The sequence below is a fragment of the Lithobates pipiens genome, unplaced genomic scaffold, assembly GCF_037356315.1.
Source record: "Lithobates pipiens isolate NorthernLeopardFrog02 unplaced genomic scaffold, aLitPip1_a1.2 Scaffold_28, whole genome shotgun sequence".
Taxonomy (NCBI): domain Eukaryota; kingdom Metazoa; phylum Chordata; class Amphibia; order Anura; family Ranidae; genus Lithobates; species Lithobates pipiens.
This window is the reverse complement of record NW_027507789.1, coordinates 180,032,214-180,102,623: the sequence shown is the minus strand read 5'-3', so window position 1 is coordinate 180,102,623 and position 70,410 is coordinate 180,032,214. Positions and strand designations below refer to the sequence as shown.

The following is a 70,410-nucleotide window of genomic DNA, read 5'->3' as shown; positions in this document are numbered from 1 at the left end:
TGGGTGTAGCTGAGAACACTGCCATCTTCAGGGATCGTTCATACGATCTTCGGTGAACTGCATTTTTCTGCACTTGATAAACACGCGTCATAATTGTTTTCTATGTGTCCTGTACACACCAGAACATGGGTTTGATGGATGGTGTGGAAAAATGCAGCTTGTCTGCATTTTTCCACAGCGCATTAGACTGAATGTCACCACACAGCAGTCCAACGCAATGAGCTGCTGTGCAGAGACATGAATCAAGTGTCGCCTTGGTAGCCAATCGGCTTCTAACTTCAGCTTGTTCAATTGAAGGATAAGTTCACCTTTGGGAATATGTTACATGTTCCACCTGATGTTAGGGTGGAACATGTAACATGTTCCCAGTGCTGCAGCCGCCACCGGCTGACACCACCCCCCGTCGTTACTGTTTGAAAACAGCGTGCCCATGCGGGGCTCTGCCCACACAGCCACCTCATCCATACGCACAGCTCTGTGTGTGTGAATGGACTACAAGCATCAATATCCTTTGCGGCTGTTGTCTTGTAGTTCCACAGTGATGTAGTAGTTCATTGACCGTACGGGTAAACTGATACACTACGTGTGCAGGAGACCTGCATTACATGAGTTATCTGCTGATCGCTGGTGCAATGCTTTCCAGGCTCCTACTACAAATAATAATAAATGCACATTTTTTTACCTGCAAAAAAAAAAAAATGTGCATTTTTTTTTTTTTTAAAGTGAACTTATCCTTTAAGCTTTGACCAAAAATAAAAATACCTGGAAGCTGGGATAGTGTGAACCTGGCATTTTAAAATATATTTGAACCTGCTTTATGAAATATGCAAATTTTTATTGATTTTATACTGTAGACATAAAGGCGTGTTTTGTTGCTTGGTCACTTGTTGAAGGACTGACAAAGCAGCAAGCATTTCCTCCTAATGGGTGCTGGATATGTGAAAGACTTGTTCTGGCATAATGGAGTTATGCTTACAAAGTTATTGTTTTTCGTATATCTGTCTTACACTATTAGATTTGTTGTTATGGGTAATTCTTTAACACATGCAAGAAATATGTGACTGCCGTGGCTGATCCTTTCCAGGGAATGATGGTCCTCTGACTTTAATATTTTTAGTCACTGACCTGGAACAAGCCTAACACTAACTATGGTAAAAAATGTTCCTTCCCCCTCCTATCAATCTTGCATCCCCTGTATATTTAGCTTTTTTCCAAATCCGGTTTGATCACGTGATCCTCCATCTCCAGCTTCCCCATGTGAGTGCTTGACAACGGCTGTGATTTCCGGGACCTGTGTCATCACCCATAGGCTCTCATGGACAGGGGAGGCGGGGCCTATGTACCCTTTAAAGTGATACTAAAGGATTGTGTGTGTTTTTTTTTATTTTTTTATTATAAACATGTTATACTTTCACTGTGCAGCTAATTTTGCACAGAGTGGCCCTGGACATCCACTTCTGGGGTCCCTCGGCGGCTCTTGCAGCTCCTCCCCACATTAGATAACCCCCTTGGAGAAGCGGTCTCCCAAGGAGGTTACCTTGTGGGCAAGCTCCCAAGTCCAGCATTCGGCGTCCATAGAGGCCGAATGCAGGACTTGGGGGGGGGGGGGGGGGGGGGGCTAGGAGGCCATTGACTGTCCCCTGGGATGCATTAAGGTGAAAAAACATGAGCCTTTACAACCCCTTTTAATGGACAGGCCGCCCCTGGTATTAAAAGTACTTGTTCTCTTTTTTTTTTTTTTTTATATACAGGATATGCAGGAGTTGGGCTTTGCTTCCAGCAGGGGAAGGCCGGTAGATCTTATGTGCATAATTGCCTCGGCTCAGTGACTCCAAGTATTATTGTGAGAGGACCAAAGTTACAGACAGCAATAGCAGCCTCCATTCTTGGAAAAGTTTCCTGTGAAGCCTAATTTAACTTTTAGTAGGTATTAACTAAATATTTTGGGCGCATCAGAATAAAAGGTGTTCGTAGTCTTAAAAAACTGATTGCGTAAAAAGAAAAGGCCTATCCCCCGCCAGTAAGGTGTGAAGAGCAAGCAGTGGTCTCTCTGCAGTAGCCTCACAAACCCCCTGCTAAGCCAGAGCTAGATAGCGCCCTCCAGTCATCAGGCAGTATGAACGGCGTTGATTGCAGAGCTATAGGTTTAACTCTGCAGGGCGACATATTGAACCTTTGCAGAGAGACCACAGCTTCCACGCAGGGAGCAAGGGTCCCCGTCTATACCGTACTGGCAGTGGACAGGCTTTCCTGCTCTGGATGTGTGGCTGCTTTCTAAATAATACAGACCAAAACCATTGTACATTTTTTGTTTTGCTAAACTTGGAATATATTTAGGGAATTTTAAACAGAAAATCCAGTTGGGCTTTAACCACATGCCACACAGGATGTCGTTTGCTTGTGGACTGATGAATACATGCGAAATCTGCCACTATGTTTTTTTTATATTGACGCCTCTAAATTAAGATTCTTATATGATTTAATTTATATTTTAATGTCTTAAATCTAGTGAAGCTGTGCAATACATACTGTCTATATTTTATTTAACTCTAATTTGCTGATTGTTATAGAGTCTGGACAGCTGAAAATCAGCCTTGATTGCACTTCTGCAGTACCACATGTTGGGGGCAGCAGAGCTCCTTTATGAATCTTTATCACTATATACACAGTATGTTTCAGTTTATGTTGTGTTTTTTTTTTATTTTTTATGAAATCGTGTGCTTTTTTTATTAAGCTACTTTTTTGCTTGTAGAGTTGCAAATTTGTTCATTTCTAGGATGCAAATCATTGATTCTGATCCCCCTTTTTTTTTTTTTTTTTTTTTTTTTTATATCATTGCATTCTTTGGGTGAAAGAAACTAAAAAAAAAAGAAAAAACCTAAATACCATATATATAATCATTATGAAAGGGAATGCAGTGCATACTAGCTCATGACTTTTCCCTTGCAGGTCAGAAAAAAAAAAAAAACGTCAGTGGGTTTACTCCCGCTTTAATTAAATGTGTTTATTATACCTTTTTATACTTCTTTTCATTCTACCGTAGTAAAGTTCCTTTATCATATAATACAAGGTGGAACAGTATAAGTGTGTACAGACCAAAGCACGCAAGAGTGACCCAGCATGAGAGTATCCCTCTGATTCCCCTGACAGGTATACAGTAAATGGATTTTGCAAAGTTATCTCTGGAAACAGGTTGTCTCTTGAGAACTGTCTCCATGACAAAGCTTTTGGGCTTCTTTCTTCCTGCTGCTTTAGAATGGGGTGTATCATGGAATTGGTTTTCAAGGAATTCAACCATTTATACAGAAATTTAGATTTGGGCCAGAAAATTGCAGATAAACAGGGAACATTTTCAAAGGGAAAATCTGCCAAATCTGATTTATTTTTGAATGTCTTGTAATCGTCTAAAATGTTGTGGGTTTTTTTTTTTTTCAGTGAAGATCCAGTGTTGTCTAATTCCTCTGGCAATCTCCTCTTTTTGGCATTCACACCCTTGTGGCTGGCTGTACTTAACCAATTGAAGGCAAGATATACGTAGATAAGTCATAGATCCGCTGTATGAGAAGGGAGAGGAGAGGACTGGTGGAGGAAATCACAATACTGGATGGTACGGCCAGTATATAGTTACTCACACTACACCTACAGCTGAACAAACTATGCATTACTTTTTATTACTCGTTAGTAAGTCCTTGTCTGAAGAGCAAACAATTTCAGAAAAACCTGGACATTTTCGTGAAACCCTTCAGGGCCAGTTCATGCCATAGAAACGCAGTGCGGATGCGTTTCAGATCCTTTTCTGCATGTGCGTTTTTGATGCAGTCCAGTGCATTCCCCTCCCCCCCCCTTTTTCTTAACCTTAAGTGCTAGTTCACACCAGACGCAGTTTCGTGCACTTTTTTTCTGTACAAAATGCATGCTCAGTGTTTTTCATGTATTTCAATGGTTCTAGTTCGCACCAAGCCGTCAGTTTCTACACCAGAAACTGACTGCATGGTGTGAACTAGAGCCATTGGAAACATTGAGCATGCATTTTTAGTGCAGAAAAGCGCACGGAACTGCATTTGGTATGAACTGGGCTTAAATAAGGACATGGGGGGGGGAAAGCACTCCCAATTTTATTTGGGTACAGTGTCGCGCGACCATGGAAGTGCCAGTTTGCAAAAAACGGCCTGGTCATGAAGAGGAGGTAAACCTTCCGGAAGTCAAATGGTTGAGGAAAATCCTCCTACATCAGTTGTACCTGTTTATCTGCCTCAGTCTATACGTTGCACCTTTGCAGAATTTATACATTATCTGCAGAGCTTAGTGAGAGCTAAATGGAGGGAAGGGGCACCCCCCCCCTTCCCTTCACATAACACACAGGAACAGAGCGGAGTCTGTCAATCACATTCTGTGTGCTGGAGATCCCTCTCCTGTCACCTTTTTTCTCTTGGTGTCAGGAAAACTTGTCAGATGTGACTCATGCAGATAGCAGAGAATCAAGGCAGCAGACAGAAATGACACTCAGTGCTCTGGACTGAGACAAGTACACACTATAGAAGGATATGCTTTCATATTTAATGTCTGAGGTTTTTCAACCACTTTAAAGTGAACTCCAGGCAGATCACCAGTAAATGCATTAGGATTGATTTAGTAAAACTGGAGAGTGCTAAATCCCAGGGCAGATCTGAATGGTAGCCAATCAGCTTTTAACTTCAGCTTGTTTAAGCGTTGACAATAAACCTGGAAGCTGATTGGTTTGTACGCAGAGCTGCACCTGATTTATAAATCAACCCCATAGTATCAGACTTATATAGTGCAGTTTAATTGGGAGCTGCAGCACTTCATTAACCAGTAAGGGAGGATTTGGCATGGAATAGATGTGCACAGAGTTTAATGGTTGCTGTGCTCTTCAGGATTTCAGTAAGGAGGAGTTGAGGCTCGTACGCACTATAAGAAAATCTGGGCGAACATTTTTGTCCAAAGAATTTTCATATAGTGTGTACACAACTTTCGACAGCCAATTCCGAATTTTCATACGAAAATTTCCGACAGGAAAAACTCCTAAATTTTACTCGTACGGGCGAAGAACGAACAATTTTGGTTTTAATGTGTACTGTTTTTTGCGTACGATTTTTGTACAAGAAAAATCTAAAAAAGAAAGACTGCGCACGATCAGAAACCATAAACAACAAAAAAAAAAAGCCTTTGTCGTACGAGAATATTTGTAAGAATTTTCATACAAATTTCGATAAAAATTGGACGAACGTTTGCCCAATTTTCTTATAGTGTGTACCCCACTTTAGTCTTGAAGTGAGACATGGTAAGCATTTATTAGTAAGGGGAAACTAGTATCGGAGGGGTGCACAACAGAGGATTTTGTGGCTAACCAGTGATAGCGGGGATCTTGTGATATCTGGTCTTGGGTGGGACTTTTCAGAGTTTACAATTCCTGACCGCTTAGAGCAGTGATGGTGAACCTTGGGACCCCAGATGTTTTGGAACGACATTTTCCATGATGCTCATTAACTCTGCAGTGTAGTTGAGCATCATGGGAAATGTAGTTCCAAAACATCTGGGGTGCCAAGGTTCGCCATCACTGCTCTAGGTGGTCTTTTATGGTCATGTATGTTTTCTCTGTTACCAAGATAAGTTTAAATCAAGGTGGGGCATATTCACAAGCTCTGGAATTCACTGCTTTGGGGGAAAAATAAATATTTTTTGTTAACTTTGCTCTTCTTCTTGTTATTTTGAATATATTTATTTTCACTTTTTTATGAAAACAAAACTTTTTTTATGTCTGAAAATAAAATCCAAAGGAAAGTCCGGTGTCTGTCAATCTTCTGTTTGAAATGTGAGTAATGTCTCTGAATATTACCTACAAGCAGCCTAAAGCCACATACACACTATCAGATTTTTCTGCAGATTTTTGTCTTCAGATTTACCAAAACCATGTAGTGGAAGGACCTGCCTGATTGCATACAAATTGAAACTCCTAAGGTTTGACCTCATATTATATGGTTTTGGTAAATCTGAAGGAAAAAATCAGCAGAAAATCTGATAGTGTGTGTGGGGCTTTAGGCTACTTTCACACTGGGGAGTTGTGGGCGCTGGCGGTAAAGCGGCGCTATATTTAGCGTAGCTTTACCGTCGTTTTAGTGGCGCAGTTTTAACCTCCGCTAGCCCCCAAAACCGCTGCCCCATTGTTTTCTATGGGAAGGGGCGCTTTAGGAGCGGTAAATACACCGCTCCTACAACGCTCCAAAGATGCAGCTTGCAGGACTTTTTTTGAGCGTCCTGCAAGTGCACCGCTCCAGTGTGAAAGCCCTGGAGAGACAGCAGCGGCTGTTTCAGGGCGCTTTGCAGGCGCTATTCCCCAAGTAACTAATAGTGAACATATTAAGGTATTCAACAAAATGGTGATCCACGATATAGAAAAATTGAAAATTAGAAAGGTACAGAATCCCCAAATGATTAAAAGGGGTATCAAGGAACTGGAAGAAAATAAAAAAAGTGGTAATATGCCCGGCTGACAAAGGGGGAGCAATAGTAGTATTATCAAAGGAATATTATTATACCGAACTAAAAGGACAACTAGATGATACTAAAACGTATATTAAGCTACAAAGTAATCCGATAAGGGAATATAAATGTGAATTGAGCAGTTTAGTACAAAGAGGTAGAATCAAAGGTATCCTAACAAAGAAGGAGGAAAAATATCTAATACTGGAGGCCTATAGAGTTCCTGTGATATACACAGTACCAAAAATTCATAGGAACCAGGTGTCCCCTCCAGGGCAACCAATACTAAATGGAATACAATCCATAAATTCAAGGATAGGTGAATATGTGGATAGATTCATACAGCCTTTGGTCCCATACACAAAATCTTATCTGAGGGACACAAAGCATTTACTGCAGATCCTAGAGAAAGTGGAAATTCTACCAAACGAGAAGTATTTAATTGCAACGGCCGATGTGGAGTCACTATATATTAGTATAGCACATGCAATAGATGCAGTAAAATGGGCCATGGATACATATGGGAGTTTGGTTTCGAAACAAAAGAGATTTATCCTAAGGTGTTTGGCGTATGGATTACAGCATAACTATTTCTGGCATAACAAAGAGTATTATCGACAGTTAAATGGTATAGGGATGGGCACTAAATATGCCCCTAGTGTGGCTAACATTTTCATGGGGAAATGGGAGTAAGAAACATTATATAAGGATACCCCAAAACAATTGGTATTATTCAAGAGGTTCATAGATGACTGTATTGTTATCTGGCAGGGAGAGGAGCCTACCGTATATACTCGAGTATAAGCCGAGATTTTCAGCCTCTTTTTTTGAGGCTGAAAGTGCCCCCCTCGGCTTATACTCGAGTCATCGCTGTCTGCCCGCTCGATCAGCGTGTCGAGCAGACAGACAGCGGCCATTCTATAATTTAAAAGCCGCGCCTCCGGCTCCGCCTTCGCCTGTGATAGGCGGAACACTGAATTTCCCAGCAGCCTGTGTTCCGCCTATCACGGGCATCGTCTCATCCTCGTACTACGGACGAGGATGAGACGATGCCCGTGATAGGCGGAACACAGGCTGCTGGGAAATTGAGTGTTCCGCCTATCACGGACATCCGATAGGCGGAACAGCAGTCAGTGGGAAATTGAGTGTTCCGCCTATCACCGACGGAGGCGCGGCTTTTGAATCCTAGAATGGCCGCCGACGAAGAGCTGAAGGACGGAGGCTCGGGACGGGACGGGCCGGGACGCAGGCTGGACGGACACAGGCAGGCTGGACACAGGTAGGCTGCACGGACACACACACACACACACACACACACACACACACACGGATGCATGGACACACACACACACACACGGATGCATGGACACACACACACACACACGGATGCATGGACACACACACACACACACACACACGGATGCATGGACACACACACAGGGATGGATGGACCCACAGGGATGGACGGACACACAGGGATGGACGGACACACAGGGATGGACAGGCATGTCTCACCCTCGGCTTATACACGAGTCAATAATTTTTTCCAGTTTTTTGGGGGTAAATTGGGGGCCTCGGCTTATATTCGGGTCGGCCTATACTCGAGTATATACGGTAATACAGTTTTTTTGACCAACTAAACAAAAACCAGAAGAATATAAGGCTTACATACGAAATTAGCAACACTAGTATCAAGTTCTTAGATCTGGAAATACTATTGAAGCAAGATGGTTTTTTGACGAAAACATACTTCAAACCGGTGGAAAGAAAAAGCTACATTCCAACAGATAGCTGCCACTATGATCCATGGCTAATAAATTTTCCTAAAGGGCAAATAACGAGGATCAGGAGGAACTGTAGTGATATACAGACGTTTACAAAGCAGGCTGAACAAATAGGAAAAATTTTTATAGAAAAAGGGTACAATGAAGAGTTCATAAAAGGAGAAATTAATAAGATTCTGGAAACATCAAGGGAATCTTTAGTGGTAGATAAAGAAAAAAACAATGAAGTGAATAATGTAGGCCCACTAATGATTTTCAACTATAATGCTCAACACACAAAAATCGAACAAATAATCAGGAAGCACTGGCCACTTTTAAGATCAGATAAAGAGCTTAATAAAATTTTAACAGAAAAACCAAGATTTGTATATAGTAAAGCTCCCACATTAAGAGATATGATTGTTAAAAATGTACTGGATTCACCCAGTAAACAAAATATGGTATTTTTCCAGGTGAAAGTTTTCATCTAATACCACTGGAAAAGAATATGAGATAAAGGATTTTATCTCATGCTGGAGTGTTCATGTTCCTTACAATAGTAGAACTAAGTGACCTTTGTGGAAAAGATTAAGAGAACACGTGCAAAATATAATTTTTTTTTTTTTTTTAAATCCGTGTATCTCGTCATTTTAGAGAAGTGCATAACAGAAACCCTGCTGACCTGAAGTTCTGGGCCATACAAAAATATAAACCCCATTGGAGGGGAAGTCACAAAGTAAGGGAATTAAGTAAAATGGAATCTCAATGGATTTTTGAGATGAATAGTTTTGCCCCGGGGGGGCTTAATATTGATTTTGATTTAAATTGTTTTTTTTTCTGACTTTTAAGTTGTTTTGTAAGGAATTCGTGACTGCAGGTATCTATTAAGGAACTAAATGAAGCGAGGGGCAAAGAGGGAAACAGATTGGATCACAAAACTAGGATTGTTATTTAAATTTATTTTAATTTTATCTATTTTATTTTATTTTTATTTCTATTTTTTATATTTTTTTTATTTTTATATTTATTTTAATTTATTTTATTTTTTCAATCTGTCCCTTTAAGTCAGTCTGCCTATAGGTGATTTTAACAGTTGTTTTTGGTATGTGTAATAAAGGATTTACTATAGGGGTTTTGTAAAGCTCTTTAAAGTTTTTGTTTTTCCAAAAGGTTTTTATGTATTTAATTTTGTTATAGGTGTAATTGCACTCATATTCACGCCTTTGAGGAATGTTGTCTCTGTAGTTCTTTTGCAAAATGTTTGTATTAATAATATGGAGATGTTCCTGCATAGTGGTTTAAGCTTTGATGATGGGTGATGATGACACTATGATTCCGCCCAGTCACTATGGCGACCGATGACAATGAATGGCTTAAAAACCTCCCTGAAGCGTCACAAGCTCATTCCCTTGAGAATGTCACTGTGACGCAACGCGTCGGCGGGAGGAGCTAAGTGGAGTGGAGCCTTCGGTCGTTAGGAAGGCTGTGAGGAGGAGTGATTTACACTGACGCTCAATCAGAAAGCTTGTGTACAAGTCCAGGTTTTGTGAGTAAAACCGCTGAGCATAGAGCAATATCAGCCTATACCTGCCGTATCACACTATTGTGTCTTTTCTTTCTTCTGTTCCCATACATGCCCGTATTTGTTGCAATGGTCTGAATACAAATCGGAGAGAGGATGATATTAGATGACTGAAAGACCAATGTGTGGTTAGAAATCTGAAGTTGAAAAACAGCTGCAGTGTAATGGACGTAATTGAAGCTGATTGCAAGATTTATGCGGTGAAAAAGGAGTGAAACTTGCATTACCAGTGACTTTTTTTATGTTTTGTTTTTTGCTTGTTTTGTGGCGTATTTTTAATGACTTCTAATGATTTACCCTACAATAGCACCTTATTATATTTGACTATAGGAGCAAGTTACCTCATCTTAATTAACTATAGGAGCAAGTTGTCTACCACTGAGGAATATGTTATAAAAAAAATGTTTGTGGGATATCAATATCTTATTGAAATCAAAATCCCCTTTTTTGGTTAAAAGGTTGTAGTACTAGGGACACACATGGACATAGGCACTTTATGTAGTAATTTTTTGGGTATATCAGCACGGGCCTACCAATTATATAGTGGTTACTCAGCACTCTAATTTCCTAGTCTCCATAATTATCTAATTAACCGATTTATTATCTGGGTGTGTATACATATATATGAGAGCACTTTATGTGATCAGGATTGCACTAATTTGCACATATTGCACTTATTTTGCACAGTATGCATGAGAGCACTTTATACTATTGATTATACAAAGTGTTTATTGGAAACCTTTGGGAAGGTTATTTCTAAAAAAATTTGACCACAATTGATTTTAGCGCACTAATATTTTATATAATTTTTAGAGCGAAAGGGGCCTTAAAGTGTCTTTAAATTGTAATTTCAACTAGAAGTTTTTATGTTGTATAGCAGGGGTCAGCAACCATTTTCCACTTAAGAGCCAGAGTCAATGTATGTGATTGCATGGAGGGCCGCATTCACCTGCCAATAAATTAGGATAATAATCTGGAACCCTTTACATTACACAGCCTCTGCACCCCTTCATATATTACACAGCCCCCTGTACCTCTGGACTCCTTTACATCACACAGCCCCCCCCCCCATGTTTTGCTTTAAAATTGCGCACGCTCATGGAATAGTGATAAACTACGGTATACTTAAAAATCTCCATAGACATTGTTTAACTGGTTCCCGACCAGTGCACGCCGATGTACGCCGGCAGAATGGCACGGACAGGCAAATGGGAGTACATGTACGTCCCTTTAAATTCGCCGCTGGCGGCGAGCATGCGCCAGCTGTGACCTCCGTGAGTCGGGTCGTGGGTCCCGCGGACTAGATCGCCGCGGGGATACCCTCGATCGTCTGATGGGGAGGAAGAACGGGGAGATGCTAATGTAAACAAGCATCTCCCCGTTCTGCCTAGAGACAGTGTCACTGATCTCTGCTCCCTGTGATTGGGAGCAGAGTTCAGCGACGTGTCATGTAGCCACGCTCCAGGACACACGAAACCCTTACCCTGCCCCCTAGTGGTTAACCCCCTTTACTGCCAGTGTCATTTCCACAGGAATTGGTGCATTTGTATAGAACTGATTGCTGTATAAATGACAATGGTCCCAAAAATGTGTCAAAAATGTCTGACGTGTCTGCCATAATGTTGCATTCACGATAAAAATCACAGGTCGCCGCCATTACTAGTAAAAAAAAAAAAATTAATAAAAATGCCATAAACTATCCCCATTTTGTAAACGCTATAACTTTTGCGCAAACCAATCAATAATTGCTTATTGCAATTTTTTATTTTATTTTCTTACATCAGGGGACATAGAGCCATAGTACTTACTATGTGGGTTATATCGGCGTATCAGGTGCTGGACACTGACACCACCTTAAGCCATGAACTTTCCCCATATAACCACTCCCACTTCTGGGAGTCCTCATTTTTTCTCGGCCGATCATCAGGCGAAGGATTTACCCCGCCACCACCCGTCATGTTGCCGGCGCTCTTACACTTCCCTGTTGGAAGGGGGTGGGGGCGTTTTCACACGGGGAGGCATGGCTAAACGGCGTCAGACTCCGGCCACACGTGGAGGAAGTAATTTAAGCTACACAGGCAGAGCTGCAGTCTGGCGGTGGAGGGACAGAGCAGATTGGTTGCTGGTCAGGTTTGGTGACACAGGCATCCCCCCTTTGTTGACAACATTGTACTGTATGGCTAGGACTAAATAGCAGCCTTTGTACTGTACTATAGCAAGTGTAACATTCTTTTGCTGGTATTGCCTCTGCTTTGTACTGTAATCTATGAGTGGCAAGGGGGCCAGGAACTTCTCTAAGGGGTCACAACAAACTAAGACCTGGTCCAAAAGAATGTCATCCTCCTCTGAAAGTGTTGCGGCGACCGGTCAGATTGAGCCGTTGGGGGAGGCTGTTGTTGCTCAGGACGCTTCAGCCCTTGAGTATGTTACACGTGAAGTGTTGTCTTCTACCATTGCTGGCTTAGAGAAAAAGCTTGATGTGATTTTAACCCTTCAGAGCGGGGTTAAACGCAGTAGATCCCCATCAAGTGCTCAAGAGCCTCCTCTGGAGGTTCAGGATGCCGGGGATCAGGCAGATCTTCCTAGAGATATGGAAGATATTGGCTTATCCTCTTCTGAGGATCCTAACACGGAAGGAGTATCGCGGCAGGAGAGCTTGCTTGTGCACACTCTCACTAAGTTGGTTCGTTCAACTTTTTTGCTAGGCTTCAAACCTCCAGCTGGGGATGCCTTTCCTATCCATGCGTGGCTACGAAAGCTTATGCACGTAGAGTGGGAGCATCCAGATAAACCGTTTTATCCTCCTAAGAGATTTGCCAAACTGTATCCTATGGAAGAGGATTACTATAAGAAATGGGGGATTCCAGCGGTTGATGCTGCGATTACCTCTGTAAATAACCTCACATGTCCGGTTGATCATACACTCATGTTGAAGGACTCAACGGATAAGAAGCTGGAGCACCTTTCTAAGAACCAGATGGCTTTAGCATGTTCAGCAGTGCAGCCGGTTCTGGCCACAATGGGTGTATCCCAGGCCATTAAGGAACAATTTGAGGACATGTTTAAATTTTTCCCTGTTGAACAGGTTCAGCAGTATGCTGATTTAGCAGACGCACTGTGTTTCACAGTAGATGCTATGGGAGATGCGTCCATTCAGATTTCACATCTGATGTTGGGACTTGTGCATTCTCTCAGAGTTCTTTGGCTAAAGAGTTGGTCAGCCGAAGCACTGTGTAAAAAGCTCCTAGCCAGTTTCCCTTTTCATGGTGAACGGCTATTTGGAGAAGATTTGGATAAAACTTACAAAAGATTTCCAATGGCAAAAGCTCTCTGTTGCCAGTAAAGAAGAAATATAGACATTTCTCATTTAAGCAGGCCTCTTCTCTTGTATCAGGGACATCAGCCTCTAGGCAGTCTCGACGGCCTCAGCCATCAGGTTCAAGGGGGAAACCTCAGGGACAGCACCAAGGTCAGAAAAGATCTTGGGGAAAGAAGCCCACCAAGCAGAGTACTAAAGCCTCCTTATGAAGGGGTGCCCCTGCTCGCCCGGGTGGGGGGAAGGCTCCTGCAATTTTCAAAGATCTGGCAGGAGCAATGTCAGGACAAATGAGTGGCTTCTGTGGTGTGTCTAGGTTACAAACTAGAGTTCTGAGTTTTGCCGTCTCCCTGGTTTCTAAGGTCAGGGGTTCCCAAGGACCCAGAAAAGAAGGCTCTCCTAGCACTGGACCATCTGCTAGCCAAGGCAGTCATATCAGAGGTTCCCTTAAGCCCCGTACACACGAGAGGACTTATGTCCGACAGACTTCCAAAGGAGTTCCGCCGGAGTTCCGCTGGAGTTCCGCCGGAGTTCTGACAGACTTTTCGGCCGAACGGACTTGGCCACACACGATCACACTAAACTCCGACGGATTCGAACGTGATGACGTACGACCCGACTCGAATAAGGAAGTTCATAGCCAGTAGCCAATAGCTGCCCTAGCGTCGGTTTTAGTCCGTCGGAGTAGCATACACACGAGCGGATTTTTCGAAGGGGACCGGGTCCGGCGGAGTTCCGTCGGGAAAATTTGAAGCATGCTTCATTTCTAAAGTCCGTCAGACTTTTGCGAAGCTAAAGTCCGTTGCAGCCCACACACGATCGGATAGTCTGACGGACTCGGTCTGACGGACTTTGGATGTTGAAAAGTCCGCTCGTGTGTACGGGGCTTTAGAGGAACAGGGCACAGGTTTTTATTCAAACCTCTTCACAGTCCCGAAACCAAACAGGGAAGTAAGGCCTATTTTAGATCTCAGGGATCTAAATCGGCACTTGAGCATCCGATACTTCCGGTAGTAGCCATCCTCCAAGGAGGACATTTTTTGGCTTCAATCGATATCAAGGATGCATATCTTCATGTGCCAATATTTCTCACTCACCAGATGTTTTTACGTTTCAAAGTTGAAAACCATCCCTTTCAGTTTGTAGCCCTGCCATTCGGTCTTACCACAGCTCCTCGAGTATTCTCAAAGATTCTGGCTCCTGCTTTAGCCAGATTAAGGGCTCAGGGCATAATGGTCCTAGCCTATTTGGACGATCTACTCTTAGTAGATCATTCGGTTTCTGGGTTAGACCACAGTCTGGTAACAACGATAAACTACCTGGAATCTCTAGGCTGGGTTCTCAATCTAGAAAAATCCTCATTGAGGCCATCAAGGAGAGTACAGTACTTGGGATTAATCATAGATACCAGGCAGGGAAAGGTATTTCTACCTCCAAAAAGAATCAGTTCCATTGTAGAACTAATTCATCTCATCAAGGCAAAGAAAAAGCCCTCCAGTCGGTTGTGCATGAGATTGTTGGGGAAGATGGTGGCCTCCTTTGTTTTCATTCAAGATTATTACAAAGCTCAATCATGTTATCTTGGAACAAGAAGGTTCAGGCCTTAGATTTTCAGATTCAGCTTGCTCCCGAAGTACATCAGAGCCTGAATTGGTGGCTGATATCCAGCAACTTTCAAAACGGAAGGACATTTCTACCTTCCACCTGGAAGGTAGTAGCCACGGATGCCAGTCTTTTTTAGGCTGGGGAGCGGTCCTGGAAGAGGATTCTGTCCAGGGAAAGTGGTCCAGGTTGGAAAAGACCTTGCCTATCAATATTTTGGAAATTCGGGTAATCCGTCTGGCTTTAAGAGCCTGGACGGTCAGACTGAAGGGCTGTGCTGTCAGGATTCAAGTCTGACAACGCCACGGCTGTGGCTTACATCAATCACCAAGGGGGCACAAGGAGTCGTGCAGCCCAGAGAGAGGTGAATCGCGTTCTGTCTTGGGCAGAACACAACGTCCCTTGCCTATCGCCAATTTTCATTCCCGGGATAGAGAATTGGCAGGCGGACTACTTGAGCCACCAACAATTGTTCCCAGGAGAGTGGTCTCTTCACCCGACCTCTTTCTTGCTATATGTCAGAGATGGGGTACTCCGGACGTGGACCTGTTCGCATCCAGATTCAACAACAAAGTCGACAACTGTGTGTCAAGAACAAGGGATCCGCTAGCTTGCGGAACAGACGCATTAGTCTTCCCATGGGATCAGTTTTCTCTGATCTATGCACTTCCTCCAGTTCTGCTACTTCCGTGTCTTCTTCGCAGGAACAAAAGGAGGCAATTCTCGTGGCCCAGAAGGCCTTGGTTCGCCGAGATCATAAGGATGGCAGTAGGAGTTCCCTGGACTCTGCCTTTACGGCCGGACCTTTTTTTTTCTCAGGGTCCGGTATTCCATCCTACCTTACAGATGCTAAATTTGATGGGCTGGCTATTGAGATCCTATTATCTCCTTCAGTCATATCTACCTTGATTTAATGCCCAGAAGCCAGCTTCCAGGATCATTTACTATAGAGTCTGGAAGGCATATGTTGCCTGGTGCAGATCCAAGGTTTGGTACCCCAGGAAATATGTTCTAGGTAGAATTCTTGATTTCCTACAGATGGGATTAGAGACAAATCTGAATTTGAATACCATCAAGGGCCAGATCTCGGCCTTGTCAGTATTATTTCAGTGGCCTTTAGTTTCTCACTCTTTAGTGCGTAGCTTTGTGCATAGGGTAACATGGATCAGTCCTCCGATCAGGACACCCCTAAATCCTTGGGATTTGAATTTGGTCTTGTCAGCTTTGCAGAAGCCTTAGGGGAAATTCCCTTGGTTCTGTTGACCAGAAAGATAGTCTTTCTGGTTGCCATTTCTTCTTCTAGAAGAGTTTCTGAACTAGCGACTCTATCTTGTAAGGAGCCATATCTGATTATGCATAAGGATAAGGTGGTTTTTCGCGTTCATCCGGAATTCCTGCCAAAAGTCGTGACAGGGTTTCACTTAAACCAAGATATTGTTTTTCCTCCATTCTTTTCAGAGCCTCAATCTAGGGAAGAGAGGTTGCTGCATTCCCTTGATGTAGTAAGGGCGGTCAGAGTGTATCTAAAGGCGACCGCTCAGGTTTGTAAGACAGATATTTTGTTTATTCTGCCGGATGGTCCAAGGAGAGGACAGGCAGAGCATCTAGATCCACTATTGCCAAGTGGATTCGTCAAGTCATTGTGCAGGCTTATGGTTTAAAGAGGAAAATTCCTCCTTTTCATGTTAAGGGACACGCTACCAGGGCGATTCTTACCTCCTGGGCGGTGCATCATCAGGCCTCGGCCTCTGCGGCTCAGATCTGTAAAGCCGCGACGTGGTCTTCAGTTCATATATTTGCCAGATTTTATCAAATCGATGTTAAGGGTCAGGAGGATTCTGCCTTTGGGAGCAGCGTACTGACTTTTTTGTTGTGTCGTCCCCGTCCCCCCTTCAGTTGCCATTGCTATGGGACATCCCACGTAGTAAGTACTACGGCTCTGTGTCCCCTGATGTAAGAAAAGAAAATAGGATTTTTAAAACTGCTTACCTGTAAAATCCTTTTCTTTTATGTACATCAGGGGACACAGGGTCCCTCCCTTCTTCTCTTTATACACTTTGATTGCTTGGCTACAAAACTGAGGACTCCTAGTAGTGGGAGGGGTTATATGGGGGAAGTTCACGCCTTAAAGGGCGTGCCAGTGTCCAGAACCTGATATGCCGATATAACCCACGTAGTAAGTACTAAGGCTCTGTGTCCCCTGATGTACATCAAAGAAAAGGATTTTACAGGTAAGCCGTTTTAAAAATCCTATTTTTTTTTTTTACCAAAAATATGTAGAAGAATAATTATCGGCCTAAACTGAGGAAAAAAGTTTTGGGGGATATTTATTATAGCAAAATGTAAAAAATAATGCATTTTTTTTTCTTTCAAAATTGTCGCTTTATTTTTTTGCGCTATAAAAAAACCCCCCAAAAAAACACAGAAGTGATCAAATGCCACCAAAAGAAAGCTCTATTTGTGGGAAAAAAAGGACATCAATTTTCCACGTCGCACGACCGCACAATTGTTAGCTAAAGCGACACAGTGCCGAATCGCAAAAAGTGCTCTGGTCAGGAAGGGGGTAAAATCTTCCGGGGTTGAAGCAGTTAAAACGCTTGTTGGTTGGAGGCTAGAGAGTGGGAACCTTGAGGTGGAGAGTGTGAACAAGTTTTGCTTTTGACTGCTGGTGATTGCAGTGTTGCATTTTAGGTTCTTTTTGCAGCTTTTTTTTTTTTTTTATTCTTTATTTAAATTTTTCATTTAAGTTGCGTACAAAACATCATCAAGTATTATAAAAGAAAACCATAGGACCAAAATACATTCATGCCCTTAAATTTTTCACATTATCCTGGTTTTCTTTCTTTACTTCTCGAGTTCTTCTAAAATATCTCCCTCCCACCCCTCTCCCCACCCCTACCGACCCATTACCTCGTTAAAAATCATAGATTGTCTAAAGATTTTCCAGTATTTCCATTTCATATGGAATCTCTTTCTTTCTCTTTCTTCCTCCATTCCCAGCCCTTCAATACTATACATTTCCTCAACTTTTCCTAGCCATTCCTTTACTTTGGGTGCTTCTATTTCTTTCCATTTTTTCGGAATCAGGCTTTTTGCCACGTTTATTAATGAGCTTGTGAGGGAATTCCTATACTCCTTAATTGGGGTATCTACTGCATGGAATAGGCATAACCATGGGTTCTCAGGTAACTGTATTTTAGCTATTACTTCTATATATCTTATTATTTCTCTCCAATATTCTTTAATCTTGGGACAATCCCACCATATATGGGCCAAACTTCCCGTTTGTCCACAATTCCTCCAACATTTCCCAGATTGTCCCTCCTGGTACTTTGCCATTATATCTGGGGTCCTATACCATCTTACTAAAATTTTATAATTTGTTTCTATCATCTTACTATTTTCCGTGGATCTGTGCACCATCTTCAATATTTTTTCTATATTTTGGTTTTCACCCCGTGCTCCTATCTCTTCTTCCCATTTTTGAATGAAAGTTGGTACCTCCGCTTCACATTCCCGTCTCAAGACCTTATAAAGCTGGGCAATACCTGCCCTTGGGGATTTCCCCTCACATATCCGCTCCAAGGCAGTCAAATTTTCTCCATCTCTAAGCGGTTGTGGTAGTCTTGAGACGAAATGTCTAAGCTGCAGGTATCGCCACTCATTCAAATCCATCCAATCATTTTCTTTCTGTAATATTGCTAGTGTTTTCAATTTCCCCTCTTTAATTATGTGTCGTAATTGCATATTATCTTGTTTTATCCATTTCCCTCCTATTGTACTTTTACCAGGTGCAAAAAAATCATTATCTTTTAAATAAATTAAAGGGGAATTATATTTCCACTTATTATGTTTGTGTATTCCCTCCCATACTCTAAACACATTTTTTGTGACCAAAGGTGTTGTCTTCCCTAGTGATCTATATTTTAAAGGAGTCCAGATTTCTCTACCTAAATTTGTGCCTGATAAACTGTGTTCTATTTTTCCCCATCTTTTTTTTACTTTCTAATTTTGCCCATTCCACCACCCGTGTTAACACTGCTGCTTCGTAATATTTTCTAAAGTCTGGGACATTCAGACCCCCCTCGTCTTTTCCCTTTTGCAAAGTCTTCAGTGGGATTCTAGGTTTCTTGTTGTTCCAGATAAATTTAGAAATTAAAGAATTTATCATTTTAAAATATAGGGGGGGGATATATATTGGTAATAGCTGAAATTTATAAAGGATTTTAGGTTGAATAATCATTTTTAAGGCATTAATTCTTCCTAACCATGACAGGGGCTTTGTTCTCATTCTCCTTATTTCTTCTCTCAATTCTTCTAGAAGGGGGATATAGTTTATTAGGTACATTTTTTCTATTGATGCAGTCAGTTTAATCCCTAAATATTTAATTTCCTTTTGCCATAGAAATGGGAATTCTCTCTTAATGTCAAGTTCTTCTCTCGGATTTATATTTACGTTTAAGATTTCTGACTTGCTTGGGTTGATTTTAAAGTTAGATAATTCTCCGTATTCCTGTAAAGCCTTTAACAAGTTTGGCATGGAGATTCGTGGGCTGGATACATAAAACAGAATATCATCCGCGAATGCGGCTGTCTTATGTATTTCCCCCTCTATCTCAACCCCCTTTATATCTGGGTTTCTCCTTATCGTCTCCAGGAGTGGCTCCAATGCCAGAACGAACAATAGGGGGGACAGCGGACACCCCTGTCTAGTCCCATTGTTCATTCTGAAGGCTGTTGATAGTACCCCATTAACTCTTACCACTGCCTTGGGGCTGTTATATAGTGCCTTTATCCACTTCAAAATTTTGGGACCAAACCCCATTCCCCTTAGGGTACCCATCATGAATCCCCAGTCTACTCGGTCAAAAGCTTTCTCAGCATCTATTGATAGGAGTAGACTGGGGATTCTACTCTCCTTCATCCTCTGAAGCAGTAATAATGACCTTACTCCATTATCTTTTCCTTCTCGCCCCTCAATGAATCCCACCTGATCTGCATGGACTAAGCTAGGCATTAACTTCTTTATTCTAGCGGCCAATATTTTTGCGAACAATTTAATGTCCGTATTGAGTAGTGAGATCGGTCTATAGTTTGAGCATATTGTATTCTCTTTTCCCTCTTTCAATATCGTGGAGATTGTCGCAGTGGAGGCCTCCTCGCTCAGTCCATATTTTGTACCTAGTCCATTATAATATGCACATAAAATTGGGGCTAGTATGTCTCCAAACTTTTTTAGATATTCTATTGTATAGCCATCAGGCCCTGGACTCTTTCCTCCTTTGGTCTCTTTTATTGCCTGTATTACTTCTTGGACTGAGATTGGATTCTCCAATTCCTGCGCCAATTCCCCCGGTATTTTAGGGATATTTGCTTGAAATATATAGTCTTTGATTTTTCCCCTTCTCTTCATCTCTTGCTTTTCTGTCTCTTTTTTTCTCACGGAATATAACTGCCCATAATATTCTCTAAAAACTTCTGCTATTTCCTTAGTTTTATAGACCGACTCTCCCTCTTTATTTAATATTTTCTCTATATAATTCTTCGATCTTTTTTTCCTCAATATCTTTGCTAAGATCTTACTATTTTTAATGCCGCTATAATATCTCTCTTTATTAATCCTATTATATATCGTCCTCATTTCCTGTTCCATTAATTCCCCGAGTTCCTCTCCTTTCATAGCCAGTTTATGTAATAGGTCCACTACCTGTCCACTTTCCCTGCCATTTGCCTTTTTATGTTCTTGCTCTAATCCATGGATTTCCTCCCTCAACTCTCTACTCTTTTTAATACCTTCTCTCTTCCTATTTGTACCTAGTGAAATATATATCCCTCTTATATAAGCTTTATGTGTCTCCCAAATAATATTTTCCATATTCTCTTCATTTAAATTAGTGGTAAAAAAAAACTCCAATTCCTTTCTAATTATTTCCTCTCCCTTCTCGTCCAACAGTTCCCTATTCAATTTCCAGGAAAAAGGAGATTTCTGAAATCCTGGGATTTTGATCTTCAGGCATATTGGAGAATGATCAGACAATGTTCTAATTCCTATATCTGTGGATATCACCTCGTCCAGAACCCTATGTTCCACTAACCAGTAGTCGATCCTTGTGTACGTCCCGTGTACCGGGGAATAGAACGAGTAGTCTCGTATCCTTGGGTGCATAGTTCTCCACACATCCATAAGCTGGTACTGATATAGCCTGTGTTTTATTATTCTCCTCTGCTCCTTCCCAATCCCCTGCACACGGGACGAACTATCCATTTGCGGATTCATACAAAAGTTCATATCTCCAGCTATAATTACTCTTCCTCTTTTAAAATCCCATAATTTCTCCAATATTCCTTTCAGAAAAACCGTTGGACTTCTATTTGGGCAGTATATGTTAGCGAGGGTATAGTCTACTCCCCATAGTTTCCCCTTCAGAAAGAGGAATCTACCCTCCGGGTCGACTAATCTTTCTTCTATTTTATAGTATACCTCCCGTCCTATACCGATAGCTACCCCTTTTGAGTTCCTTGAGTAAGAATCTCCATAAAACCACACCGGGAACCTAGGGGAGTATATTCTAATCTTGCTTTCGTATGATAGATGGGTTTCCTGTAAGAACACTATACCCGCTTCATATTGTTCTATTTCTTTCAGAATTTTAAACCGCTTTGCTGATTCATTTAGCCCCCTAACGTTATATGACAAACAATTAACTATAGACATAGCTTTTAGTCAGGCTGGTTTCTCCTCTTTTCTCACTTAACGAGGTTCTCTGCTGTCGGGTCTTCTTTCTCCCCCCACCCCTCCCACCCCCCCCTCCCAACCTCCTCCCAACCCTCCCAGACCCCTCTTTGGTCCTTGTACCTATATCCAGAATATATCCCCATCCTGGAATATGTACCTCACCCCTTGGGGTGAAGCTCCAAGCCCGGCATTCCGTGTCCCTCCACTCCCCCCCGGCCTTGAAGGCCCGGTAGACATAGGGGGGGAGAGGAGGGAGCAGATAGTCCAGGGAGGCTTTTTGCAGCTTTTTAACACCTGTTTCTGCCACTTTTTAAACAGCCTTTTTTTTTCTTTTTGTTCCTTTAGCCTACTAATTAACCACTTGCTTACTGGGCACTTAAACCCCCCTCAGTCCCAGACCAATTTTCAGCTTTCAGCGCTGATGCACTTTGAATGACAATTGCGCGGGCATACAACACTGTACCCAAATGAAATTTTTATCATTTTTTTCCCACAAATAGAGCTTTCTTTTGGTGGTATTTAGTTACAGCTCGGAGTTTTATTTTTTGCTAAACAAACAAAAAAAGATGCAAAAAAAAAAAAAAAATAAATAAATCATGTTTTAATAGTTTGTTATAAAATTTTGCAAACGGGTCATTTTTCTCCTTCATTGAAGTGCGCTGATTAGGCGGCACTGATGGCTGCATTGGTGGGCACTGATGGGCTGCATTGGTGGGCACTGATGGGCTGCATTGGTGGGCACTGATGGGCTGCATTGGTGGGCACTGATGGGCTGCATTGGTGGGCACTGATAGGCTGCACTGGTGGGCACTGATAGGCATAGTTAAGGCGGCACTAATAGGCACAGATAAGGCGGCACTGATGGGCAAAGATGGGCACAGATAAGATGGCATGGATGGGTGGCACGGATAAGTGGCATGGATGGGTGGCACGGATGGGCACTGATAGGTACCACTGATAGATGGGACTGATGGGCATTGATAGGTGGCACTGATAGGTGGCTCTGATAGGTGGCACTGCTGGGCACTGATGGGCGGCACTGCTGGGCACTGATGGGCGGCACTGCTGGGCACTGATGGGCGGCACTGGGTCGCAGCACCTTTGAGGCAGATTGTGGGCACTGTGGGTGGCACTGCTGGATGGCACTGTGTGTGGCACTGTGTGTGGCACTGTAGGTGGCACTGTGGGCACTGATGGGGGGCACTTACTTTTATTCAGGATGGCACGGCGGTGGGCAGGTGGGCACTGGCAGGGGGCAGGTGGTCAGCTGTATTGCTGGCCGTGATCGGGACTGATGTCCCGATCACGGCCGCCGGTGATCGGCTTTTTTTTTCTCTCCTCGTGCTGTCAGCGCGAGGAGGAATAATAGCCGATTACCGGCTCCGTTCTATCACATGATCAGCTGTCATTGGCTGACAGCTGATCACGTGATAAGGGGTCGGGATCGACCCCTTGCACGGATCGGTGATCAGGCGAGTCTCACGGACTCGCCGATCACATAGCGCGCCGCGCGCCGCTCAGGGGGCGCGCAGGCCGCTCGTATCCGGGACGACGTCAATAGACGTAGTCCCGGAAATGTGGGTCCGCGCTGTTGCCGTCATTTTGCAATAGCGCGGATCCCAAGTGGTTAAGGAGAGTGGTTAATTGGTCACAGGTGCTTGAGGCCTATATAAATTTCTGTAGAACTAATTTTGAGCCTGCTGGAACTCTGTCCAAGTGGAGCTGGACTAAGTGGTGAGTTAAAAACCAAGAGTGGAAAACAGGAGGTGATAACAGGGGTCATAGTACCTGTGTAGTGTGAGTACCTGAGTGTTGTCTAAGTAGTGTGTGTGGAACATTAGTACTTGTGTATTGTGAGTGCATGTTAGGTCTGCGAGTGACTGTGTATTGTCTTGTTACGTATTCGTATCAGGAAGCTAGTTGTTAGGTAATTTGGACAGGGTTATTAATAATTTTTATATACTATTAATATTTTGGTCTTTCATATATATGCTTATATTAGCATTTTGCATTTATAGGTTGTATATTTTGAATTTTAATTTCATTAAGCACATTTATATACACCTCCTACTGGGTTTTTTGCATATCTTGGCGATAATGCGATTTTAGGCAACAAATTATTTTATATATATGTCTATATTAGCGTTTTGCACTTATAGTTTGCATATTTGGGATTATAATTTCACTAGCACATTCACACACGCCTCCTACTGGGAATTTGCTTACTTAACCATATTTTGGCGATAATGCGATTTTAGGGAATATTGCTTTTTAGCGATACAGATACAAATCTTTTGTTTTCTTGTTTGTTGTTGTTTGGTTTTTGGTTTTTTCCTTTTCCTTCGTTAATTGGAACTATTTGTCAATCTCAGGAATTAATCTACAGTAGGAATTTTGTTGTTGTTTGGGACATCTGAGTAGCTTGTAAATTAAAAATCGCAGAATAGCAGTTTTTTGGGGTTATACCTCCTTTTATTATATATATATTCTTTAGGATGAATACATGATATATTCGGGATTATATATTTATATACATACATGTAAGGAGTTTTATTTGTAGGTAGCGCCAATTACCCTGGTTACCATATTGTTCTATTTTTTGGAGGAAACACCTATTGGAGTTTCTTTCTTTGTGGGTGGCAGCAACCTAATGATATAACTAGTATTTGGCCGTAGCCACTGTTATTGCTATCCTTTCCTACTTCCCACCGTTGTCGAGCGTGGTTTTCCTTAATTTTATACTGATGTTGGCACCAATGACAGAGGCAGAGGGAGTGTCCTAAAGAATGATTTTAGGAACTTAGGAGCTAAATTGAGGAAAAGGGCCTCCAAGGTAGTATTCTCAGGAATACTACCGGTACATCGAGCCACACCAGAAAGGCAGAGGGAAATTAGGGAAGGTAACCAGTGGCTGAGGAGCTTGTGTAGTAAGGAGGGGTTTGGGTTCCTGGAGGACTGGGCCGACTTTTCAGTCGGTCACCAGTACTATAGAAGGGACGGACTGCACTTAAATGAGGAGGGTGCAGATCAGCTGGGAATGAAGATGGCCAAAAAGTTATGCCACGTACACACGACTGGGCTTTCCGGGAGAAAAGGTCTGACGGTTTTCCCGACGGACTTTTGATGGAGTTCCAACGAACGGACTTGCCCACACACGAACGGACTATTCGTTTTGAACGTGATGATGCTCGACGGGACTAGAAAAGGAAGTTCAGTAGCCAATAGCTGCCCTTGCGTCATATTTGGTCCATTGGACCAGCATACAGACGAACGGTTTTCCTGATAGGAATTGAGTCCGTCGGACAGATTTGAAACATGTTCTATTTCTAGGTCCGTCCGTTTTTTAAAGAAAAAAACTGACTATCCCACACACAATCGGACTATCCGACGGAATGATTCAGTCGGACCTATTCTGCCGGAAAGCCCGGTCGTGTGTACGGGGCATCTGAGGGGTTTTTAAACTGGGCGAGGGGGGGGGGGGGGAGGGTCCACTGGTAGAGATAGTGTAGAACATAACATATTATGGAGGGATCCGAGGTATATAAGACTCCAAATCACTCCGTGCACTTAAAAGCATTCAAAACACCAAGTTTGGCAGTTTTGAATATTGTACTTTAAAAAAAAAAAATTGGTTCCTTTAAGTCTACTGTAAACCGGAAGTTGTCATGACATCACTTCCGGGTTACTAGATCCGAGACCAGATCAAAGCTGATTCTCGCTTCATTCGGGTCTCTGGCTGGTCGCTTGGGTCTCCCAGTGGGACGGGAGAGCCTGAGCAAGCCATGGGTGGGAGGGGCGCCCCCTCCCACTGCTTGGGAAAACAGCCAAGTGGCTTCTTAGCTGCATCGGTAGTTATCCCAAGAAAGCCGGCCGGGGAATTCATCGGATGCACTGACGGGCCGGACATTTAGTGGTGGTGGGCCGTAGGTTTCTGGCCCAGTTGTAGAGCATGATAAAATGTTGTTGATATCCAATGGGATGCTTTGCTTGTGGCCATTGGGGAACTGGTAGACAGCTGTGGCAAACTTTATAGATAAACCCATAAGCAGATTGATAATATTTCTCATTGGGTACCAGAAGGATGGAGTTCTTTGTTTAGACAGCATCCAGGGTTCGTATTTACTTCCCTGACTGGGTTGTTGACTTTCCTGCAGCTCTATTGTATTCTGCCAGCGAGGGGGGTGTGGGGAGCCTTCATGGCCAGCAGAGTACAATGATTGCTGCTATCCATAATAGCTGCCAGCAGTGATCGCATGCAAACAAGGCTGTTTGCATTGAAATCATTTAATTCAGTACAACCAACTTGCTCATGGATCGAATCTTGGTCAGCACGTGCTGAACCAGCTGAGATTAGATCCATCTATGGCTGGCTTAACAGTAAATTTCTGGTCTACAACAAGATGGTGCCTCACTGTACTGTACTGTTTTGTTCTCAAAGGATCAAGGAATTTCTGGTATTTTCACTTTTTTGGCCTGCTAAGTGCAAAAATACTTGCTGATTTTACTAGAAATCTTGAGTTGATAACGTCCTGTGCATAAGGAGAAGAGATATGTGGCCCTTGTAATAGGTCAGAAATGTAGTAGGCAGTGATGGCACCATATGGTTGGGAACTTTATAGCTATGTTGTCATGTTGAAGAGGAAAGTAAGAACATTCTATATTTTTGACACTTCAACAGTTATTCTGCCCTTGTTGTGTTTAAAGGGATAAAACATGGATTTGTGAATGTATTATAGAGATGAACGTAACAAGTTTTTTTTTTTTAAATGCCCAGTGTACACAATGAGAAACAAGTCAGCATGATTTCAGGGAGGCGTGTTGTTTATGTGGTGGGGGCAATTTTGAAAGGTTGATGCATTTACCAGAACTTAGAAGATGTGCTATCAATTGCCCCTCTGTTACTTTTGTCAATGGTTCTCCTCCATTCCGTACCCAAGGATGTGCTACCTAGGTGCATAGCAGGCTGTAGGTTAGTGTCTTTACCCCATTCTTGTCTCGTGGTGGTTGCACTGGGATCACTTTTACTTGGGGTATATCCAAACTTAGTGGTGGTTTATCACAATAGATCATCATTGACTTAAGGCTACTCCTAAGGAACCTTGAACCAGATCTGTGTGTTGAGATTTAGGAGTGCTATCCTTCGAGAAGTTTGTAAATGTAGCAGCTACAATTAAGTGCTTTTTGTAGAAAAATGTAATAAAAGCTGCAAACATGTTTCACAATGTCACTTTCCTCAAGGCTTAGAACTACAACCTGAAAATCGCTGTGTTGTGAAGGCTTCTGGGGCCTCTCAGTTTAGTGTCTGTTATCTCTCCGCTCTCTCCTATGGGGGGGATTGGATGAACATGGACCCTCTGTCCGTGTTCATCCGATCCGCTCTGCAGACGGATAGAAAAATAGGCTTTTCCTCCGTCTGCACAATCGGACCATAGTGGGGACGCATGATATTGGTTGTCAGCGGATGTTCATCTGCTGACACCCGCTATCTCATAGGGATGCATGTATGTCCGTATTTCATCCAAAAACAGATGGATGAAATACAGACATATTGTCCACACGTGTGAAAGGGGCCTAATGCATTCTATTCATTAAGATAAAAAAAAAAAAAAACACCTGTGTGTACTACTTGCACTCTGGCTCCTTCATCCCGACATACAGATCAACTTCAAACCACCTTGTCTGTCATATTTTTGTCAAAATTTGGGACACAGACCAGCATGGCAGTCACCAGAAATTTTGGGACCCCTTACACCGCTTTAGACCGGGGCCTGACTGCCAATATTCCCCAGGGCCCACCCACTGGCTGTCCCATTGAGTCCTTCGGTGCCCCCACTTTTATTTTAACACTCTTATCGTCTATCCCCATACCCACCCTGATATTATCCACATTCCTCTCCAGGAGAGGGATGGATGATTCTGGGTGGGGATGAGCATGTTGGAGATTCAGTGGTGGCTGGTGCTCTATTAGTAGGGGGGTTCAGGTAATGCATGCACCTGAGAGGGCTGGGTCCATTCCAACCACTAAGGAGACTGACCACACCCCCTTCCCGAGTCCCGCCCAATCACAATGCTAGTAACCTAGCAGCAGTGAAGGAAGCAGAGCGAGTGCAGGATCACCTTGTGCATGTATGTGACATTCTTGATTGTGGGCGCCGCGCAGCCAGTGGCTGCACTAGTCTAACAGTTTAATTAAGCTGCTGTATGGGGGTGCCTGTACCCCCATGATGGCGGCCCTGCAGACCAGTACTGTTTGCAAGTGTCCATAAGCAAATTTCCAGGAAATATTACATATTCCGCAATATATGGTATTTAATATGTTGACATTTATGTATATACACACTAGTTAAAGCGTACCTGGAAGTGTTGCCTTTTGGCTATAGATACAAGAGAAAGTCCATCGTTTTTCTAGGAGTTTTTTTTTTTCTTTTAAAGCATCACAGAGCAAATTCTCTTTCAGGACAAAATGACCTTACAATATGATTGGATGTCTCTATCTTTGTCCCTATTTATATTGGCCGGAACAAGCTGTGACACTTGTGACGACATTCAGGGCCGGTACCCACTGGTGCGATGTCCAACATCACATCCAATATCTGTGCGATGCGATTTCAGCCATACAGATTGTATGGCAGAATTTGCATCGCATTCAGATCCAACTCACACAGGACCCTTTTCTGGTCTGCAGCAGAATACGATCGCATGGCTGTGATCTGATTCGTGTGCAAATTTTCAGTTCGCACTGCTTTATGCAAACTGATTTGGGGGGTTCACATAGGACAGTGTGAACTGCCGCTAGGAGACATGTGATGCGGGAACCTGCGGTGGATTCGCAGGTGAACCGAGCCTCGATATTCAAAGGAACTATTCATCATAGATATATGTGTACCCCCGAAGGAGCTGCTTTTGTTTGTTCAGTCTGTTACTCGGCCCCCTCTCGCACACCTGGCAATAGTATAAGTGCAATGACCAATGAGAAACACACACGTTATGATAAAACACAGAAATTGTCTTTATTGCAATATTTCTGTGGAAAGATGAGACAGCAACAATATATATTCAGCTAAGCAACTTCAGAGCAATAACTGAGATTTAAGAGCGATAAAGCTCTTACTCCTATATTCAAGCTGATTTTAGGGCATTCCAAACCTGAGAATGTCCCCAAGAGCAGAGGCACACTTAAATAGTAAATAAAGCACAATATAACACTTTAAGTGAGATTGGCTCTATGAGTCCAGGCAGGAGGAGAGTAGAGGAATGACCCTCTTCTGTCAGATCTCTCTCTCCGCCCCTGACACCACAGGCCCGACTCTAAACACTTTATTCAAATCAACATGTAATGGCCTAACTTCCTAGATAAACTGTCCCACACACCCACTGCATATACAGAGCCCTGAACATGTATGTCTGTGTGGATCCATATGGCACTAGTAGCTTCAGTCTTTTTGAAGAAAAGATACGATTTGGTGTCTTCAGCTAGCCACTTTTGTTGGTGTACTTAAACTCCTGAATAGCAGGGCCAAACAACACAACTGGACCAGATTATCAAGTGAAGCAGGCAGGATCTTTCCCAGCAAGGTGAGAGGACAATGTCTGTATACAGTGTCCCTGGGAACGGATGGCCTTATCCTTTATCCTTGTGGCACTGCAAGTGTCAGAAAGATGACTACCAGCAATGATGTCTGTATACAGTGTTCATTTAACTTCTTCTGTGGGGCAGTGTCTGTTTCTTGAATATGGGCAAAGCTCCCTCACTAAATCCTGCGGTCAAGGATTCACGCGAATGTCCTGGAACAGGCAGGCTCTCCTGGTCACCTCACACTGGAACGATTCGTCGTCTGTGCAGGTGCGTCTGGATGTGTGCCTGGGATCCCCCTCTCTCAGGCTGGATGTGAAGTTACCTGAGAGACGCCATCTCTCCCTCAGGTCTGATCTCTTTCACCGCCTCATGCTGACTATCTCTTCAGAAATTAAAATGGAGTCGTCTTCTTTCCTGCCCACAGAGAATGCTCCCCCGCAGACATGATGGGCTCATTTCTCCCTAATGGAAGAACCTCTGCCAGCCTGGCTATGCCAATGCAAGTCTCAGGCTGCAGCAATTGCAGGGCACCTGCTACATATGGATCCCACCACCATAGTAGAGTTGTTTTCAAAGTACAAGTTTTATTTTTCCTAGATGAGGAAATAAAAATATGGAGATTGGGAGGTCTGACTTCCCTTTCTGCATACGTCTGTTTGTATAGAGGTTCTCTTTTATAGGATGGGAAGGTCCTGCTGACCATAAGGGGGCAGGAAAGTATGGTTAATCTGCCAATCGAGTACAAGTGGGGAAGATAAAATATATATATGTATATATATATAATCTCTGCATGGAAAACACATAGGGGAGATTTACTAAAACTGGTGTGTGCAAAATCTGGTGCAGCTGTGCATACACCAATCAGCTTCCAGGTTTTATTGTCAAAGCTTAATTGAACAAGCTGAAGTTAGAAGTTGATTGGCTACCATGCACAGCGACACCAGATTCTGATTGCACCTGTTTTACTAACTTTAGAAAGACTATATTGTTAGATTTGTTCTGGTGGTCACTGTCAAAAACAAAAGTGATGGGAAATCCAACATTTTACTGTTGTCATTAGGAAGAGGAACGAAGCTCTTCCAATGGGGAGACACTTGTTCCATTGACAACTGTCTAAGAGGGGATTTAGGCTTGGTTAATTTTGTGTTTCCAGGATAGGAAGTGAAGGTAACTATTCCAACGAGGCACAGCAAAAAAAAAAAAAAAAAAAAAATCCAATCATGTCTCAAATATAACTCCCAGAGGCAGTCTTGCTGGCCCTAATAGGACTTGTAGTTCCACAACAGCTACAGTGCCAAGGTTAGCAGTCTTGTGACTTCTATCAGTGCCTGGTTAAAGCTTGTAGGAGGAGTTTTCACACTGCACTGGCTGCCTATCAGGATGCAGGACCCCTGACACTGTCTGGACAGTGCCGATCACGTGCACTCTCCCAATGGAAAAAACAAATTCTCCAACAATACACACCAAACTGAGCATGTGCAGCCTGACTCCAATAACTGTCTTATCGGGACATTTTATGGGGACAATACAAGGAGGATCTGTGCATACAAGATCAAACAGCCTTTTTATACAATGCAAAGAATTAACCTCTTAGGTTCCACAGTGAGTATAACAAGCATGCTTTACTGTATATACAGACTGATTTTACGTTTTGGGTTTAGTAACACTTTAAGATTAAAAAAAAAAAAAAAAAAAACCTGAAAGCTGATTGGTTTTATTTGCAGAGGTGCACCAGATTTTGCACTCTTAGGCTGGGTTCACACCGCTGCGGGGGGAGAACCGGATGTGATTCGCACAGCAAATCACATCCGATCTCCGTAGCGCTGCGAGTTCAGCCATACAGATAGTATGGCTGAACTCGCAGCGGTCCCGCAGCAAACTCGCACGGGACCCTTTTTTGGGTCCGCAACGGAATCGGATCGCATGGGGGTTCACACCATGCGATCCGATTCCTGTGCGAGTCGGCAGATCGCACTGCGATATGCCGACGGATCTGGGGGTGTCATTAACATAACATTGACACCCCCAGCCGTCCGCATAGGGCAGTGTGAACTGCCGGCGGGAGGTATGCGATGCGGGAAAACGCAGCGGATTCGCGGCGTTCCCGCATCGCAGCAATGTGAACCTAGCCTTATAGTAAATCAGGGATATGCAAAAATAGCGGCCCTCCAGATGTTGCAAAAATACAAGTCCCATCATGCCTCTGCATCTGGGTGTCATGCCTGTGGCTGTCAGAGTCTTGCTATGCCTCATGGGAATTGTAGTTCTGCAACTGCTGGAGGTCCGCTAATTGCATATCCCTGTAGTAAATCAACCCTATTGTGTGTTACATGAATAGCCAGAAATAGATGGGGCAGAGACCTGACACCAGTGCTGGTTGGAAATACAAAGGGGCTGTTACTATTCAAAACAACTAAAAGCCTTGGGGCCTCGTTCACATGGGAATATGCATCCTTTTCCTGTGCGAGAGCTGCATTTACCCGTAAGGGGATGGTACAGGTGTTTTATGCGGGCAGTCCCATTCAATTCAGTTGGGACGCAGGGGCTGCTCTCAATGTGAAATCCGGGTGGGTGCACAGCCTTGACCATACCTACATAGATGTCACATTAGGAGCTTTGGCTTTGCCAATGCCTCTGCTGCGTCCCAATTGATTTTAATGGGACTGCCCACTTGGGTATGTGTGGGTAAATACAGCCCTCACACAGCGCATAGATGCATATGTGAATGAGGCCTTAAGCTGCAAATGTAAAAGCTTGAATGGACACAACAAAGTTATCTACCAACTACTCTAAAGGTTTTCTAATGATGATGCCTGGAGTTCATTTTTGAAGGTGAAGAGTCAGACAAAGGCAAAGTAAAATAAAGTAGCAATCAAATCTTTTTCAAAGCGGTTGTAAACCTCAGACATGAAATATGAGCAAAGCATACCCATCTATAGTGTGTACTTTTCTCAATTAGGAACACTAAGTGTCATTTCTGTCTGCTGCTTCATTCCTCTATCAGCATGAATCCCTTCTGACAAGTTTTTCTGACACCAAGAGAAAAAAGGTGATAGGGGAGGGAGCTCCAGCTGATTGACAGTGCATGTCAGGATTAGGCCCAGGACCAGCACCGTGTTTGCAGGAAGACAACAATCTGTGCCATCAATGTTATTGGACAGTGGTGGCTTTGTAAAACAGACTATTGTCCATCATGGGGAGCAGGAGGTCAGGAGACCAAGCCTTTACAGAAGGAGTCAGGCAGACTCTTTGCATGGTTCACCAGATCATAGGAGTCTCTGATATCAGCGAGGCCCAGCCAGAAGAAAATCCACTGCTGGTTAGAAAAGCTTCCGTCACTGTTCTTGAAGTACCTGTTGAAGGAAAGGGCTTGTATGAGTAATAGGCCGAGTCATATGACATTACCCTTAGAGGAGATCAGATCAGGGCATCAAATATCACTGCCAGGTATAGAAAAGAATCACCCCCCTTTTAAAAAATCACAATTTGTAGCTTTGTAGCCTGAAATGAAGGCAGACACCGTTTTTGTTTCATCCAGCTGTATTTACAAGAGCAACCTATAACATCCAATTGAAAGATAGAACAGCAACATGCCAGAAAAAAATAAAAATGAGAAAAAAAGAATCACGAAGTTGGAAAAAAGACCACTAATGTCAGTATTTTGTGTTGAACCACATTTTGCTTTAATTAATCTTTAGTTTAGTGATTCTCAACCAGGGTTCCTCCAGAGGTTGCTAGGGGTTCCTTCAGCATTGGGCAATTTCTGCCTCTCAGATAAGTTCCCACTCACACCATTGATCTTTTTATCTATCTGTAAGGAGGTAATTCTTCCCAATGACCACAAGTGTAAGGACAATTCTTCCCACTGACCATCACACTAATGTATCATGAGTTGTAGATTTCTAATTTTTAGCAGGGGTTCCCCCCGAGACCGAAGAACTATTTCAAGGGTTCCTCTGTGTTGAAAAGTTTGAGAAAGGCTGCTTTAGTCTGTTTATATGTCTCTACTAACTTGGCAATATTTGACCACTCTTTTTTTGCAGAACTGCTTAAGTTCCATTAAATTTGATGGTGACCATTTGGGGATTGCAGTCTTCAAGTCATTCCATAGATTTTCAAATGGGGTTTAAGTCTGGGCTCTGACTAGGCCAAGCAAGGACATTCACCTTTTTATCCTACCACCACTGTGTGATCATTTTTGCTGTGTGCTTTGGGTTATTGTCATGTTGGAAGGTAAACCTTCTTCCCATTGACAACTTTCCAGCAAAGGGCAGCAGATTTTCCTCAAGAATTTGACAGTATTTTGCCCCATCCATTTTTCTTTCTATCCTGACAAGTGCTCCAGTCCCTGCTTCAGAGAAACTCCCCCAAACCAGGATATTACCCCCGCCATGCTTTACTGTAGGAATGGTGTTATTTGGATGGTGGTCTGTATTGGATTTCCACCAGACATATAGTTTGGTGTTGAAGCCAAATAATTAAATTTTAGTCTCATCTGACCATAACACCTTTTTCAATGTGGCCTCAGACTCTTCAAGATGCATTTTACAGCGGTCAGGTGAGACTAAAACTGAATTGGCCTCAAAACCAAATTATATGTCTGGTGGAAATCCAATACAACTCACCATCCAAATAACACCATTCCTACAGTAAAGCTTGCAGGGGGTACTATCCTGTTATGGGGGAGTTTCTCTGCAGCAGGGACTGGAGCACTTGTCAGGATAGAAGGAAAAATGGTTGGGGCAAAATACCATTAAATTCTTGAGGAAAATCTGCTGCTCTCTGCCAGAAAGTTGTCAATGGGAAGAAGGTTTACCTTCCAACATGACAATGACCCAAAGCACACACCAAATGACCACATAGTGGTTGAAGGGGGAAAAAGGAGAATGTCCTTGCATGGCTTAGTCAGAGCCCAGACTTAAACTCCATTGAAAATCTGTGGAAATTTTTGATGACTGCAGTCCACATACCGTCCCCATTAAATGTAACTGTACGTGAGCATTTCTGCAAAGAAGAGTGATAAAATATTACAAAGTGTAGATGTGAAAAGTTAGCAGAGACATATCCCAACAGACTAAAGGCTGTAATTAAAGCAAAAGCTGGTTCAACAAAATACTGACAAGGGGGTGATCCTTTTTCCAACTTAGTGACTGTTTTCTATTTTTTTTTTTCTGACATGTTGGTGTTCTCTTTCACTTGGATGATATAGGTTTCACTTGTAAATACAGCTGGATAAAACAAAAACGGTCTGTCTTCATTTCAGGCTGTAGTTGGCTTATGTTTTAAAGGCACAGGTCAAGTGCTTTAATTCTGATCCTGGCTTCACAGCCCAGAGAGTTACAGACCTGAAACGATACATTCCATATTGCATATTTGTTTCAGGAGAGTAACTTAGTCTTTACAAATGTAAGGATGATGCCTCTGGTGCCTACACCTTAAGCCCTTCAGATCCGCGCTATTGCCGAATGATGGCTACAGCGCAGACCTACTACTGCGGGGAGGGCCGTCGTCAATAGCTGTCCTCCCCTTTGCACGCCCCCCGCACGCCCTGATCTCAGAGTCAATGAGACTCTGGTGATCACAGATCAGAGTAAGGGGTCAATCCCGGCCCCTTACCACGTGATCAGATGTCAGCCAATGACAGCTGATCATGTGATGTAAGCAGAAGATCGGTAATTTTTTTTCTCTGCACGCTGATAGCGTGAGGAGAAAAATAGGTACTCAGTAAGCAAGTGGTTAAAGAGAAAGTTGGCAGATTTGGCAAAGTAAGCAACATCCTGGCCTAGTTAGCATCGAATCAACCTGAAACTTTTTTTTTTTCCACATTTAAGTTGACTAGGGAAGGGTTAGAACCCCTGTCGTGTTGTAGTGCCAAGTGGATGGATTTTCTCTCTTGTCCCCCTGTCAGATCACAATAGCTGAGCAAGGGGAGATCACTGTACTAACATCGGATTGTTAGTACATAGTCTCCTCCTGAGCTTTTCAGTTCAGCCTGCTGGGTTGAACAAAAAAAACTGAATAGTGTGTATTAGGCATAAGGCCAGCCATAGACAGAGCAAATTTCTTTCCTGCAACCATTGGTGGCAACGGCACCACCTGAATCGGTGCGATGCCGCACCGATTTCCAAAAGTAGTTCCTGCACTATGTTTTTGGCGACAATTTCAATAGACATCTGTGCATTAATCCACACAGATGTCTTTCAAAATCGCCCCCCAAACTCGTACTGATTTCAAACCTGCCTTGCGTGTCCTGGCACAGTTCTCCATTTATCAGACTGATGTATAACCAGGTTTCCTATGAACGGCTAAAAATGGAGAGGCAGGCAAATGACCCCACAATCTCCACCTTAGCCATTCAGAGGAAGCCTTGCGTTTAACAATCAAATACAAGGCTTATTGTGAATGGCTAAACAAATGTTTGTACCACTAGTGGAGCACAGCACTGCATACTGTATAACTGATGCTGCATATGGTTTATAAAGCGATGACAGCGGCTTCAGAAAATGGTAAAGGAAATTGATAGTAAAGCTAAATGGAGAGTTTAACCACTTCCGGACCGCCACACGCCGATATACGTCCTAACTTTGCAGAGGAATATCATTGTTATAGCAGCAGCTAGCTGCCATAACCCCGGTATCCTCTTTTTCAGCCGGTGGTCCGGTTCCCGATAATAGTGGTCTCTGTGGCGGATTCGCTGTGAGATCACTTTTAATCGGCGACGGGAGAGGGGCCCCCCCGTTGCGCTCCGGTGCCCACCGCCGCTTACCGGAGCAGTCGGCAGCGGCGGAGGCGACTGGATCCTTTCCCTATCCTGACATGGAAATGAGTGAGGGGAAGATGGCCCCCACCCGTCTCCATATCATTGCAGGGCGGAAGCAACGTCAAAACTTCACTTCCGCCCATAGCTCTTAAAGGGCCTTTTTTTTTATTTGTTTTTTTTTTTATTGCATTTTAGTGTAAATATGAGGTCTAAGGTGTTTTTGACTCCATATTTAAGAGGTCCTGTCATGCTTTTTTTTTTTTTTTTTTACATGCCTTGTAACAGGAATAAAAGTGACAATTATTTTTTTTAAAAGAACAGTGTAAAGCCTCATACACACGATAGGACTTTGTACAAACTTTCCCTTGGATTTTTGTACAAAGGGAGTCGGCCCTGAACTTGTATTGCATACACACAGCAGGACTTTTTCAGCCAACTTTCACCAAACCACGTGTTTTTTTCTGCTCTTTACCGCCACCTTTGGTCAACTTCTGTATTGCTGTCTGATCTTTTGCATTGGTTCTGAGCATGCCTGTTTGCACTTTGTACAAAAGTCCTATGGTTTTCTGTACACACGATCAGACTTTGCTCCATCGGACTTTTGTTGCCAGAAAGTTTGTCCGTTCGCACAGCCAACAAAAGTCCGATGAAAACCAAAAAAGTTTGTCCGATGGAGCGTACACACAGTCGGATGTTGCTCCAAAACAGCTAATTTGCATGTTTGTTGTCAAAAAGTCTGATCGTGTGTATGGGCCTTTACAAATGAGAGTAAAATAAATAAGAATTTTTTATTTTTTTTTAAACGCGCCACGTCCTGCTGAGTTTGCGTGCAGAAGCAAAAACATACGTGAGCAGCGCCCACATATGAAAACAGTGTTCAAACTACACAGGTGAAGTATCGCCATGATCGGTGGAGTGGGAGCAATAATTCTAGTTCTACATCTCCTCTGTAACTCAAAATGTGCAACCTGTTAACCACTTCCCGACCAGCGCACAACGATGTACGTCGACAGAATGGTACGGGCAGGCATATTGGCGTACAGGTACGTCCAATATTCAATGCCGCCCTGCCATCGGGAGCGCTGGTCGGGACCCCCATGAGTCCGGTCGTGGGACCTGCGGACTCGATCGCCGCGGGCATCCCCGCGATCGTCTCACGGAGCGGCCGAATGGAGGAGATACAGAGTAAACAACATTTCTCCATTCTGCCTAGCAACTAGTGATGCTGATCTCTGCTCCATGTGATTGGAGCAGAGATCAGTGTTCACTAAATGAAAGCCCAACCCCCAACAGTTAGTAACACACCCCTAGGAACACTTAACCCCTACACTGCCACCCACTGGTTAACCCCTTCACTGCCAGTGTCATTTACACAGGAATCACTGCATTTATATAGCAGTGATTACTGTATAAATGACAATGGTCCCAAAAATGTGTCAAAAATGTCCGATGGGTCCCCCACAATGTCGCAGTCACAATAAAAAAATCGCTGATCGCCGCCATTACTAGTAAAAAAAAATAATAAAAAATTATTAATAAAAATGCTATAAAACTATCCCTATTTTGTAAACGCTATAACTTTTGCGCAAACCAATCAATAATCGCTTATTGCGATTTTTTTTACCAAAAATATGTAGAAGAATACGTATCGGCCTAAACTGAGGGAAAAAAATGTTTTTTTATATATTTTTGGGGGATATTTATTATAACAAAAAGTAAAAAATAATGCGTTTTTTTTCAAAATTGTCGCTCTATTTTTGTTTATAGCGCAAAAAATAAAAACCGCAGGGGTGATCAAATACCACCAAAAGAAAGCTCTATTTGTGGGAAAAAAAGGACGTCAATTTTGTTTGGGAGCCACGTCGCACGACCGCGCAATTGTCAGTTAAAGCGACGCAGTGCCGAATCGCAAAAAGGGGTCTGGTCTTTGACCAGCAATATGGTCCGGTCTGCAAGTGGTTAAACGTTGCCTATGGAGATTTTTAAGGGTAAAAATTTGTGGCCATTCCACGAGCGCAATTTTGAAGTGTGACATGTTCGGTATCAATTTACTCGGTGTAACATTATCTTTCACAATCTATTCTTATTTTTTAATTAAAAAGTGTTATTTTTCCCCCCAAAAAAAGTGCGCTAGTAAGACCGCTGCGCAACTACGGTGTGACAGAAAGTATTGCAACAACCGCTATTTTATTCTCTAAGGTGTTAGAAAAAAAAATGTATAATGTTTGGGGGTTCTAAGTAATTTTCGAGCAAAAAAAAAATCAAACTGTTTTTAACTTGTAAACTACAAATCTCAAAAAGAGGCTCGGTCCTTAAGTGGTTAAACATCTTGCTGCAGTAGTCCCAAACTTATAATGCCTGGAGGGTGACTCGGCCCAACAGACTTCTGTTGAAATTTTAGGTAAACTGAGCCTTTAATCCAATTATTGTTATTGCAAACAATGCTGGATGGGTTGCCCTGTGGGCAAGCCTTATTCTATACCTGACCACTATTGATACCTGTAGACTGAAGTGTTCTACTCACCAGGAGTTGATGGAGTTCGTAGCTCGTGATCTCCAGAAAAGGGTTTTCAGGTCCTGTCTGATACACTCCCAAAGCATCTGCCCAGAACCCTGACCCTGCCGACCAGAGCTGACCACAAACTTGTCCAGGTAAGGGGTCCCTCCCAGCACTGGCTCGGTGGTGATTATAGCGGCTGCATTGTATCTGGAGAAAGATTTAAAATATATTAGCCATTTTAGACAGAATGTTATATATGTGCAGAGCAAAAATCCCTAAACCAAGTATAATGGGCTCAACTAAATCTATGCTACACCCACCACCCACTTTATTAGGTACACCTTGCTAGTACTGGGTTGGACCCCTTTGCTGCCTTCAGAACTGCCTTAATTCTTCATGCCATAGATTCAACAAGGTGTTGGAAACATTCCTCGAGATTTTGGTCCATACTGACATGATAGCATCACGCAGTTGCAGATTTGTTGGCTGCTCATCCATGATGCGAATCTCCCGTTCCGTCACATCCCTGATTAGCAATTTGTGCTGCCAAGCAATGGAACAGGTGTACCTAATAAAGTGGCCGACGAGTGTATATGGAGCAATATGCCTTAAATTATTATTAATACTGTTTCGTTTTTTTTTTTTACACAAATGGTCTGAGATACAACCACTTTTTAGAAAAACCTACAATAGTTTGTGCAATATTACCAACATTCTGAGTTAAAAATTAACAAGGAGTAGAGAGAGAGCCATTATGCTCTACAACAGGAAGCATTAGAGATGATGAAGTGACAAGGACACAAGTTCTCACCCTTTTTTTGCACCGTTAATACAATAAAGTTCTCAAAGATCTGCACATCTCTAGTAAGTTTTGAATATCGTTTTTTGAAAGAACGTGGCTGGTCTGTACTCATCACCATCATAATCTTTAACATACCGATGTTTATAGTGCTTCTCTTTGAAAGCACATGTCATGTCTTTAGTTCAGTTTCCATAACTGAACTGATCCTAGATGTCAGCTCCTTCAAGATAGGAGTTCCTTCATGAAACCATAGATTGGTAATCCTGTATTAATATACTCTGTAAGCTAAATTCTGTATCTTACATGGACACAATGGGGTTCATTTAGTAAAGCCGGAGAGTGCAAAATCTGGTGCAGCTCTGCATCAAAACCCATTGGCTTCCATTTTTTTTTTTTTGTCAAAGCTTAACCACTTGCCAACCAGCCACCGCAGTTGTACTGCGGCAGAAAGGCATGGCTGGGCGAAACGACGTTATGTAACATTGTTTTGCCCTGTGGCCACTAGGGGCGCACGTCCCCCTGCTCACCCATGGAGCCAATGCAAGTGCCCGGAGGTTGCGATCACTCGAGGCACACGGAGAATCGGGATTTGTGTGTGTAAACAGTTTCCGGGTTCTCTGAGGGGAGAAGTAACAGATCGTCTGTTCGTAAAGAGTATGAACAGAGTACAGAGTATGAACAGCGATCTATCTCTTCCCCTACACAGTCCCCTCCCTCCTTTAGTTAGAACACACACTAGGGAATGCAGTTAACTCATTGGATCTGTGTATGTAAACACACAAATTCTTGTTCTGACAGGGGAGGAGAGACAGATCTGCTGTTCCTAGTAATTAGGAACAGCGATCTGTCTCCTCCTCTAGTCAGTCCCACCCCCCCACAGTTAGAAACCCACAAGAGGGAACCCAGTTAACCCCTTGAGCGGGCCCTAGTGTTAACCCCTTCCCTGCCAGTGACATTTTTACAGTAATCAATGCATTTTTATAGCACTGATCTCTGTAAAAATGCCAATGGTCCCAAAAATGTGTCAAAATTGTCTGACGTGTCCTCCATAATGTCGCAGTCCTGATAAAAATTGCAGCTCGCCGCCATTTTACTATTAAAAAAATAAAATAAATTAATAATAAAAATGCCACACAATTATTACCTATTTTGTAGATGCTATAACTTTTGCGCAAACCAATCAATACACGCTTATTGCAATTTTTTTTTACCAAAAATATGTAGAAGAATGCGTATCGGCCTAAACTGAGAAAAAAAAATTTCTTTAAAAAAATAAATAAAATGGGGATATCTATTATAGCAAAAAGTACAAAATATTGTGTTTTTTTTTTTTTTTCAAAATTGACGCTCTTTCTTTGTTTATAGCGCAAAAAATAAAAACCGCAGAGGTGATCAAATACCACCAAAATAAACTCTATTTGTGGGGAAAAAAGGACATCAATTTTTTTGGGTGCAGCATTGCACGACCGCGCAATTTTCAGTTAAAGCGACGCAGTGCTGAATCTAAAAAAAAAAATGGACTAGTCATTCAGCAGCCGGGGCTGAAGTGGTTAATTGAACAAACTGAAGTTAGAAGCTGATTGGCTACTCTTTATTTCCCAGATTGATTTAGATTTATTTCTACTGAATCTGTTCCTAAAAGTGGAATGCCAGGGAAGAAAAAACGTTTTTTTAGAAGTTATATTGGGTCAGCTTACTTACCAGTAATAGTTGGTATCTAAGAGGGCCGCTCGGTCTGTATTTTGCCCATTTAGAAAACATCTTGTATTCTTTTCAATGAATACAATGTGTTCTGTGATTGGACAATGTGGAGAAGAGGAAAACATGATCGGCCCTTGTCCAATCACAAAACACATTGTATTAACTGTAAGGCTGAGTTCACACTGCTGCGGCAGCGAGAACCGGATGTGATTCGCACCGCACTGCAGTGCAAATCACATCCGATCTCTGTGCGATGCGAGTTCAGCCATACAGATAGTATGGCTGAATTCGCATCGCACCCGCCGCAAACTCGCACGGGACCCTTTTTTTGGTCCGCAGCAGAATCGGATCGCATGGGTGTTCACACCATGCGATCCGATTCCTGTCCGAGTTTGCAGATCGCACTGCGATATGCGAACTGATCTGGGGGTGTCATTAACATTTCACTGACACTCCCAGCAGTCCGCATAGGGCAGTGTGAACTGCCGGCGGGAGGCATGCGATGCGGGAAAACGCAGTGGATTCACGGCGTTTGCGCATCGCTCCGGTGTGAACCCGGCCTAAAGGATACAAAATGGATATGGTACAGAGTGAGTAGCCCTATATTATCACTGCACAAAACAGGATGTTGCAGCGCACCCAGAAGACCAAATCTCACACCGTATCTGGAATACAACTGAGAATTTTAGCATCCCTCAATCTTTTTGGCACCAGGGACTGGTTTTGCAGAAGATACATTTCTCCACGGACCAGGGCACACATAGTACACAATTGTTTCCTATGTCACCCACTCACACTGCCAACGTAGCCTGTGGCTGCGCTAAAATGCAGACATCATACCTTCAAAAAATGGAACACCATGCTGCCCTCTGCCGCACCCAAGAACAGACTGCTGCTGGATTGGCAAGTACCGGTTCACATCAGTGCATGGTGCGAGATCACATGCGATTCACAACGCAAATTCACATGCGATGTCCGTGCAATGCAGTTTCAGCCATACAGATTGTATGGCTGAATTTGCATCGCATTCGGACCAAACTCACACAGGACCCTTTTTTTTTTTTTGGTCCACACCAGAATCGGATTGCATGGGTGTTCACAACCATTTGATCCCATTCATGTCCGAACTATGAGTTCGCAGTGCGATATGCGAGCTGAAATGAGGGTGTCATTAACATTGCATTGGCACTCCCCGCAGTTGGCATATGGCAGTGTGAACTGCCTTGCGAGTCTGGTGCGATGCGGGAATGGATTTGCAGGGTTCCCACATCGCACAAGTGTGAACCGAGCTTTAAGCACTCTGGCAGCTCTCTGTTCACATGTTGTGAATTCCTGCATGGCTCGGTTCTCATCAGAACACGGATCGGTGCCGGTCCGCAGCTTGGGGGTTGGGGACCCCTTCCCAAGCCCAACAGTCATTAGATACCAATTATTGGAGGCAACCAAACTGGCCCAATGTAACTTCTACACATAATTTTTTTTCCCCAGACTTCCCTCTTTAACCACTTCAATACCAGGCACTTTCCCCCCTTCCTGCCCAAGCCAATTTTCAGCTTTAAGCACTGTCACTTTTTAAATGACAATTGTGCGGTCATGCTACACTGTACCCAAACAAAACATTTATCATTTTGTTCCCACAAATAGAGCTTTCTTTTGATGGTATTTGATCACCTCTGTGGTTTTTATTCTTTGCCAAACAATAAAAAATATAAGTTTTTCTTTATCTTATCTTTCTTTGTTTCTGTTATAAAATTTTGTAAACAAAAAATTAGGTACGTTTTCTCCTTCACTGATGGGCACTGATGAGGCTGCACTGATAAGGCGGCACCGATGAGTGGCACTGATAGGCGGTACTGGTAGGTACTTTTAAGTGACGCTGATAGGCAACATTGATGGGTATTGGTAGGCATCACTGATGGCACTGGCAGGCATTGCTGGTGGGCACTGATTGGCATCTGGCTGGGCACTGATTGGCATATCCCTGGATCATGGTGGCATACCTGGTGCGTATCCTTTGTGGGCATCCCTGGTGGTTTGATTATTTTTTTTTTTGTTCTATTCTTATCAAATTTCGGAATAAGGTTATATATTCTACTTTATTCTTTTCTATTGTATTCTTTTTTTTTCTATTGTATTCTTTTTGTTGTATTTAAATTTTTCCTATTTGAAATTCAAATTTCAGAATATTCGATTCTATTTTAGTCTATTCTATTTTTTATTCTATTCCTTTTTTTTCTATTCTCTTCAGAATTTCAAATTGGATTAGAAGACTATTTTATTTCAGATTCATTTAAATTCCTTACTATTGTAATTCGGAAGTTTGGATACATCCAAATTTCCAAATAACAAAAAATGTATCCGAATTTTAATACAGAACGAAACAAACCACACATGTCTACTTAAAACCCGTTGAAGCCTGTTAGCATAGTGTTTAAATTACATAGTAGGTGAGGTTGAAAAAAAGACACAAGTCCATCAAGTCCAACCTATGTATGTGATTATATGTCAGTATTACATTGTATATCCTAGGGGTGCAACGGATCGTCACCGATCCGTGATCCGAATGGGTCACCCCGCTCGGATCGGCACATGCTGCGGAGCGCTCCGCAAGCTTAGGAAAGGCCGCGGCTTCGGCCTAGCTCCGAAGCGGCGGCCATGTTTCTACACCCAGGCCGTTTACAACATGATCGCTCTGACGGAGCGATTGCTTGTAAACAAACCCGCGTCATGTCACGACGCTGGTTCCTCTCTCCCCTCTCTGTACTAATATGTACAGTGGAGGGGAGAGATCGGATGGAAGCAGCCATCGCTCCATACCCTGCAATACCCTGCCAATACTCAGCAATTACCCTGCCAATACCCAGCCATACTCTGCAATGGTCAGCCATACCCAGCCAATATTACAGTGGGGGAGATTGTGGATATTACAGTGGGGACTATATAGTGGCGGAATTTTCACAGGTTTTTGCAAATTAAATTATAATTTGCTGATCCGAAAAATGATCCGATCCGTAACTCTGATCCGAGAAACGATCCGATTGCATGAGTTTTTTGATCCGTTGCACCCCTAGTATATCCCTGTATGTTGTGGTCGTTCAGGTGCTTATCTAATAGGTTTTTGAAACTATCGATGCCCCCCGCTGAGACCACCGCCTGTGGAAGGGAATTCCACATCCTTGCCACTCTTACAGTAAAGAACCCTCTACGTAGTTTAAGGTGACATCACCCCCTATAGATGTTCCGTATCCTAAAACTGCAGCAGAGGGTTGCTTACATAGCTTCAGTAAAGCTGATTGAAGCGGTGCAAATGCTTACTATAAACATTGCTGTTATATAAAACTGAAGGCTGGATGTGCAAGGCCCAACACAGTGCTGCCAGCATACACTTACCCTTCAGACAAGTAGACAGAGTGTAGTTTCTTGGCCACTTGGCTGATATAATTATCTTTCAGCTTTTTCTGGAAGGATCTGTTCACTAGGAAGACCAGCCGCTCAATGTCGATCTCTTGAAGTGAATCAAACCTCAGCATTCGTTCTGCATTTTTGAACAGAGTGCCGGACCCTGTGAAAAGCAAAAAGAAGTCAACACACAGGGTTGTAAGAAAGCTGTAGGCAATTCCTTTTCCTTTAGTAACCAGATGTTCGATTGTTTTTTTTTATTTTTTTGTAGAAATTACCGCAGCTGTCTTTGTGAATACCTTCCATTTTGATGGTTTGTAGACAAATGTAATACTATAAAACAGGTATAGCATCCCTATGATGTAAGCCTCACCCCTTTCACACAGCTCGGTAGTTAGTTATGTGAAGTTAAAGGCTAAAGCCTCGTACACACAATCGGATTGTTGGCCAACAAAACCGTGGACTTTTGTCCGAAGGACGTTGGACCAAACTTGTCTTGCGTATACAAACAGCACACAATTGTTGGCCAACAAACATGAACGTAGTCATGTACTACGTGGTTTTTCAGCTCTTTAGCGCCACCCTTTGGGCTTCTTCTGCTAATTTCATGTTAGTAGACGTTTGGTGAGTGTTAATGCGTGCTTTTCATTTCGTGCTTTTCAGTTCATTTCTGAACGGACGTTCGTCAACCAGAAATGTTGCGGAATCGGAGGACATAACGTGTTATTTATTATTGGCCTTGGAGTTATTGGTATATTTTTGGATGTTCTATTGGCAGATGAGCATGTCTAATTTTTTTTTTTTTTTAATGCACAATAAAAAAAATACTTGGCTATGTGTTTTACTTCAAATGACAGTTTGGGAGTAGACAGTTACATTTAAAAAAAATACAATGTAAAATTGACAAGGGGCACCAACATAGTTGTATCTTTGATCTTAAAAACTACGGGATAATGGTTTTGTGGTAACTTGCCCAAAAAAAAAAAAACGAATCTTATTCTTGATATCACTAGAAAAAAAAAGCCTTTGAAATTAGTTTGCAATAACTTCCTCAGTATCACCAGCAAAGCAGCTTCATTATTATCCTATTAACCACTTGCTTACTGAGCACTTAAACCCTCCTGTCCAGACCAATTTTTTTTAGCTTTCAGCACTGATGCACTTTGAATGACAATTACACGGTCATACAACACTGTACCCAAATGAAATTTTATCATTTTTCCCCCACAAATAGAGCTTTCTTTTGGTGGTATTTGATCACCTCTGCAGTTTTTATTTTTTGTTAAAAAAAGTAAAAATACAGAATCATTAAAAAAAAATTATATTTTGTTATAAAATGTTTCAAACGGGTAATTTTTCTCCTTCATTGATGTACACTGATGGGTGGCAGTGATGGGCACTGATCAGCACTGGTTGGTTACACTGATAGGCAGTACTGCTAGGTGGCACTGATTGGCACCACTGGTGGACATTGATAGGTGGCACTTGTGGGCATTGATAGGTGACACTCATGGGCATTGATAGGTGGCACTGGTGGCACAGATGAGGCAGAATTGAGGAGAAAAAAAAGCCGATTACTGCGCTTTTGCTTACATCATGTGATCAGCTGTCATTGTCTGACAGCTGATCACATGGTAAGGGGACGGGATTGGCCCCTTACTTGGATCTGTAATTACCCGAGTCTCAGTGACTTGGTGATCACAGCGCATGCCACGTTCGCCCTGCAGGAGGCACATGCTAAGGAAATTCAGGTCCATGCTGTGGCCGTCATTGGGCTTTAGCACAGACACCAAGAGGTTAAAAAAGAAGAGAATTGTGCGCTGCATTTTGAGATCTGATAATTTGCCACGTCACAAATGGTAATTCTGCATTACGAACGCTAGTTTACAAGACCAACCGCTTCTGGCTCATCCTTGCTTCCGAGCATGCGTGTTCGTACCGACAGACTTGTGTACACCCGCTCAGAAAATCCGACAACAGACATTTATCCGCAGAAATTTATAAAACCTGCTATCCAACATTTATCAAAGGAAAATCCAACAATAATTGTCTGATGAAGCATACACACGGTCAGATTTTCCACAGCCTATCATCACACATTTCCCGTCAGAAAATCCGATCGTGTGTACAAGGCTTAACGCCACCTTTAAGACCAAGTTACACCCATATTTAGGCTTTAACATGGTACCCCCAACTCAAAAACAACCCCACAGTGACTGCATGCAGGGGTTCTTCTTCCCCGCAGCAGCTGTCAGATTTAAAATTAGCGTGGCTCTGGCTGCACAGTCTTGTCATTCAGTCACAGAGATCGATGAGTAATCTACAAGTCCCATCCGAGGCAGATTTGTAGTTCCCAATGGAACACAAGTATAGGTGGTGATCACTGTACTTGTAGTCATTGACATTCCCCCAGCTCTCTAGCTGAAAGTCCGTAGCATGGTACAGACAGAGCTAAAATAGGAGTCTGTAGGAGCCTCGAATTTCACCAATTGCGGTAGCATTGCTTTGCAGGCTCATTTGCAAAAAATAAATAATAAAGGCATTTTTTTTCTGCAAATATATACCGTATTTATTGGCGTATAACATGCACTTTTTTCCCCTTAAAATCGTGGGTGTGTGTTATACGCTGAAAGTTGCCCAGAACGGCCGAGAGCTACCGAGCGCCGCCAAGATACACAGGACATCCGGCTCTGTATCTTGGCGGCTCCATTTTTAAACGGCAAAGCTGAACATGAAACTGACAAGACTGCAAATGATGGATAAGGCTGCATGACAAGGCTGCAAATGACACTGACAAGGGTGCAATGATGGGCATTTAAATGTAAGTTTTTTTTTTCCTTAAACTTCCCTCCTAAAAGATTTTTTCCTTAAAATTCCCTCCCAAACTTGGGGTGCGTGTTATACGCCAATAAATACGGTATGCATTATTATTTTTATTTTTTTCTGGCACAAAGTGGACTTCGCTTTTAAGTGTTTTGCCCATGTATGGATAAGCAACAAGTCCACTTACAGGGGTGTGGAATAAAAAAAAAAACGACTTGTCCAAGGGACTAAAGGGTCAATTCACTAAGCATTAAAGAATGCTGAAAAATGTGCAGTAAAATAATGCATGCAGAAACAATTGAGCAAATGTTCAATTCACGAAGAATTGTGCGGTAAATAAGTGCTGCGGTAAAGTTTAGAGCGGCAATTACTGCATTGAGCTGGTTGCTAAGGAACGGGCTAGAAAGCCGGCCACCATGTCCTAAATAACAGATGACTTATCAGCTGTCAGCGGGTTTCTTGCTGACAGCTGAATGTAAAGAAAACATGCTGACAATTAAAAATTATGGAAAAAAAACAGTGCATACAAGGCCCTTCAGGTCTGGTATGGATTTTAAGGGAAAACCCACTCCAAAATGAAACAAAGAAATGTTCCAAAATTCGTACCAGACCCTTATCCGAACATGCAGCCCGGTGTTCTAGCAGATAGTGTCCTGCCATCATATAGTGTCCGCCCCGTGCTGTGCATGCGCAGTACGGGGCAGAAGAAGCTTTGGAAAATCTCAGAAGATGAACTGCGCCGTGAGTGGAGGTGGTAGCCCCACCATCCAAGCGGACATAGGGTTGGGAAAATTAGAGGGCCCCTCGCGGGAAAGCTTCGCTCGCCACGATTCGGGCTCGGCCTCGCTACGCTCGGCTCTTTTATATTCCAACTCTATGTCCACTTGGATGGTGGGGATAGAACCTGGACTCACGGCGCAGGCGCCGTTCAGCTTCAGGTATTTTTGGAATCTGTGTGTGCTGTGTACTGCGCATGCATGCGCAGTACACACCGGACACTATCCGATGGGGGACTGTATATGATAGGACACCGGCAGGTCAGTTAAAGCGAAGGTCCACCCTAAAGTGGACCTCCGCTCATCGGAACCCTCCCCCCCTCCGGCGCCACAATTGGCACCTTTCAGGGGGGGAGGGGGGTGCAGATACCTGTACAGTACAGGTATTCTGCACCCACTTCCGGGATAGCTCTCTGCGGAAAGGGGCGTAGATTACGCCCCTTTCCGCAAGTGCCCGTCCCTTCCCGCAAGTGCCCCGCTGCCTGCTGGGAAACACACAGATCCCAGAGGCAGCGGGGACCGTCCTTATTGCGCAGCGCGATTCGCGCATGCGCAGTAGGGAACCGGGAAATGAAGCCGAAAGGCTCCATTTCCTGATTCCCATACCCAAGATGGCGGCGGCAGCACCTTACAGACGATCTAGAGATCGGCTTCGGGTGCCGACATCACGGGCGCGCTGGACAGGTAAGTGTCACTATTTTAAAAGTCAGCAGCTGCAGTATTTGTAGCTGCTGGCTTTTAAAAAAAAAAAAAACGCGGAGTCCCGGCGGACTCCCGCTTTAAGGGAAGGGTCAAACGAGGGCCCTTCACCCTCCCCCCCCCCTTCCGAACCATACCAGGCCACATGCCCTCTTTCCCACAATCCTGGGCAGTAGGTTTGGGGACCTGCGGGTGGGGGACTTGTCGGAATTTGGAAGCCCCCTTTAACAAGGGGCCCCCAGATCCTGCCCCCCCCCCCCCATGTGAATGAGTATGGGGTAAATTGTACCCCTACCCATTCACCAAAAAAAGTGCCAAAGAGAGGTGAGATACAAGTTACCACAAAACTATTATCCCGTAGTTTTTAAGATCAAAGATACAATTCCATTGTTTAAGAGAAGAAAAACAAAAATGTAGATCCAACACCACGAACCCGAAAAAGAGAAAAAAAAAAGAAAAATTCCGGCCCAGGCAAAGGCTCCTGCCAACTGCCTGATCCACCGTCTGACAGTTGTTTATTCCTTCAGGTTACTCTCTCACATGGAAGCACTTGGGTGCTCAGTACAAGCACATGCTGAGCAAATCAAGTTCCGATGTCTGCTCCATTAAGCCTCATTTACACCTTGACAATTTTCTGTGATTCTGCCCGCAAGCGCACTACCATTGAAAAATGCAGGTTTAGGTGTATTCTGACCTAAATTGCAGTGTGGTTTTGCCACACAATGTACTGCACAGCAAATCACATTGTGTGCAGCTTGTCCCCCAAAAAGGAGCAGGAGCTTCTGTTGGAGGACAAGCTTCACATGATGTGATTTGCTGTGATTGCCATGTGACAATCGTGGCAGAACCATTATAGGTGCCACTAAAAATAATGGCACCTGAACCTGCGTTTTGCGATTGTAGTGCATTTTTGCGCGTGGAATTGTGATCCCAAAACCAGGTGTGAATGGAACTTATTAATGCACGATGAGAAAATCAGACAAATGATACCGCTTTTGAGAATCTTTCAAGAGCCAATCTTGACAGTTCATGCAATATTATCCAAAGGGACCAGCACAAACATTTTTCTTGTACGATAACAGAATGAATGATTTTCGGTTAATCAGTACAGTATTTGTGTGAAAATAATTGAGTGACCAAGACTGTGCATGCTTGGAAATGAAAGACTACATTACAATACATTATGTAATTTCCAAAATTGTATTCGGTCTTATGAAAATTTTCGTAAGTTTAGTAATCTCTTAATTTTCGATATGAGATTAGCGTGCAAAAAAAACGGATGATTATTTCATCAAGGTTTCAGCCCTGGTTCAATCACATGGATGCATTTTTTGAATGCACAGATTTGCATAACAGGCTAGATATGTGTTCCTATTGAGATGGTTCACACAGATGGGATCCACACGCATTGCGTTTTGAGTGAGATTTTGAAAAGGGCGCAAGCAATAGGGCGCTTTCAGAGCCAGCCAGTGGATCCGCCTGCTCAGCAGGGATCTAGCTGCTGATCCCCACTGAGCAGGCGGGCGACAGATGCGTGTCACGGACACAGCCTGCTTTCTTCTACGGGTGGTCAGATGGTAAGGGACCGGCTGTCCATTTTACATCCAACCGTCAACCAAGCCACCAGACAGATGGGGAATTGATCCCCCATCAGTCTGTTTTTAGCGGATAGGATCAGATGTCAGCATGTGTATACGGACCCATGTCGATTTACATGCAACTCCATAGAGGGAAATGGATGGTCCGATCAGGTCTGCCTAAAAAATGACAGGTGGATCCGAACGGTCTTCCCATATGAAAGGGGCCATAGAGTATAATGGCATCCATATAGAAGTGTTCACATAGGATTGCTATCGACGTTTTTTTTTTTGCATGGAAGTCAATGGGAGGCATTTTTTGCATGGAAGTCAATGAGAGGCATTTTTTGCATGAAAGTCAATGGGAGGCAGTTGTGGAAAGACAGAGCGCCAGCAAAAATCACAAACAAACCAAATGGTATTTACAAAGAAACACATGCCTAAATCGGCATGCGTGTGTTAACCCAGGCTAAATAGGGACTGTTTGCTTGCAGCAGGGATAAATGTAAAAAACAAAAAAAAAACACCTGCCCGGCGCCTGGAATTACATGTTTCGGGCGTTGGATGATGCGATTTGCAAATCTCTGCATTTAAAGAGGAAGTAAACCCTGATGGGTTTACTTCCTCTTTGATTCCCTGCAAAGGTAAAGCATAATGGACTACAGCGGTGACATCGCTGGTTCCTGTGTCAGGTAAGTGACACATAATGGACTACTATGCATCGCATAGTAGTCCATTATGTGTCACTTACCTGACACAGGAGCCAGCGATGTCACCGCTGTCCCCTGTAGTTCCGCTGTGATTTGCCGGAGCCGCGATGACGTCACTCCCGCGCATGCGCACAAGAGCCAACACTCGCGGCATATCGCCGCGATCTGCGGCTTGCCCAGTGCGCCTGCGCCCCACTGTCTACGGCGCATGCGCCGTAGTCAGCGATGACGGTCTTTGGGTAAATATCTCCTAAACCGTGTAGATTTAGGAGATATTTCTTGGACCTACAGGTAAGCCTTAATCTAGGCTTACCTGTAGGTCAAAGTGGTTTGTAAGGGTTTACAACCACTTTAACTTTTTCTTCCCTCAGCAGCAGTTGTCAAAATATGAGAATTTGCTAACAGCAACTTTACAGATGGAAAATATTATCAGAATTTAGAATTTCCGCAAAAAAATGTACGGTATCTATATTCATTATATAGTTAGGCCTGCATCATTAGAAAACATCACAAACATAAATGTTACTGAAGGAAAATCTCACCAATGGCATAGAGAGGGAAAAAAAAAAAGAAAAGCTTAGCAGCCTCTAGGCTTTTTCTTAAGAAAGCTTTCCTTTACACCAAACTCTGCCAACACATCTCTCCACCATATTACCTTTATTGCTGAAGAGCTCACTCAGGAGCATACGGGCAGAGGTGATGACAGCAGTAGAAGAAGGGGGCAGGCGGTTCAGGAGGTCCACAATGACAGTCACTTGCTGACGCTGCCTCTCACTCATCCACACTGCATTCCTCATTAGTTCCAAGTCTGCTGGGAGATTGACATGTTCCACCACCTGCACATACATGACTTCATAAGGGTTATGGGCAACATCTTACAAACAAAGCAGGGGTAAAATCTAAAGCAACTTACATTCTCACTCAGGTCCTTCAGTCCTCCAGCTGTATTGAGGAAGATGATTTTAAGAGGGTTCAGTGCCCGGGAGATACTGCTGGTCACGTCTATAGAGTCCAGAAGTACTGACCGCCTGGATGGTGTCTCACCAATGGGACAGATGATGGGAATGTTACCAGAGTTGATACACCAAGTAAGAAGCTCAGTGTTCACCGAAGAAACCGATCCATAACTAGTGTGTAAAGAGGAAAATATATACATAGAATTATGGACTGACAAATCCAGACACCAAGACTTGCTCATGTTGAGCTTCTACTGTGGATTTTTCTAGGTGAGCTATATATGGCTGCAACAAAACCTTTGCTGGAGGACAGTCCAATGCCCTGTACACACGGTCCAATTTTCCAGCGGAAAATGTTCGATGGGAGCCTGTTGTCAGAAATTCTGACCGTGTGTAGCCTCCATTGGACATTTTCCATTGGGATTTCCGTTCCACAAAATTCGAGATCTGGATCTCAAATTTTCCGACAACAAAATCCTGTGTCGTAAATTCCGATCGTGTGTACACAATTCCGATGCACAAAAGTCCACGCATGCTCGGAATCAAGCAGACGAGCCGCACTGGCTATTAAACTTAATATTTCTCAACTCGTTGTACGTCACCGTGTTCTTGACGTTCGGCATTTCTGACAAGATTTGTGTGACCGTGTGTATGCAAGACAAGTTTGAGCCAACATCCGTCTGAAAAAATCCATGGATTTTGTTGTCAGAATGTCCGATCAATGTCCGATCATGTGTACGGGGCATAACTCTTATGGATGTAGATAATTAAAAGTCTATGTTCATATGGTTTGGTTGAAGAAAAGACTGCCAATCCAAAGATTTATAGACAATTTAGAGAAACTTTATACCAACACTGTCCACAATGGCAGAATGACCAATTGTTTGCAGTAGTTCTTTATCAGTATCATTTTTTTAGTGCTGTAATTAATTCTACATGTTACTACAATACCTATGAGCAAGCTCTCATCACATTGTAGAGTGCTCTGACCAGAGATATAAAAGGAGACAGATCAAGAATACAGTTCCCATACAAGTTGTTCTCAAAGATTGGTGTATAATCCCCTGACAAGTTTTGAATCCATAACCAGGATTTAAAGTAGAAATAAAGGGATTTTTTTCTATTTGGATAGGGTAAGGGAGGGTTATAATCCCTATCAGGTATTTATTTTTTTGGCCCCTGTGTCCCATTTGGACATGGAGCAATACGGAAAGGAAAGGATAGATGAGTAAGTTCTGCTGGTGACTTGCTCTATATAATAGTTGGTAAGGTTGAATAAAGACATCCTTCCATACAGTTCAACCTGTGAGGTTCACTGGTTGTATATGTTCATGTCAAAAAACATTTCCCACCCTGTAAACGGTGTTTATCAAGATGCCCATCTATGATTTTTATTTAAAGAGGAGCTGCACCTAAAAAAAAAATATTAAAAGCCAGCAGCTACTAATATTGCAGCTGCTGACTTTTAATAAAATCACACTTACCTGTCCTAGGTTCCAGCGATGTCGGCGGCAGATGACGAGCGATTGATCGTCTCGCTGCTGCCACCGCCGCCATCCTCTGTCAGGGAATCGGGAAGTAAAGCATGACGGCTTCACTGCCCGGTTCCCTACTGCGCATGCGCGAGTCGCGCTGCGCGTCTCTTATGGTCCCCCGCTGTGTCTCTGGGAACTGTGTGTTTCCCAGAACACAACGGGGGGGGGGGGGGCGGAGCGTCTGCGGCGGTCTGGCCGGAAGTGGGTGCAGTTACCTGGATTATCCAGGTAACTGCACCCCCCTCCCCCCTGAAAGGTGCCGATTGTGGCACCGGAGGGGGGGAGGGATAAGATTAGCGGAACTTCCCCTTTAGGGTGAAGAACCGCTTTAACTATACTTCCCGTTGATGCCACCGATTGTGGAAGGGAGTTCCACACCGTTACTGCTCTAACAGCAAAAAACCCACTATGCAGTTTAAGGTTAAACCACTGCTCCTCCAATTTCAGTGAGTGGCCCTGTGTCTTCTTATACTCCCCGAGACTGAATAGTTTGTTCCCTATGCTATGCCCCCATCTAATCATTCTCTGCAGCTATTACCGTTTGTACCACCACCCCCTCCCTTTAGAATGTAAGCTCTACGAGCAGGGCCCTCCTTTTGTATTGTACTGTAATTGTGTTGTCTCCCCTATACATTGTAAAGCGCTGCGTAAACTGTTGGCGCTATATAAATCAATAATAATAATATGCTATCATCATCATTGAGGTATTTGTATATCGATATCATACCTCCTCTCAAGTGTCTTTTAACATTTGTAGTCTTTCCTCATAACTGAGGTCCTCCCTTATTAGCGGTTTTGCCCTTCTCTGGACTATCCAGTTCCAGCACATTCATCCTGAGGACCACTGACCAGAACTGGACGAAATACTCAAGATGTGGCCGAAAAATAGACTCGTAAAGTGGTTGGATTATAGTTTTATCTCTTGAGTAAATCCCCTTTTTTACGCATTCTAATATTCTGCTAGCTTTGCTTGATGCAGCTTGGATCTTTTTCCATCCTGGATTTCTCCAAAGGTTCTCCCCAATGAGTAACTTGTGTTTTCATGCACAATATAACATGTTGGTTTTTAGGTGTAATGCACCATACACACAATTGGTCTTTCCGACAACAAAACTGTGGAATTTTGTTCGAAGGTTATTGGCTCCAACTTGTCTTGCATACACAGTCACACAAATGTTGGCCAACAATTACGAACGTAGTGACGTACAAGACATACGGAGAGCCGATAAAAGGGAAGTTCAATAGTCATGTGATATCTCCATTACGAACCCTAGTTTTACAAGACCAAACACTTCCGGCTCATACTTGATTCCGAGCATGCATGGACTTTTGTGTGACGTACTTGTGTACACACGATCGGAAAGCCTGACAACAAACATTTGTTGGCGGAAAATTTGAGAACCTGCTAGCCAACAATCATTGGGGGAAAGTCCGAAAAAAAATGTTCAATGGAGCATACACACGGTCGGACTTTCCGCCAACAAGCTCACATCCAACTTTTGTTGTCGGAAAATCCGATCGTGTGTACGGGGCATTAAGGTGCGATTCTGCTCATGGCATAGAACTAACTAGCTGTGAATCATAACCGTACAGAAATTGTACTTCAAGGTTAGCCCCCTCAGTGTTGGCACTAAAGCATACCAGTCATCCTGTTCCTGAGCTGCCAGCACAGATCCTCCATTGAAGAAGGGTAACACTGTACCCGAGTTTGCATGAAGGGCATCCACTAGAATTTGGCAGTTGTGCACCAATAGAGACTTGGCATCATGGGCTGAAGGGCGAGAACAGTATGTGCTGGGCAGACCCATTACTACCAGTGGCTTCATGTCCATTCGCTGCAGAAAGGCAAGTGCAAAGGCCACGCTGTTCAGGGATCTCTTGCAGCTGAACACATTTTCATCCACCTGAACAGAAGACAAATATAAGTACATGCCTAATACATGTTAGGACTGGACACTGAAACACTCTGCACTGATTTATGCAAACATTCGGTATAATCACTTACAGTTGATCAGTATATTGTTCAATATGAGCGTTTACAGCTCATCAGTATAAAGTCCAGTTTGAGCACTTATAGACGATCAGTATAACATTCAGCATGCACACTTAAGAACATTATGAGCATTTACAGCCAATTAATATAAAGATTAGCATGTGTTATCATAGTCGATCAGCATAAGCACTTATGCTGGATTAGTATAACTTTCAATATGAGCACTTTAAAATCGGATATTAAAACCATGGTGGAAGTCCATTAAATCAGTGAAAAAATAAACAGCAATCTAAGCTATAGTTCATTGTCCGTTGTGTAGGCATATTTGCTTAGTACATTGGTTTACTTAGCTGATACAGCACTCTGACATTTGGATAATCAGGTATAATGGAATTTTCCTTCTGATGATACTGCTGCCTGTACTGCTATAGTACAAGGACAGATTTCACTGCATATGATCAGCCCGTGCACAAGCATTCAAAACTGCTGAATGTAATGTTTGACATTTCTGTAGTTCCAATGTAGCCACAGAGTTAAATCGAGCTGGTAATGAAATCTAAGTTATATCTTGAGCCAATTTCTTTTCTAAAAAATAGAAATGTGCCAATCGGACAAGCACCCCTGTTTATGGCAATGCAGAGTGGTGGGGGAGCGCCTCAAAAAGCCAAAGGCGATCATGAAGTGTTTTTTTGATCATTAGCTCTGCTAGCCAAGAATGCTGGTTTATTGCTGTTGGGTGCTGCCCCATTGTTTGTAATTGGTCACCGAATCCTACAAAAAAAAGGCCAGTGTGGAAGACGTCATCCAATATCTACAGGCACCTTTAGCTCTAACCTTTCCACATTCAAAAACATTTTTTGGCTTGGGTAGGTCTTCTAAAGCCAAAATGTAAATGGTGCAGAATTTTGTATTATAACAAATGGCAAAATAACATAACTAATATGGCAATTAAAATTTAATTAACAACCAGACATGTGGAAGACAAAAGAATGTGGGGCTGCTTCTGGGCCACTTACACTCTAGTTTAGGGTGTATGCCAGGGTGGCAATAGTGTAATTAGATAAGAAGTGACGGAGAAATCTCCAAAATAAACAGAAATTTTTTTTTTCCCCTATGTAGAGAAGGGGAAGGGTACAACCTTTATATTGCTGTCTGAGTCCCAGACCATTATCACTAGGACAGTAAGCAAGGACGAGGGCTCGTACACAGCACATGTCACATATAATAGGTGTGCGATGTGCTTGTTTTTCCATTTTTGTAGTGCCACGCATTGTAACGCATTGTGATAAAATGATGCCTGTATCATTTCATAGCAATGTGAACCAATACAGAACATTGATTTGAACATGCCCTATACAATGCAAGGCTTTTTGCTTTTCCTTTGCATTGGGACATCACTGGGCAACACTAGCCAAGGAAACCCAAGAAGGCTGGTGTGAACAAGCACTAAATCACCATAACTAAGCCCTGGTTTGCAGTAAAAACCCAATGCTGGTTCAAATCCTCCCTCACTGTATGCCAAACCAAAAAATAAATTTTAGCTAGACTTAGCCCTTGTACACGCGATCGAAGAAGATTCTGACGGAATGTGTCCGATCGGAGCGTTTTGTCGGATATTCTGACTGTGTGTGGTATGCATCGGACTGTTTCCGTCGGAATATCCGCCGAACCAAATTTTCCAACTTGCCGGAAATATTTTCCGACAAAATGCTCCGATCGGACATACTCGGATCATGTGTAGAGAATTCCGATCGGTCAAAGTGCCACGCATGCTCAGATCAAATTCCTACATCAAAGCTATCGGCTACTAGCCTGAACATAGTCCCGTCGTAATGAAATAACGTCATCACGTTCTGAACGATCCGACATTCCGACAACTTCGTCCGACCGTGTGTATACAATAGTTTCGGGCAAAATTCGATGGATTTGGTTGTCGGAATCTCCGACCGTGTGTACAAGGGCTTACACATTCATAAATAGCAAGCGTTAGGCATCCTATCAGCATCCTCTACACCAGTCATCATTTTATAACCATTACATCCTATGGATATACACAGTGGGAAAAAAATTTATTTAATCCCTTGCACACTTACAAAAAAATATACATAACATTTTTATCATAGCTGTGTTTTAAATGATAGACACAGAATATCAACCAACCCCCCCCCCCCCCCCCCAAAAAAAAATAATATTACAAATGTTATAAATTTAATTGCAGTTCAGTGAGTAAAAAAAGTAGTTGATCCGCAAGCAAAATATTACTTAGTACATGGTGGCAAAACCCTTGTTGGCAAGCACAGAGGTAAGATGTTTCCTGTAGTTGGTAACCAGGTTTGCACACATCTCAGGAGGGATTTTGGTCCACTCTTCTTTAAAGATCTTCTCTAAATCCTTAAGGCTTCTTGGCTGTCGCTTGGCAACTTGACGTTTCAGCTCCCTCCATACATTTTCTATAGTATTAAGGTTTGGAGACTGGCTAGGCCACTCCATGATCTTAAAGAGGAGGTTCAGCCTTGGTGAAAAAAATTTAAAGTGAGCAGCTACAATTGCTGTAGCTTCTGACTTTTAATATTAGGGCACTTACCTGTCCAGGGAGCCCACGATGTCGGCACCCCAGCCGATCTTCGGATCTGCTCCCGGGTGCTGCCGCCGCCATTCTTGGTAGGGGTGTTGGGCAGGGGGAAGCATATGAGTGAGAGTTCTACTTTTGGGTGGAACTCCGCTTTATTGTGCTGCTTCTTGAGACACTCCTTTGTTGCTTTGGTGGTATGTTTTGGGTCATTTTCATGCTGGAAGACCTATCCACGAGGGAAGAAGGTTCTCATTCAAGATTTTACAATAAATAAAGTCAGCCTGTACCTTTAACAGAGAAACAGCCCCAAAGCATAATTTTTCCACTTCTGTGCTTGACTTGTAGGGATGGTGTTCTTCGGATCATCATAGTCAGCATTTTTCTTGCTCCAAAAATTACTAGTCGAGTTAATGCCAAAGTGCTCAATTTTGGTCTCATCTGACCACAGCACTTTCTCCCAATCCTTCTCTAAATAATTTAGATGTTCAATGGCAAACTTCAGACGGGCCTGTACAAGTGCCTTCTTGAGGAGGGGGACCTTGTGGGTGCTGCAGTATTTCAATCCATGCGGTCCAAACTGCCTTGAGATCATTCACAAGCTCCTCCTGTGTAGTTCTGAGCTGATCCCTCACTTTTCTCATGATCATCCTTACCCCATCAGACAAAATCTTGCATGGAGCTCCAGACTGAGGACGATTGATGGTTGTTTTGTATTTCTTCCATTTGCGAATAATCGCTCCAACAGTTGTCTCCTTCTCACCAGGCTTCTTGCTGATGGTCTTGTTGCCCATTCCATCCTTGTGCAGGTCTGCAATCTTGTCCCTGATGTCCTTTGACAGCTCTTTGTTCTTGCCCATGATGGTGAGGTTTGAATGGAAGAAAAATATTCTGTGGACAGTTTTTTATACACATAACAATTTGTCATTAGGAGCACCTTCTTAAATTGACAGAACTAATCTGTGTACATCATGAGCACATACTGTAGCCAGTCTGTGGGAGCCAGAATTAATGTTGGTTGGCAGGGGATCAAATACTTAATTTTACTCACTGAACTGCAACTCAATTTATAACATTTGTATTGTGTTTTTTCTGGATTTTTTTGTTAATATTATGTCTCTATCATTAAAAATATACCTGTGATAAAAATTCTAGACCCTTCATTTCTTTGTAAATGGGCAAACTTACAAAATCTGCAGGGAATCAAATTATTTTCCCCACTGTACAGTACAAACACTAGCAACATTTATGTGCCAGGAATGCTTTTAAAGCAGTATTAAACCCAAAACTCAAAAATATATGTAATATATTGTAACGCAACCAATCATTACACGTGGTGCTGCATTTGTTTTCTTTTTTTTTGTACGTTTTTTATTTCCACCTGGTGATCCTGCCAGTAATACTCCTTGTCTTAGGGTGTCTTCACTCTGGATGGAGAAGCAATGGATAAACTTTTGGGCAGCATCATTGTTAATCTGGGGAGAGGGTACTGTTAGATGCACTAACATATTTAAATTGGCATGACTAACAAATTAATGACTTGCCGACCGGCTCACGCCAATATGCGGCAGCAAAGTGGCACTGCTGCGCAAATTGCCGTACCCGTACGGCGGCTCCTTTAAGAGCCATAGCAGGTGCGCATGCCCGCTGCACATGGCCGGCGGGTGCGATCACCCCCGGCCAACCATGATCTGCATGAGAGCCAGAACGGGGATTTGTGTGTGTAAACACAAATCCCCGTTCTGACAGGGGAGGAGAGACAGATTGTGTTTTCCTACTAAGTAGGAACAGTGATCTAGCTCCTCCTCTAGTCAGCCACATCCCCTCACAGTTAGAACACACTTAACCCCTTCCCTGCCAGTGACATTTATGCAGTACAGTGCATATCTATAGCACTGATCGCTGTATAAATGTCACTGGTCCCCAAAAAAGTGTGCAATCTGTCAGCTGCAATGTCACAGTCCCGCTAAAAAACGCAAATAGCCAACATTACTATAAAAAAAATTGTTTTTATCAAAAATACGTAGAAGAATACATATTGACCTAAACTTATGAAGAAATTTTTTTTTTTACATTTTCTGGGGATATTTATTATAGCAAAAAGTAAAAAATAATTTTTTTTTTTCAAAATTGTCGCTCTTTTTGTTTATAGTGCAAAAAATAAAAAGCGCTGAGATGAGCAAATCCCAGCAAAAGAAAGCTCTATTTGTGGGGGAAAAAGGATGTCAATTTTGTTTGGGTACAGTGTTGCACGACCGCGCATTTTTCAGTTAATTGGACGCAGTGCCGTGTCACAAAAAATGGTCATAAGGGGTGTAAATCCTTCCGGGGCTGAAGTGGTTAAATCTGAACCGCAGCTAAAACGTAACCAGTTTTTGTTCCTTTTTTAATATTTAACATAAACGATAAAAGCTGATCATTGTAAATACCCCTGACACTGTTTAATAGCTTGTCCCAACCCTGTAATGGTTACTTTTGTTGACGGCTTGGTTTGTTAACCACTTGAGTCCAAGAGCCATTTATATATATATATTTGGTTTTTTTTGTTTACAGGTTTTAAAAATCATTTTAGGCTCAAAGATTACTTAAAACCCCCAAACAGATTTCCTGAAAGCAGAGATCCTCAAGAATGGTGGTAGTTACAATCTTTTATGTTACACAATATTGGAGCAAACCACTTGCTTATTGGGCACTTAAACCCCCCTCCCGTCCAGACCAATTTTCAGCTTTCAGTGCTGTCGCACTTTGAATGACAATTGCACATATAACACTGTACCCAAATGAAATGTTTATTTTTTTCCCCCACAAATAGAGCTTTCTTTTGGTGGTATTTGATCACCTCACTTTTTTTGTTAATTTTTTTTTTAAAAAGACAGAATTTTTATAAATAAATTATATTTTTTTATATTTTGTTATAAAATTTTGCAAACAGGTAATTTTTCTTCTTCATTGATGTACGCTGATGAGGTAACAGTGATGGGCATCGATGGACTGCACTGATGGGCACTGATAGGCGGCATTGGTGGGCACTGAGAAGTGGCACTGATAGTTGACAGTGATGGGCACTGGTAGGTTACACTGAAAGGCAGCACTGCTAGGTGACACTGATGATGCACTGTTTGGCATCACTGGTGGGCAATGGCAGGTGGCACTGGCAGGGGTTACTGATTGGCACAGAGGAGGCAGATGTGCCTCCTTCCTCTTCGGGACCGATGTCCTTTGAACATAAGCTGGCTTTTTTTTCTCCTCACGCTGTCAGCGCGAGGAGAAAAAAAAGATGATTACCGAGCTTTTGTTTACACACTTGATCACCTGTCATTGGCTGACAGCTGATCACATGGTAATTGGCCGGGATCGGCCCCTTACTCGGAGCGGTGATCACCCGAGTCGCGGTGACTCAGTGATCACAGTGCACGCGCAAAGGGGAGGACTTCCTATGATGACCTCCCGGAAATTCAGGTCCGCGTTGTAGCTGTCATTCAGCTATAGAGTGGACGTCAATTGGTTAAATAAATACACCAGGGTTAAATTTAGTTCACAAACACAATAAAATTACTCCTTTTTTGTAAGATATAAAAATGAGGTTGCATAGATGCCAAGTGAATAGATGTTCAACATATGAAGCCTTACAGTTGTGTGTCCGTGAAATGGCAAAAACCTTCGGCACCCTATATTTTACATAGGCGGCGCATTAATAGCCCCTACAGGTCATCAGTTTAGAGTTATCCGGGAGCTCTGGTGCTTGAATTATTGATCTCACCCTGGCGTGTGCAGTGCTATAGAACGTGTAGGGCAATTGCCATTTTTGCATATAAGTGCCCAAACGCATGCGTTTTTGTTTGATGTGTGTATATGCGTGTCTCTTTAAATGCTTAAAACTTTTTTTATTACATAAAACTTTATTAAACATTTTTTTATTACATACAACTTCATTGCTATCAAATAGGGATCTATCATGTTCCATCAGCTGCTTCCCCAGGCCCCGATCCCAGAGAATGGCAGCACTGGACCAGGAAGTGATGTCATATACGTCACTTCCTGGTCTGATCACGGCGGGGGGGGCGGATTAATTTGCATTTATTAGTAGAGCTCCCGCCACCCTTGCCAACAACACGTGGCATGACTGCATAGGGCCCAAAAATTGGGCAGCATAGACCAGTATACATGGTGGGGAAGGAGTCAAATTGCAGCGGTTGTGAAGTGATTGGGTGGCTTCACAGCTGATTGTATCTCTTCCGCATGAAAGCCGAGAATCGACTTTACAAATGTACACGCTTCTGGCCCATATAGCAGCTGGGAGTCTATTTAAAAACCACAAGACTCAGGTGTTTAAAGTTGAAGATTTTCTGGCTGGGTCAACAGGTAAATATAAAGAGAAAGTTCAATGACATTTCCATACATTCAGATATAGAACCGTACTCCAGTAGGAGAGAGGTTACAGACCCAAAGGTCGAGGACGTGAATCTAGAATTTTATGAAAGATGAGAGCTCTTCGTTGGCTTTTCTGCAGTTAAAGGGGTAAGTCGCTGGACACAAAGGTATACATTATATATGGATTTTCATTTATTGTCTGTTTAGTTTTATCCTACAGATCTCGTCTCTGAACATAAAGCTACCTACAGACATTAGATGTTGGTTTATGGAATCACAACTTGGCAATCTTTTTGCAAACATACACGTTCAAGTTGAAGAAAAACAAATGTCTGTGCTTATGGAGAAGGGACCATTTAGTAGATATAACCTCACTGTTTCATTTATGGATGGGTCAGGCTAAAATAATTCAATGGCAGCAGGCTGATAAGAGGCAGATTTCTGAGAAAGATTGTCGTAGTTATAGAGAGGCAATAGCGGTAAGGATTGTTTGATCTCCTCCATTTGGCTAGTGAGCGAATATGACTTGGCTTTGTTTCCTCTTCTCTATAAAAATGGAAACATTCAGCATTTCCTTGCACAAAATTTGCCAATTAAAAAAAATTTGTGAAAAAAACTTGGAGTTATCAGTGCAGCTACCCTAGGGAACATAGTTGGCATGAACATCTCATGATTATGTTGGGTGCGCAAGGGCGAAAGCACTAGAAGCAGAACATATGAAGTCCATATTAAATGTTACTTAGTGTGCTTTTCGGGGGTTCAGCGGAGCCCACTTTGTCGGGGTTTGGCACGGTTTTAAAAATTGTGCACTGAACTAATAAAATTGACGGGACCTTGACTGTATGATTGCTCCAGGTACTAGTTAAGCCAGGCTACTCCTGAAATAGGTTTACTTTTTATGATATAGGCGTTTGAATAAAGTTCAGTCTGAACTTTGCATTCTGCTTTTGGCGTCTTCTTCTTTGCACACCCAGTCTCCACTGCAGCAAAGAGCCAACCTTCAGCTCCCTCTATGCTGTATAAAACCTGACTGAGAACACCAACTGCTTTAAGAGATCCATTGTACCTCGCCTTCCTTCTACTTCCTCTCCTGTTCATTGACAGTGGCATTTGAATGGCTTGTAGAGAGGTTTGTCTACCCTAAAAAGTGCAACTTTACCCATAACAACTTGCTGAAGCCCAGAGCCCCTGAGCAGCAGTAAATCTTTAGGCTGTCAGCAGATCATCCTCTAGTGCAGGGGTAGGGAACCTCGGCTCTCCAGCTGTTTTGAAACTACAAATCCCATCATGCCTCTGCCTCTAGGAGTCATGCATTGTTAGGGTCTTGCAATGTTTCATGGGACTTGTAGTTTCAAAACAACTGGAGAGCCGAGGTTCCCTACCCCTGCTCTAGTGGCTCAGATTTTTGGCACAATGCCAAAAATGGATAGCAACTGAGCATGTGCAGAGTAGGTTGAGACAGAGTATTACTGCATTTTAAACCATTTAGGTACTTATTTTTAATGCTTTACATAGCAATACCTGCAAAAGGGGCCAGCCTAAAGTTCCACTTTAATTGGCTTCTCTGAGAACAGTGAACCTGTTCAAAAATATCCTGGGTTGCCCATTATATCTCTCTCTCTCTCATTATTTATATATATATATATATATATATATATATATATATATATATATATATATATATATATATATATATATATATATATATATATATATATATATATATATATATTCCCCTAGTGTACAGTTAATAGTCTGGAATTAAGAAATGTGTGGGAAAGTCCTGTGCTAGTATGGCCATTGATGTCACTCACCTCCACAACCGCAAAGGCCTTCTGATATGTTGAATGCATCTCCTGAAACTGTGCCAGCCAATGACGGGCTTCGCTAGGTGTGCCACCACATTCTCTCAGAAAAGCGCGAATGTCCCTCCGCACCAGGGATCTGTCCACCATTGAGGAGATGCCACCTTGTTCTTTGATGCCATCCTGTTGACTGGGTGCATTTTTCGGTTCTTCCTGGGTGGGATCATTTCTGGTCCTTACCTGCTGGTGGAGAACAGAGCTACTTCCACTTCCTAGGACGCTAAGAAAGCGTGTATTACGGAAAGGGAGAGACGAGATCCCAGGTACAGTTGTCATGGAGAACAGATGCTGTGTCCTTCACGTTTTCTCACCCCGAGTTTGATGTCTGTATTGTCCCCAGTAATCCTTTCACCCTTTTCACCCTAGCAGCCAAAATGTTGTGTCACTCTCTTAGGTTCAGTTTATATGACTAGGGCTGGTGACATCACTGGAAGGTGCGGTTTGGCTGTGGGAAATGGACAGAGGTTGATGCAGCAGGTCAGCGAGGCTTCTATGAAGGCCAACAGTTCACTGTTGTGTAAGAAAGGAAAAGAAAAGTACAGCGATGCTAAAACAGGAGCTTGGATAGATTTAACAGGTACTTAAATTGCTCCAAGGCTACAAACAAACATTTTTTTAAACCTAAATTCCAATGCAACACAAACCTGTACTCACCTGTTAGTAGATCACACCTGCCATGTAATAGCACACTCACTCACGCTCTATAGCTACATATAGCAGTATATTGCTTTAGCATTTTTTCATGAACACCAACAAACTTTGTAATGCAAATACCAATTCTGGAAGTTGAATTCTTTGTTCTTTTAACTCCCCTTACTTGCTTGGTTATTAGGCATGATGGAAGGCCTTATGGACCAATAGTGAAGCACAGACAAAGGTGGGGCAAAACGCTGACTTCATAGATAGTCAATGTGACAGACCTAGCCGGGACAGAGGCTGTTGGAGGGGACAGAATGCGAGCCTCTTGCCTTGCGATTATGGGCCTTGGCATTTGGGGGAACAGTGCTCTTTGTGAGCTGTATGCCTGGGGACCCCTGAGGTGGTGTTACTTGGATTCAGATCCATGTCCCCCCCCAAGACACACAGACTCTGGATATGTATTTGCCACATTAGCAATAGACTGAATCACACTGTTGGGACACAAACTGTTAGATGCTAATGTCATCAACTCCAGTCACCTGTCTGTTGTGTAAATGAGTCTAGTCTGGCTTGTAAGAATATTCCACACATTATTGTTTGTGCTAATTAACCCTGAAACCCCTGAAAACCCCTGAAAAGTCCTATCTCTCAGACAACTAGTCTGGGTCAATGATTAGATAATTAGCTCATGCTAATTAGGTTAGGTTTTAGTCATCCTACTGTATATATTTGTGGGACATCTCAAATAAAAGACTATTCCTGGTTTACTCCAAGACTGGTGTTGTCTAGTTCTTGGGGGTTCCTATAGCCAGATCCATTGGACTCATGTTTCAGGACTTAGGAAGCGGTATACTGACGGAAGCACTCAAGCGGAGTGTGGGAGACATTCCGTCACCGTAAATATTGTCATAAGACTCTGGCCCTAGTATTGGGGGTCCCAGGATACCGTATAGCTGCTTTTTGCAGGCAGGTTCATGTTACCAAATTTGCATGGCTAATTTGCTTTACTGACATTCATTAAATGCCTGATACTAGATTATTATGAGTGAATTTTAGGGGTCATCCAAAGCTATAAAGATGTTCTGTTTTTTGCTGCTGCTGGAGATTTCAGACACCCAACAAATTTATTATACAGTATCTCTTATTATTGATAGTATATCTGGACTCAAGTTCCTGGGTATGCAAGCTGTGGACGTTATGAGTTATTTTATATTATATTGTAGCTGGAGGAGCTGTAACACCCGAAGGAGCATGGGAACACAGCTTATAATAAAGCTTTTACCTGTAGGTTAAATGAATATCTCCTAAAAATACAACATTTAGGAGATATTCTAGTGAGCAGCAGCTGGTGACGTCACAACGCATGTGCTCTGAAGAAATGGCATACCCGCGCTGTTCCTTCAGATATCTGCGACGCAGCCGTGACTCCAGCACACATGCACGGGAGTGACGTCATCGTGGCTTGGCCATTCAAGTGGCCACAGCCCATGAACCCGGAAGACCGACTGAAGTTGGAAGCCTCTGAAGTGGTGACTGCGTGCCGCTGGAGGGCTTCATTCAAGGAAGTTCTTTCATAATGTGCTAGTATGCGATGCAGGGGAATTTTTTTATTTTTTATTTTTTAAAGTTTACTACCTGCTTTAACTTCAGGGTTTATTTCTGTAGAGCAGGGGTCTTCAAACTTTCTAAAAAAAAAAGGGCCAGACTGTGCCCAGTGGGAGTAAACAATGCCTTATTGTTGGTATAGGGGAAGAAATTGTTGGTGTCAGTGGGAGGAATAGTGCCCCATCGTTGGTGTTGATGGCAGGAATGCTGCCTCAAGGGCCTATATAAAGGCAAGCCAAGGGCCGCAGTTTGGAGACCATTGTTGTAGAGCAGTGGTTCTCAACCTCAGTCCCCAAGGGGCCATGTTTTCAGGTTTTCCTTTACTTTGCACAGCTGGCTTAAATCAATATCAATGACATGGTATTGATAAAAGCTATTAAGTTCCCAAAACATAGCCTGTTGGAGGTACTTGAGGACTGAGGTTTAGAACCACTGCTGTAGAGAACTGTACCCTAGATGTGTATCTCTCCAGATAACCCTGTGGGTTCAGATAGCAGCATAAACGTTTGTCCCTTATGGCTTTAAAGCAGTGGGTGCCTACTCAAAGAGAAGTTTTTAACAAATTACCAGATCAGGAGTTGTCAAGGATTTCTCTGCTAGGGACATTTTAGCTTATCAATTATATTAGCAGAAGAAACAGTCAGTCTGTCTGCATCCAACAATTAGAAAATATTTCTGAACTATTCTATGAAAACCTTACTAAGAGAAATATGAGGCTGCCACCACTTTCACCACCACCACTAAATTCTGACCTGACGCAGTCATGCAGCAAGTAAATCCAGAATGAAGTCAACGCAATCTGATATGCATGTACAGTGCCTTGAAAAAGTATTCATACCCCTTGACATTTTCTGCATTTTTTTTCACGTTACAGCCAAAAACGTAAATGTATTTTATTGGGATTTTATGTGATAGACCCAGAATATGCAATTAGCGGACCTCCAGCTGTTGGAGAACTACAAGTCCCATGAGGCATAGCAAGACTCTGACAGCCACAAGCATGACACCCAGAGGCAGAGGCATGATGGGACTTGTAATTTTGCAACAGCTGGAGGTCCGCTAATTGCATATCCCTGTGATAGACCAACACAAAGTGACACAAAATTGTGAGGTGGAAAAAAAATATAAATGGTTTCTATAATTACAAATAAATAAATACAGAGGCCAGGACATACTGAACACAATTGAAGAAACCTTCTCTTGCTGGCCACACACACTTTTTGGCCATGCTCACGTGTGTTGTAGCAGCAGCGCGCTTTGCACATCAGATAAGCAATCTCGCTTTTACCTCAAGCACCGCCAAAATAAATTGTCTGGAGCCTCCTCTGCCGGATTGGATTTGAATTTTCCCTCCAAGTCTTATCTTCTTAACATATCCCAAAAAATTCTAAGAAATATCTTTTCTTTTTTTTAATCTCAAGGACGAAATGTGAGAAATAACGTATATATCATACAATCATTCCATAAACACATACCACATACACTGCATATATCATTTGAGGAAATATGCTTATAAAATAGTATACCATTTGCCAATAATAAAAAAAAAAATAAAAACGTCCCCAAAAATCTGGTCAACTTATTTTAACTGGACTCAAGATAGTAATGTTGTCTTAAGCCCCATACACACTATCAGTTTTTCTGCTGAGTTTTTCTTTCAGGTTTACCAAAACCATGTAGTAGAAGGGCCGGCCTGATTGCATACAAATTTAAACTCCTAAGGTTTGACCTCATATTATATGGTTTTGGTAAATCTGAAGGAAAAAACTCAGCAGAAAAACTGATAGTGTGTATGGGGCTTTAAAGTATGAAGGCCTAGAACCTAGTGTGCTGAAGGTGGAGTCAATGGGTAGCAGGAATGCAGGTGTGGTCTTCTCCATAACCCAACATAACAGAAATCCAAGATTCACAGCAGAGTAGACAAGGCAGAAACAGTGAGCTGTCATACAATATACTATGGTGGCACAGTGCTACCATGATCATTCACACCAACGCTATGGTGGCAGGAAAAAATGTAACTGTCGCTTGAAGTCTTTCTCCCAAAGACCCCAAGAGTTCCACCTTTTTAACCTTCATCTTAAACACCAGTTAAGCCACAAACCATTGACACCTGTCAGGATGGGAAATTTCTTCCAACAGAGGGCACATTACCCATCACTTTCAGAATTCTCGCCTAGTTGAGGAGATGAGGACACCCCTCTCACCTGCAGCCTCCTGGAATACCCATGTCACTGATTACAGGGGGTGTGTTACTCTACAGTTATTGTACCTCATATACACCAATGGATGTCATGGGGGGGGGGGGGCTTCTGGTTCTTCCTGGCCTTTGCAGGAGTGTCATGGTCTGGGGCTGCATGAGTGTTGTACTGATCCTTAAAGCCTTGTGAAAGGCTGTCTTTACCTGTGCATGCAGGCAGCTTGTTCACGCATAGAAAAATATATTCCACCAGGATATAGCACCTCAAAGGCCACTATTGAGGTATAAAATATAATTTATTGGACAGCAAAAGTACAAAAAAAAAACACACCAAACCCATAGGCCAAATCAGTCAGCTAACCCATGGAGGGGGATCCCCAGTCCCCCCAAAACAGCCCCCTGCCCCGACCACCCATCCCACCCAAGCAGCTCCCCCACCCAGAGGATCCTCCCCCCACTCCAATGTCCTAAAAGTGAGCCCAATCACCTAATCTCCCCTCAAAACCCAGTCTTCCCCTCCACCGGTCAGTGGAAACCTCCAAAAACAATCAAAAAAGGGGACAATGAGCCCAATAAACCTGGCCAGGCTGGAAAAAATGCAATCTTATTAAAGAGAAAAGGTCTATTTTTATATGCATGTTTTTTTTTTGGATGCACTTCCCCTGAAGCCGGTGTAGTTTTTCCACTTCTAGTTTTTTTATTTTATAGCTTGTTCACTCATCAATGACAGGCAGGAGGCTTCACAGACCTACACAGATCTCCAAGCACATCCCCAATTGTACATCCCTGCCGGATTGATGCTTGAATCAGAACACAGACTGTATTCTGATCCATGGATTGGCCCTGCACGGATGTACAGTCAGGGATGCGTTTGAAGACCCGTGCAGCCGCACGCATTTGACTTGCACAGGCTGCCTAGACAGAACACCTATGGATCCTGCTGGGGGGAAGATGGCCTTTTGCCTTGGGTGTATGGATCAATACACTCGTGTGAGTGAAGCCTAGAGGTGACCTGATTCAGATCGGCCATACACAGTGCAAATTTGCACGATTCCTCTATCAACACAGACAGTGCTGGTAGGGGAATTGGCAATTGTCTTCAGTGATTATCCCGAGAGAATCCGACAGGCTGGATGTAGCCGAGTTAATCAATCGATCAACTTCATACATTCAGCCTGCCCATTAATGGTTAGACTCTCAGACGGTTCCTGCTGAACCGGCCAAAATTTGAACTGTGTATGGCCGGTGTTGTGTCAAATACTGTCCCCCGTTTTGATAGTGTCCGTCCTGTACTGCGCTTATGGAGGACAAGGAGACGCCGAAAGTCTCAGAAGATGAACGGCGCCTGCACACTGAGTCCAGGTTCAAGCCCCACCATCCAAGTGAACATAGAGTTAGAATGAAAAATTGCAGAGCAAAGCGAGGCTGTGCCCGAAGCGTGGCGAGCGAAGCGTGACGAGCCCGCAAGGGGCCCTGCTACTGCTACCGTATGTCCACTTGGATGGTAGGGCTTGAACCTGGACTCCGTGTGCAGGCGCCGTTCATCTTCGGAGACTTTCGGAGTCTCCTTGTCCTCCATACTGTGCAAGCGCTGCACCTGCGCAGTACGGGGTGGACACTATGCGATGGGGGGACAGTTTGTGGCAGAACACCGGCCTTAGGAGCAATGTATACTATAGTTTTGCCACACTACAGAAATATTTGGCTTAAATACTGAAGTGCTCAGTATGCGCATTGTGTTCCCTTATTTTATTAAAGAATCACGTAGTGAGCCTTAAAAAAAAAAAAAAAAAAAAAGCGTATTTCGGCATCAATTGCTTCTACTATGTATATAAACAATATGTACATTTGTAGATG

At 43.0% G+C, this 70,410-nt stretch overlaps 1 protein-coding gene across 1 annotated transcript; it reads right to left on the bottom strand.

Moving 5' to 3' along the window:
- Positions 1-28,485: 28,485 nt before the first annotated feature.
- NAGS (N-acetylglutamate synthase) lies at positions 28,486-64,604 on the bottom strand. The gene is made up of 8 exons (XM_077460015.1): positions 64,062-64,604; positions 54,956-55,218; positions 51,737-51,950; positions 51,479-51,659; positions 44,230-44,401; positions 38,361-38,543; positions 31,207-32,429; positions 28,486-30,821 (listed from the first exon to the last, which is right to left on the bottom strand). Exons 1-7 carry the CDS (start codon positions 64,386-64,388, stop codon positions 32,285-32,287), a joined length of 1,485 nt encoding a protein of 494 aa, XP_077316141.1. The 5' UTR covers positions 64,389-64,604; the 3' UTR covers positions 28,486-30,821; positions 31,207-32,284.
- Between the last annotated feature and the right edge of the window lie 5,806 nt (positions 64,605-70,410).

What these genes read in the sequence shown, in the direction of transcription:
- NAGS (XM_077460015.1), bottom strand. Translation starts at nt 64,388, where the DNA reads ATGACAACTGTACCTGGGATCTCGTCTCTCCCTTTCCGTAATACACGC. An exon ending in TGAAGGACCTGAGTGAGAAT is followed by an intron (nt 51,660 to 51,736) that starts GTAAGTTGCTTT and finishes ATGTATGTGCAG; the next exon opens with GTGGTGGAACATGTCAATCT. An exon ending in TGAGCTCTTCAGCAATAAAG is followed by an intron (nt 44,402 to 51,478) that starts GTAATATGGTGG and finishes TGCTTTTCACAG; the next exon opens with GGTCCGGCACTCTGTTCAAA.